Genomic DNA, 72,089 nt, shown 5'->3' on the forward strand with positions numbered 1-72,089 from the left:
AGAAGAGGTTCCGGAGGAAGAAATATTGATACCTACAGTAAATCGATTAAATAAAAGAAAATCCTCAACCAACGGACCAAAGTTAATAATGGTCAATGGTGTTTCCGCCGAGGAAGCAAAATATTGGGAAGATTACCAATTTTCCGATGAATCGGATCCAGATGAGGATTCCGATGATGTTATAGAAATTACCTCGACCCAATTTAATAAAGAAAAATAAAATAATAAGGAAAAAGGTGTAAAAATAGAGAAACCTGATTCCAACTCCGATGAACTTTATATGTATCGGCAACATCCGTATTTCCTAAATTTTAACAATAACCCGGGAACCTCTAAACCACCAGGTTTTTCTAAACCATTGTGAAAAACGATAGCTTGTATTAGGGGAGCACCATATATCCCTAGGAAATTAGTAAAAAGAACCAAGTCCGAAGAAGAAGAAACGAGTGAGTCGGATTAAAGAGTTGTAATCATGTTGTGTAATATATGTAATATAGTGTGCTTGTGCTTTTATGATAAATGTAAAAATTGTTTGTATTGTTTGTTAATTATCTTTTATGAATCTAACCCTCGTCTATTTTTACAGTATAAAAACACAAAATGGACGTTAAGGATAGACGACCAAATATTTTAGAAGACCTACCAGGGGATATGATTGATGAAATCGTATCTAGAGTCGGTCAGAATTCATCGGCACAATTAGTTATGGCGAAATTAACTTGTCAAATATTTGAAAGACTTTCCAAAAATGCCTTAGTTTATAAAAGGCTTTCCTTTGATAGATGGGGTATATCACATTGGGGAGACTGTAAGTTACGCCGTGTTTTCTTTAAAGCGTTAAATACGGGGAACCCAAATGCAATTTTACGCTACGGGTTAAGAACCTATTTTGACTCAACATATCCCATCATAGGATTTCGTGAATTAGAAAGAGCTTCTAACATGCAACATAAAGAAGCGTTTTATGCTTACGGGTTAGTGATGTTCGCTTCTCACCAAAGTGAGAAAAAGAACATCGGATTACAACTATTAAATGAAACATTCCCACAAGTGACGGACTAAGTAGTTGGGGTGAGAAACAAGGTTTTTAGATTGTTTCAAGGCTGTTGGGCATTACGTAACCCTCGTCCTTTTGACGACATTACAACCTGTTGTCTAGCCAAAGGTCATAACGGTTACTTCCTACAAGACCAAGGATGGGAAGTCGTCTTAGTAAAACCAGAATGCATGACTTGTTTCTGGACTTATGAATTGCGTGTTTTTATTGCCTTTGCTGAACGATTTGCGTATTAACTAGATTTATCTTCAAAACTGTCTTGTATCAAAGTGTGCTATATTTCATGTTATATGTAATATAGCGGAATTGTAAGTTTAAAGAATATTTGAATTTGATATATTATTATAATCAGTTTTTCATATGGAATTGTAGTAGTTGAATTGTATATAAGCTACTAAGTATGAACTTAACGGGTAGGTAGTACCCTAATTTAAACTTATAAAACGCTAATATGAAGAAAAAGCTTTTATAAATGAGTTCATATTATGCTACGAAATACTATTGACTACTCTTAATATTCTATATGATTAACTCGATTCATTTGGCTATTTTGAAGGAAATGGCACCGACTACTCGACACACCATGAATATGAGCGAAGAGGAATTTCGTACCTTTCTTGCTGCAAACATAGCCGCAGTACAGGCTGCACTACATACCAACAATAACTCTGAATCTAGCAATGCAGCTAACGGCGCAAGAAATCGTGTAGGATGCCCCTACAAAGAATTCACTACCTGCAAACCTTTAGAATTTGATGGAACCGAAGGACCAATTGGATTGAAACGGTGGACTGAGAAGGTCGAATCAGTGTTTACCATAAGTAAGTGTAATGAAGATGACAAAGTTAAGTACGCTACGCATACCTTCACAGGTACTGCGTTAACGTGGTGGAACACCTATCTGAAACAGGTAGGACAAAATGCTGCTTACGCACTACCGTGGTCGGCATTCAAGCAATTGATGAACGAGCAATACCGTCCTAGAAATGAGGTCAATAAGCTCAAGGTAGAGCTTAGAGAGTTACGAACACAAGGGTTCGACATTACCACGTATGAACGACGATTCACAGAGTTGTGCCTATTGTGTCCGGGAGCGTTCGAAGATGAAGAAGAGAAGATCGACGCGTTTGTAAAAGGGTTACCAGTAAGGATTCAAGAAGATGTGAGTTCACACGAACCCGCTTCCATACAAAAGGCAAGTCGAATGGCTCATAAAATCATAAATCAGATTGAGGGAAGAATTAAAGAACAGGAGGCCGAAGAAGGCAACACAAAACAACTCAAGAGGAAGTGAGAGGAAAATGGTGACAAGAGTCACCAGTACAACAACAATAACAATTACAACCACAATCACAACAACTATCCCAACAATCACAACAACAATCGCAACAATAACCGCAATCCTAACAATAACTACAACAAACGTCCCAACAACAACAACAACAACAATTACAACAACCGTTTCAACAACAATAACAATCCCAACAATAACTTCAATAACAACAACTGCAACAAAAACCAAAATCAGCCATTTCATATGAAATGTCCCGTTCATATTGATTATAAACGTTCCATATTAATTGATTTCGTTGCGAGGTTTTGACCTCTATATGAGACGTTTTTCAAAGACTGCATTCATTTTTAAAACAACCATAACCTTTATTTTATCAATAAAGGTTTCAAAAGCATTACGTAGATTATCAAATAATGATAATCTAAAATATACTGTTTACACACGACCATTACATAATGGTTTACAATAGAAATATATTACATCGACATATGTTTATTGAATGCAGTTTTTACATAATATCATACAAACATGGACTCCAAATCTTGTTCTTATTTTAGTATGCAACAGCGGAAGCTCTTAATATTCACCTGAGAATAAACATGCTTTAAACGTCAACAAAAATGTTGGTGAGTTATAGGTTTAACCTATATATATCAAATCGTAACAATAGACCACAAGATTTCATATTTCAATATACATCCCATACACAGAGATAAAAATCATTCATATGGTGAACACCTGGTAACCGACATTAACAAGATGCATATACAAGAATATCCCCATCATTCTGGGACACCCTTCGGATATGATATAAATTTCGAAGTACTAAAGCATCCGGTACTTTGGATGGGGTTTGTTAGGCCCAATAGATCTAGCTTTAGGATTCGCGTCAATTAGGGTGTTTGTTCCCTAATTCTTAGATTACCAGACTTAATAAAAAGGGGCATATTCGATTTCGATAATTCAACCATAGAATGTAGTTTCACGTACTTGTGTCTATTTTGTAAATCATTTATAAAAGCTGCATGTATTCTCATCCCAAAAATATTAGATTTTTAAAAGTGGGACTATAACTCACTTTCACATATTTTTACTTCGTCGGGAAGTAAGACTTGGCCACTGGTCGATTCACGAACCTATAACAAATATGTACATATATATCAAAGTATATTCAAAATATATTTACAACACTTTTAATACATTTTGATGTTTTAAGTTTATTAAGTCAGTTGTCCTCGTTAGTGACCTACAACTAGTTGTCCAACGTTAGATGTACAGAAAAAAAATTGATATATATTATCTTGAATCAATCCACGACCCAGTGTATACACATCTCAGGCTAGATCACAACTCAAAGTATATATATTTTTGGAATCAACCTCAACCCTGTATAGCTAACTCCCACATTACTGCATATAGAGTGTCTATGGTTGTTCCAAATAATATATACACATGGGTCGATATGATATGTCCAAACATTTGCATACGTGTCTATGGTATCCCAAGATTACATAATATATTAGAATACATATATAATACAATATAAGTTAGCTAGGATATGATTAATATAGATTTGTTACCAATTTTCACGTTGCTACAACAAGAAAAATTATCCAATCTTGTTTTACCCATAACTTCTTCATTTTAAATCCGTTTTGAGTGAATCAAATTGCTATGGTTTTATATTGAACTCTATTTTATGAATCTAAATAGAAAAAGTATAGGTTTATAGTCGGAAATATAAGTTACAAATCGTTTTTGTAAAGGTAGTCATTTCAGTCGAAAGAACGACGTCTAGATGACCATTTTAGAAAACATACTTCCACTTTGAGTTTAACCATGATTTTTGGATATAGTTTCATGTTCATAAGAAAAATCATTTTCCCAGAAGAACAACTTTTAAATCAAAGTTTATCATAGTTTTTAATTAACTAACCCAAAACAGCCCGCGGTGTTACTACGACGGCGTAAATCCGGTTTTACGGTGTTTTTCGTGTTTCCAGGTTTTAAATCATTAAGTTAGCATATCATATAGATATATAATATGTGTTTAGTTGATTTTAAAAGTCAAGTTAGAAGGATTAACTTTTGTTTGCGAACAAGTTTAGAATTAACTAAACTATGTTCTAGTGATTACAAGTTTAAACCTTCGAATAAGATAGCTTTATATGTATGAATCGAATGATGTTATGAACATCATTACTATCTCAAGTTTTCTGGATAAAGCTACTGGAAATGAGAAAAATAGATCTAGCTTCAAAGGATCCTTGGATGGCATGAAAGTTCTTGAAGCAGAATCATGACACGAAAACAGTTCAAGTAAGATTTTCACTCGAAATAAGATTGTTATAGTTATAGAAATTGAATCAAAGTTTGAATATGAGTATTACCTTGTATTAGAAATATATCTTACTGTAAATAAGAAAGATTTCTTGAGGTTGGATGATCACTCTACAAGATTGGAAGTAAGCTAGCAAACTTGGAAGTATTCTTGATTTTATGAAACTAGAACTTGTAGAATTTATGAAGAACACTTAGAACTTGAAGATAGAACTTGAGAGAGATCAATTAGATGAAGAAAATTGAAGAATGAAAGTGTTTGTAGGTGTTTTTGGTCGTTGGTGTATGGATTAGTTATAAAGGATATGTAATTTTGTTTTCATGTAAATAAGTCATGAATGATTACTCATATTTTTGTAATTTTATGAGATATTTCATGCTAGTTGCCAAATGATGGTTCCCACATGTGTTAGGTGACTCACATGGGCTACTAAGATCTGATCATTGGAGTGTATATACCAATAGTACTTACATCTAAAAGCTGTGTATTGTACGAGTACGAATACGGGTGCATACGAGTAGAATTGTTGATGAAACTGAACGAGGATGTAATTGTAAGCATTTTTGTTAAGTAGAAGTATTTTGATAAGTGTCTTGAAGTCTTTCAAAAGTGTCTGAATACATATTAAAACACTACATGTATATACATTTTAACTGAGTCGTTAAGTCATCGTTAGTCGTTACATGTAAGTGTTGTTTTGAAACCTTTAGGTTAACGATCTTGTTAAATGTTGTTAACCCAATGTTTATAATATCAAATGAGATTTTAAATTATTATATTATCATGATATTATGATGTACGAATATCTCTTAATATGATATATATACATTAAATGTCGTTACAATGATAATCGTTACATATATGTCTCGTTTCAAAATCATTAAGTTAGTAGTCTTGTTTTTACATATGTAGTTCATTATTAATATACTTAATGATATGTTTACTTATCATAATATCATGTTAACTATATATATAACCATATATATGGCATCATATAGTTTTTACAAGTTTTAACGTTCGTGAATCACCAGTCAACTTGGGTGGTCAATTGTCTATATGAAACCTATTTCAATTAATCAAGTCTTAACAAGTTTGATTGCTTAATATGTTGGAAACACTTAATCATGTAAATAACAATTTCATTTAATATATATATATAAACATGGAAAAGTTCGGGTCACTACAGTACCTACCAGTTAAATAAATTTCGTCCCGAAATTTTAAGCAGATGGAGGTGTTGACGTATCTTCTGGAAATAAATGCGGGTATTTCTTCTTCATCTGATCTTCTCATTCCCAGGTGAACTCGGGTCCTCTACGAGCATTCCATCGAACCTTAACAATTGGTATCTTGTTTTGCTTAAGTCTTTTAACCTCATGATCCATTATTTCGACGGGTTCTTCGATGAATTGAAGTTTTTCGTTGATTTGGATTTCATCTAACGGAATAGTGAGATCTTATTTAGCAAAACATTTCTTCAAATTCGAGACGTGGAAAGTGATATGTACAGCCGCGAGTTGTTGAGGTAACTCAAGTCGGTAAGCTACTGGTCCGACACGATCAATAATCTTGAATGGTCCGATATACCTTGGATTTAATTTCCCTCGTTTACCAAATCGAACAACACCTTTCCAAGGTGCAACTTTAAGCATGACCATCTCTCCAATTTCAAATTCTATATCTTTTCTTTTAATGTCAGCGTAGCTCTTTTGTCGACTTTGGGCGGTTTTCAACCGTTGTTGAATTTGGATGATCTTCTCGGTAGTTTCTTGTATTATCTCCGGACCCGTAATCTGTCTATCCCCCACTTCACTCTAACAAATCGGAGACCTACACTTTCTACCATAAAGTGCTTCAAACGGCGCCATCTTAATGCTTGAATTGTAGCTGTTGTTGTAGGAAAATTCTGCTAACGGTAGATGTCGATCCCAACTGTTTCCGAAATCAATAACACATGCTCGTAGCATGTCTTCAAGCGTTTGTATTATCCTTTCGCTCTGCCCATCAGTTTGTGGATGATAGGCAGTACTCATGTCTAGACGAGTTCCTAATGCTTGCTGTAATGTCTGCCATAATCTTGAAATAAATCTGCCATCCCTATCAGAGATAATAGAGATTGGTATTCCATGTCTGGAGACGACTTCCTTCAAATACAGTCGTGCTAACTTCTCCATCTTGTCATCTTCTCTTATTGGCAGGAAGTGTGCTGATTTGGTGAGACGATCAACTATTACCCAAATAGTATCAAAACCACTTGCAGTCCTTGGCAATTTAGTGATGAAATCCATGGTAATGTTTTCCCATTTCTATTCCGGGATTTCGGGTTGTTGAAGTAGACCTGATGGTTTCTGATGCTCAGCTTTGACCTTAGAACACGTCAAACATTCTTCTACGTATTTAGCAACATCGGCTTTCATACCCGGCCACCAAAAATGTTTCTTGAGATCCTTGTACATCTTTCCCGTTCCAGGATGTATTGAGTATCTGGTTTTATGAGCTTCTCTAAGTACCATTTCTCTCATATCTCCAAATTTTGGTACCCAAATCCTTTCAGCCCTATACCGGGTTCCGTCTTTCTGAATATTAGGATGCTTCTCCGATCCTTTGGGTATTTCATCCTTTAAATTTCCCTCTTTTAAAACTCCTTGTTGCGCCTCCTTTATTTGAGTACTAAGGTTATTGTGAATCATTATATTCATAGATTTTACGCGAATGGGTTCTCTGTCCTTCCTGCTCAAGGCGTCGGCTACCACATTTGCCTTCCCCGGGTGGTAACGAATCTCAAAGTCGTAATCATTCAACAATTCAATCCACCTATCCTGCCTCATATTCAGTTGTTTCTGATTAAATATGTGTTGAAGACTTTTGTGGTCGGTATATATAATACTTTTGACCCCATATAAGTAGTGCCTCCAAGTCTTTAATGCAAAAACAACCGCGCCTAATTCCAAATCATGCATCGTATAATTTTGTTCGTGAATCTTCAATTATCTAGACGCATAAGCAATCACCTTCGTTCGTTGCATTAATACACAACCGAGACCTTGCTTTGATGCATCACAATAAATCACAAAATTATCATTCCCTTCAGGCAATGACAATATAGGTGCCGTAGTTAGCTTTTTCTTCAATAACTGAAACGCTTTCTCTTGTTCATCCTTCCATTCAAATTTCTTCCCTTTATGCGTTAATGCAGTCAAGGGTTTTGCTATTCTGAAAAAGTCTTGGATGAACCTTCTGTAGTAACCAGCTAGTCCTAAAAACTGGCGTATGTGTTTCGGAGTTTTCAGGGTTTTCCACTTTTCAACAGTTTCTATCTTTGCCGGATCCACCTTAATACCTTCTTTGTTCACTATGTGACCGAGGAATTGAACTTCTTCCAACCAAAATGCACACTTTGAAAACTTAGCGTACAATTCTTCCTTCCTCAATACTTCTAACACCTTTCTCAAATGTTCACCGTGTTCTTGGTTATTCTTTGAGTAAATAAGTATGTCATTAATGAAAACAATGACAAACTTGTCAAGGTATAGTCCACACACTCAGTTCATAAGGTCTATGAATACAGCTGGTGCATTAGTTAAACCAAACGGCATGACCATAAACTCTTAATGACCGTAACGTGTTCTGAAAGCAGTCTTTGGAATATCATCTTCTTTCACCCGCATTTGATGATACCCGGAACGTAAGTCAATCTTTGAATAAACAGACGAGCCTTGTAGTTGATCAAATAAGTCGTCGATTATCGGTAGTGGGTAGCGGTTCTTGATGGTAAGTTTGTTCAACTCTCGGTAGTCGATACACAACCTGAATGTACCATCTTTCTTCTTGACAAACAAAACAGGAGCTCCCCACGGTGATGTGCTTGGTCGAATGAAACCACGCTCTAAAATTTCTTGTAATTGGCTTTGTAGTTCTTTCATCTCGCTGGGTGCGAGTCTGTAAGGAGCAAGAGCTATTGGTGCAGCTCCTGGTATAAGATCTGTTTGAAATTCAACGGATCGATGTGGGGGTAATCCCGGTAATTCTTTCGGAAATACATCGGGAAATTCTTTTACGACGGGAACATCATTGATGCTCTTTTCTTTAGTTTGTACTTTCTCGACGCGTGCTAGAACAGCATAGCAACCTTTTCTTATTAGTTTTTGTGCCTTCAAATTACTAATAAGATGTAGCTTCGTGTTGCCCTTTTCTCCGTACACCATTAAGGGTTTTCCTTTTTCTCGTATAATGCGAATTGCATTTTTGTAACGAACGATCTCTGCTTTCACTTCTTTCAACCAGTCCATACCGATTATCACATCAAAACTCCCTAACTCTACTGGTATCAAGTCAATCTTAAATGTTTCGCTAACCAGTTTAATTTCTCGATTCCGACATATATTATCTGCTGAAATTAGTTTACCATTTGCTAATTTGAGTAAAAATTTACTATCCAAAGGCGTCAATGGACAACCTAATTTAGCACAAAAATCTCTACTCATATAGCTTCTATCCGCACCCGAATCAAATAAAACGTAAGCAGATTTATTGTCAATAAGAAACGTACCCGTAACAAGCTCCGGGTCTTCCTGTGCCTCTGCCGCATTAATATTGAAAACTCTTCCGCGGCCTTGTCCATTCGTGTTCTCCTGGTTCGGGCAATTTCTAATAATGTGGCCCGGTTTTCCACATTTATAACAAACTACATTGGCATAACTTGCTCCGACACTACTTGCTCCGCCATTACTCGTTCCGACACCATTTGTTCCTTTCGTTATGTTAACCCCTGGTCTGTAGACCTCATACTTCGCCGCGCTATGACCATTTCTTTTACACTTGTTTCAAAATTTGGTGCAGAACCCCGAGTGATACTTTTCACACCTTTGGCATAGCTGCTTCTGATTGTTGTTGTTGTTGTTGCGGTTATTATTGTTGTTGGGATGATTGTTGTAGTTACTGTTGTTGTTGTTATTGTTATTGTTGTTGTTGTTGTTGTTGGACCGTTTGTTGTAGTTGCGATTGATGTTGCGATTGTTGGGATAGTTGTTGTAATTGCTGTTGTTGTTGTATTGTTGATTCTTATCACCGTTTTCCTCCCACTTTCTTTTGACTTGCTTCACATTGGCCTCTTCAGCAGTCTGTTCTTTAATTCTTCCTTCAATCTGGTTCACTAGTTTGTGAGCCATTCTACATGCCTGTTGTATGGAGGCGGGCTCGTGTGAACTTATATCTTCTTGGATTCTTTCCGGTAATCCTTTCACAAACGCGTCGATCTTCTCTTCCTCATCTTCGAACGCTCCCGGACACAATAGGCATAATTCTGTGAATCGTCTTTCGTACGTGGTAATATCAAATCCTTGGGTTCGTAACCCTCTAAGTTCTGTCTTGAGCTTATTGACCTCGGTTTTGGGACGGTACTTCTCGTTCATCAAGTGCTTGAATGCTGACCACGGTAGTGCGTAAGCATCATCTTGTCCCACTTGCTCTAGATAGGTATTCCACCATGTTAACGGAGAACCTGTGAAGGTATGCGTAGCGTACTTCACTTTGTCCTCTTCAGTACACTTACTTATGGCAAACACCGATTCGACCTTCTCGGTCCACCGTTTCAATCCGATCGGTCCTTCGGTTCCATCAAATTCCAAAGGTTTGCAGGCAGTGAATTCTTTGTAGGTGCATCCTACACGATTTCCTATACTGCTAGATCCAAGGTTATTGTTGGTATGTAGCACAGCCTGTACTACGGCTATGTTTGAAGCAAGAAAGGCACGAAATTCCTCTTCGCTCATATTCAAGGTGTGTCGAGTAGTCGGTGCCATTTCCTTCAAAATAGTCAAATTAAACGAGTTAATCATATAGAATATCAAGAGTAGTCAATAGTATTTCGTAGCGTAATATGAACTTATTTATGAAAGCTCTTTCTTCATATTAGCGTTTTATACTCTTTAATTCGGGTAGTACCTACCTGTTAAGTTCATACTTAGTAGCTAACATACCATTTCAACTATTACAATTCTATATGAAAAACTAATCACAAAAAAAAAATGATAATATCATATTCAAACCTTTATACAATAACTTGCAAACTTACAATACCGCTTTTTTTACATATAGCATGAAATATAGCACATAAAACTTTGATACAAAGTAGTTGCGAAGATAATTCTAGTTAATAAATAAGGCGTTCAGCAAAGGCAATAAAGACACGTAATTCATACGTCCAGAAACAAGTCATGCATTCTGGTTTTACTAATACCACTTCCCATCCTTAGTTTTGTGGAACATAACCTTTGTAACGGATAGTAAGACAATGTGTTGTAATGTCATCAAAAGGATGAAGGTTACGTAATGACCAACAGTCTCGTAATAACCTAAATACCTCATTTCTTACCCCAATTACCGACTCCGTCACTTGTGGGAACGTTTTGTTTAATAGTTGTAGCCCGATGTTCTTGTTCTCACTTTGGTGAGAAGCGAACATTACTAACCCGTAAGCATAACATGCTTCTTTATGTTGCATGTTAGCCGCTTTTTCTAAATCACGAAGTCCTATATTCGGATATATTGAGTCAAAATAATTTCTTAACCCGTTGCGAAAAATAGCATTTGGGTTCCCCGCAATATATGCGTCAAAGTAAACACATCGTAACTTATGAATTTCCCAATGTGATATCCCCCATCTTTCGAACGAAAGCCTTTTATAAATCAAGGCATTCTTGGAACGTTCTTCGAATGTCTTACAAACTGATCTCGCCTTAAATAGTTGTGCTGAGGAATTCTGACCGACTCTAGACAAGATTTCATCAATCATGTCTCCGGGTAGGTCTCTTAAAATATTGGGTTGTCTATCCATTTTGTGTTTTTATACTGTAAAATAGGCAAGAGTTAGATTCATAAAAAAAAAAACTTATTAATACAAGCAATTTTTACATATATCATAAAGTATAAGCACACTATATTACATATATTACACCACACGAATACAACTATCTTATTCCGACTCGCTCGTTTCTTCTTCTTCGGTTTTGGTTCGTTTTGCCAAGTTTCTAGGGATATATGATGTTCCCCTAATACGAGCCATCGTTTTCCACATTGGTTTAGAAAAACCGGTGGTTTAGAGGTTCCCGGGTTATTGTCACAACTTAAGAAATACGGGTGTTGATGATACATATAAAGTTCATCGGTTTGGAATCAAATTTCTCTATTTTTATGCCCTTTCCCTTATTGTTCTCTTTTGCCTTATTAAATTGTGTTGGGGTAATTTCTATAACATCATCGGAATCCTTGTCGGGATCCGATTCATCGGAAAATTGGTAATCCTCCCAATACTTTGCTTCCTTGGCGGAAACACCATTGACCATAATTAACTTTGGTCGGTTGGTTGAGGATTTTCTTCTACTTAACCGTTTTATTATTTCCCCCACTGGTTCTATTTCTTCTTCCGGTTCCGATTCTTTTTCCGGTTCCGATTCTTCTTCCGGTTCCGACTCTTCTTCCGGTTCCTCTTCGGGAACTTGTGAATCAGTCCACGAATCATTCCAATTTACATTTGACTCTTCATTATTATTAGGTGAGTCAATGGGACTTGTTCTAGAGGTAGACATCTATCACATAATATCAAACGCGTTAAGAGATTAATATATCATATAATATTCACATGTTAAAAATATATAGTTTCCAACAAAATTTGTTAAGCAATCATTTTTCAAGTAAACACGGTCGAAGTCCAGACTCACTGACGCATCCTAACAAACTCGATAAGACACACTAATGCAAAATTCTGGTTCTCTAAGACCAACGCTCGGATACCAACTGAAATGTCCCGTTCATATTGATTATAAACGTTCCATATTAATTGATTTCGTTGCGAGGTTTTGACCTCTATATGAGATGTTTTTCAAATACTGCATTCATTTTTAAAACAACCATAACCTTTATTTTATCAATAAAGGTTTCAAAAGCATTACGTAGATTATCAAATAATAATAATCTAAAATATACTGTTTACACACGACCATTACATAATGGTTTACAATAGAAATATACTACATCGACATATGTTTCTTGAATGCAGTTTTTACATAATATCATACAAACATGGAATCCAAATCTTGTCCTTATTTTAATATGCAACAGCGGAAGCTCTTAATATTCACCTGAGAATAAACATGCTTTAAACGTCAACAAAAATGTTGGTGAGTTATAGGTTTAACCTATATATATCAAATCGTAACAATAGACCACAAGATTTCATATTTCAATATACATCCCATACATAGAGATAAAAATCATTCATATGGTGAACACCTGGTAACCGACATTAACAAGATGCATAAATAAGAATATCCCCATCATTCCGGGACACCCTTCGGATATGATATAAATTTCGAAGTACTAAAGCATCCGGTACTTTGGATGGGGTTTGTTAGGCCCAATAGATCTAGCTTTAGGATTCGCGTCAATTAGGGTGTCTGTTCCCTAATTCTTAGATTACCAGACTTAATAAAAAGGGGCATATTCGATTTCGATAATTCAACCATAGAATGTAGTTTCACGTACTTGTGTCTATTTTGTAAATCATTTATAAAACCTGCATGTATTCTCATCTCAAAAATATTAGATTTTTAAAAGTGGGACTATAACTCACTTTCACAGATTTTTACTTCGTCGGAAAGTAAGACTTGGCCACTGGTCGATTCACGAACCTATAACAAATATATACATATATATCAAAGTATATTCAAAATATATTTACAACACTTTTAATACATTTTGATGTTTTAAGTTTATTAAGTCAGCTGTCCTCGTTAGTAACCTATAACTAGTTGTCCAACGTTAGATGTACAGAAAAAAAATTGATATATATTATCTTGAATCAATCCACGACCCAGTGTATACATGTCTCAGGCTAGATCACAACTCAAAGTATACATATTTTTGGAATCAACCTCAACCCTGTATAGCTAACTCCCACATTACTGCATATAGAGTGTCTATGGTTGTCGCAAATAATATATACACATGGGTCGATATGATATGTCCAAACATTTGCATACGTGTCTATGGTATCCCAAGATTACATAATATATTAGAATACATGTATAATACAATATAAGTTAGCTAGGATATGATTAATATAGATTTGTTACCAATTTTCACGTTGCTACAACAAGAAAAATTATTCAATCTTGTTTTACCCATAACTTCTTCATTTTAAATCCGTTTTGAGTGAATCAAATTGTTATGGTTTTATATTGAACTCTATTTTATGAATCTAAACAGAAAAAGTATAGGTTTATAGTCAGAAATATAAGTTACAAGTCATTTTTGTAAAGGTAGTCATTTCAGTCGAAAGAACGACGTCTAGATGACCATTTTAGAAAACATACTTCCACTTTGAGTTTAACCATGATTTTTGGATATAGTTTCATGTTCATAAGAAAAATAATTTTCCCAGAAGTACAACTTTTAAATCAAAGTTTATCATAGTTTTTAATTAACTAACCCAAAACAGCCCGCGGTGTTACTACGACGGGGTAAATCCGGTTTTACGGTGTTTTTCGTGTTTTCAGGATTTAAATCATTAAGTTAGCATATCATATAGATATAGAATATGTGTTTAGTTGATTTTAAAAGTCAAGTTAGAAGGATTAACTTTTGTTTGCGAACAAGTTTAGAATTAACTAAACTATGTTCTAGTGATTACAAGTTTAAACCTTCGAATAAGATAGCTTTATATGTATGAATCGAATGATGTTATGAACATCATTACTACCTCAAGTTTTCTGGATAAAGCTACTGGAAATGAGAAAAATGGATCTAGCTTCAAAGGATCCTTGGATGGCTTGAAAGTTCTTGAAGCAGAATCATGACACGAAAACAGTTCAAGTAAGATTTTCACTCGAAATAAGATTGTTATAGTTATAGAAATTGAATCAAAGTTTGAATATGAGTATTACCTTGTATTATAAAGATATCTTACTGTAAATAAGAAAGATTTCCTGAGGTTGGATGATCACTCTACAAGATTGGAAGTAAGCTAGCAAACTTGGAAGTATTCTTGATTTTATGAAACTAGAACTTGTAGAATTTATGAAGAACACTTAGAACTTGAAGAAAGAACTTGAGAGAGATCAATTAGATGAAGAAAATTGAAGAATGAAAGTGTTTGTAGGTGTTTTTGGTCGTTGGTGTATGGATTAGTTATAAAGGATATGTAATTTTGTTTTCATGTAAATAAGTCATGAATGATAACTCATATTTTTGTAATTTTATGAGATATTTCATGCTAGTTGCCAAATGATGGTTCCCACATGTGTTAGGTGACTCACATGGGCTGCTAAGAGCTGATCATTGGAGTGTATATACCAATAGTACTTACATCTAAAAGCTGTGTATTGTACGAGTACGAATACGGGTGCATACGAGTAGAATTGTTGATGAAACTGAACGAGGATGTAATTGTAAGCATTTTTGTTAAGTAGAAGTATTTTGATAAGTGTCTTGAAGTCTTTCAAAAGTGTATGAATACATATTAAAACACTACATGTATATACATTTTAACTGAGTCGTTAAGTCATCGTTAGTCGTTACATGTAAGTGTTGTTTTGAAACCTTTAGGTTAACGATCTTGTTAAATGTTGTTAACCCAATGTTTATAATATCAAATGAGATTTTAAATTATTATATTATCATGATATTATGATGTACGAATATCTCTTAATATGATATATATACATTAAATGTCGTTACAACGATAATCGTTACATATATGTCTCGTTTCAAAATCATTAAGTTAGTAGTCTTGTTTTTACATATGTAGTTCATTATTAATATACTTAATGATATGTTTACTTATCATAATATCATGTTAACTATATATATAACCATATATATGTCATCATATAGTTTTTACAAGTTTTAACGTTCGTGAATCACCGGTCAACTTGGGTGGTCAATTGTCTATATGAAACCTATTTCAATTAATCAAGTCTTAACAAGTTTGACTGCTTAATATGTTGGAAACACTTAATCATGTAAATAACAATTTCATTTAATATATATATAAACATGGTAAAGTTCGGGTCACTACATCATAGGTGTGAAGAAAATCACCCGGGGTTTTGCACGACATTTTGCAACAGGTGTAAAAGAAATGGTCATAGGGCGACAAAGTGTGAGGTATACGGACCAAGGTTTAACAGAACTAAAGGAACAAATAGTGTTGGAACAAGTAATGCCAGAACGAATAGTGTCGGAGCAAGTAATACCAAAGCTGTTTGTTATAAATGTGGAAAACCGGTCCACATTATTAGAAATTGCCCGAATCATGGGAATACTAATGGGCAGGGCCGTGAAAGAGTTTTCAATATTAATGCGGCAGAAGCACAAGAAGACCCGGAGCTTGTTACGAGTACGTTTCTTATTAATGATAAATCTGCTTATGTTTTATTTGATTTGGGTGCGGATAGAAGCTATATGAGTAGAGAATTTTGTGCTAAATTAAGTTGCCCATTGACGCCTTTGGATAGTAAATTTTTACTCGAATTAGTAAACGGTAAATTAATTTCAGCAGATAATATATGTCGGGAGAGAGAAATTAAACTGGGGGATGAAACGTTTAAAATTGATTTAATACCAGTCGAGTTAGGAAGTTTTGATGTAATAATTGGCATGGACTGGTTGAAAAAGGTTAGAGCAGAGGTCGTTTGTTACAAAAATGCGATTCGCATTATGCGTGAAAAAGGAAAACCTTTAATGGTGTACGGAGAAAAGAACAACGCGAAATTAAATCTTATTAGTAGTTTGAAAAACTAATAAGAAAAGGTTGTTACGTCATTCTAGCACACATCGAGGAAGTTAAACCTGAAGAAAAGAACATCAGTGATGTTCCCGTCGCAAAAGAATTTTTTCGATGTATTTTCGAAAGAATTACCGGGATTACCCCCACATTGATCCGTTTCAAATAGACCTTGTACCAGGAGCTGCACCAATAGCTCGTGCTCCATACAAACTCGCACCCAGCGAAATGAAAGAATTACAAAGTCAGTTACAGGAACTTTTAGAGCGTGGTTTCATTCGACCAAGTACATCACCATGGGGAGCTCCTGTCCTGTTTGTCAAGAAGAAAGATGGTACATTCAGGTTGTGTATCGACTACCGAGAGTTGAACAAACTTACCATCAAGAACCGTTATGCATTACCGAGAATCGAGACTTATTTGATCAACTACAAGGCTCGTCAGTTTATTCGAAGATCGATTTACGTTCTGGATATCACCAAATGCGGGTGAAGGAGGATGACATTTCGAAGACTGCTTTTAGGACGCGTTACGGTCATTACGAGTTTATGGTTATGCCGTTTGGATTGACTAACGCACCAGCTGTGTTCATGGACCTCATGAACCGAGTGTGTGGGCCATATCTTGACAAGTTTGTCAATGTTTTCATCGATGACATACTTATTTACTCGAAGAATGATCAAGAGCACGAAGAACATTTGAGAAAAGTGCTAGAGTTGCTGAAAAAAGAAAAACTGTACGCTAAGTTTTCAAAGTGTGCATTTTGGTTGGAAGAAGTTCAATTCCTCGGTCACATAGTGAACAAAGAAGGTATTCAGGTGGATCCAGCAAAGATTCAAACCGTTGAAAAATGGAAAACCCCGAAAACTCCGAAACACATACGCCAATTTTTAGGGCTGGCTGGTTATTACAGGAGATTCATCCAAGATTTTTCCAAAATAGCAAAACCCTTGACTGCATTAACGCATAAAGAGAAGAAATTTGAATGGAAGGATGAACAAGAGAAAGCGTTTCAATTGTTAAAGAAAAAGTTAACTACGGCACCTATATTGTCATTACCTGAAGGGAATGATGATTTTGTGATATATTGTGACGCCTCAAATCAAGGTCTCGGTTGTGTATTAATGCAAAGAACAAAGGTAATTGCTTATGCGTCTAGACAATTGAAGATTCACGAGCAGAATTATACGACGCATGATTTAGAATTAGGCGCGGTTGTTTTTGCATTAAAGACTTGGAGGCACTACTTATATGGGGTCAAAAGTATTATATATACCGACCACAAAAGTCTTCAACACATATTTAATCAGAAACAACTGAACATGAGGCAACGCAGGTGGATTGAATTGATGAATGATTACGACTTTGAGATTCGTTACCACCCGGGGAAGGTAAATGTGGTAGCCGACGCCTTGAGCAGAAAAGACAGAGAACCCATTCGAGTAAAAGCTATGAATATAATGATTCACATTAACCTTACTACTCAAATAAAGGAGGCGCAATAAGGAGTTTTATAAGAGGGAAATTTAAAGGATGAAATACCCAAAGGATATGAGAAACATCTTAATATTCGGGAAGACGAAACCCGGTATAGGGCTGAAAGAATTTGGGTACCAAAATTTGGAGATATGAGAGAAATGGTACTTAGAGAAGCTCATAAAACAAGATACTCAATACATCCTGGAGCGGGGAAGATGTACAAGGATCTCAAGAAACATTTTTGGTGGCTGGGTATGAAAGCCGATGTTGCTAATTACGTAGAAGAATGTTTGACGTGTTCTAAGGTCAAAGCTGAGCATCAGAAACCATCAGGTCTACTTCAACAACCCGAAATCCCGGAATGGAAATGGGAAAAACATTACCATGGATTTCATCACTAAATTGCCAAGGACTGCAAGTGATTTTGATACTATTTGGGTAATAGTTGATCGTCTCACCAAATCAGCACATTTCCTGCCAATAAGAGAAGATGACAAGATGGAGAAGTTAGCATGACTGTATTTGAAGGAAGTCGTCTCCAGACATGGAATACCAATCTCTATTATCTCTGATAGGGATGACAGATTTATTTCAAGATTCTGGCAGACATTACAGCAAGCATTAGGAACTCATCTAGACATGAGTACTGCCTATCATCCACAAACTGATGGTCAGAGCGAAAGGACGATACAAACGCTTGAAGACATGCTACGAGCATGTGTTATTGATTTCGGAAACAGTTGGGATCGACACCTACCGTTAGCAGAATTTTCCTACAACAACAGCTACCATTCAAGTATTGAGATGGCGCCGTTTGAAGCACTTTATGGTAGAAAGTGCAGGTCTCTGATTTGTTGGAGTGAAGTGGGGGATAGACAGATTACGGGTCCAGAGATAATACAAGAAACTACCGAGAAGATCATCCAAATTCAACAACGGTTGAAAACCGCCCAAAGTCGACAAAAGAGCTACGCTGACATTAAAAGAAAAGATATAGAATTCGAAATTGGAGAGATGGTCATGCTTAAAGTTGCACCTTGAAAAGGCGTTGTTCAATTTGGTTAACGAGGGAAATTAAATCCAAGGTATATTGGACAATTCAAGATTATTGATCGTGTCGGACCAGTAGCTTACCGACTTGAGTTACCTCAACAACTCGCGGCTATACACAACACTTTTCACATCTCGAATTTGAAGAAATTTTTTGCTAAAGAAGATCTCACTATTCCGTTATACGAAATCCAAATCAACAAAAAACTTCAATTCATCGAAGAACCCGTCGAAATAATGGATCGTGAGGTTAAAAGACTTAAGCAAAACAAGATACCAATTGTTAAGGTTCGATGGAATGCTCGTAGAGGACCCGAGTTCACCTGGGAACGATAAGATCAGATGAAGAAGAAATACCCGCACTTATTTCCAGAAGATACGTCAACACCTCCAACTGCTTAAAATTTCGAGATGAAATTTATTTAACGGGTAGGTACTGTAGTGACCCGAACTTTTTCATGTTTATATATATTAAATGAAATTGATATTTACATGATTAAGTGTTTCCAACATGTTAAGCAATAAAACTTGTTAAGACTTGATTAATTGAAATAGATTTCATATAGACAATTGACCACCCAAGTTGACCAGCGATTCACGAATATTAAAACTTGTAAAAACTATATGATGACATATATATATATATATATATATATATATATATATATAGTTAACATGATATTATGATAAGTAAGTATCTCATTAGGTATTTTAACAATGAGTTATATACATAAAAATGAGACTATTGAATTAAGAAACTCGAAAACGATATATATAACGATTATCGTTATAACAACGTCTTACTAAATACATATGAATCATATTAAGATATAGATACACTATGTTTAACATGATAAATGATAAGTAAACATATCATTAAGTGTATTAACAATGAACTACATATGTAAAAACAAGACTACTAACTTAAGGATTTCGAAACGAGACATATATGTAACGATTATCGTTGTAACGACATTTAAATGTATATATATCATATTAAGATATATTAATACATCATAATATCATGATAATGTAATAATTTAACATCTCATTAGATATAATAAACAATAGGTTAACAACATTTAACAAGATCGTTAACTTAAAGGTTTCAAAACAACACTTACATGTAACGACTAACGATGACTTAACGACTCAGTTAAAATGTATATACATGTAGTGTTTTAATATGTATTCATACACTTTTGAAAGGCTTCAAGACACTTATCAAAATACTTCTACTTAACAAAAATGCTTACAATTACATCCTCGTTCATTTTCATTAACAATTCTACTCGTATGCACCCGTATTCGTACTCGTACAATACCCAGCTTCTAAATGTATGTACTATTGGTATATACACTCAAATGATCAGCTCTTAGCAGCCCATGTGAGTCACCTAACCATGTGAGAACCATCATTTGGCAACTAGCATGAATGATTACACAAAATTACAAACTAATGTGACCTTATATGGAGTACCTACATCACTTTTTCAATCATCACCATAAACACTTTCATTTTTCAATTTTTATGCATAAAACTAAACTCTCTCAAGTGTTCTTCCATTGTTCTAAGTGTTCTTCATCATCTTCATCAAAATCTAGCTCAATCTAGTTCATAAATCCATACATAAACCAAGTTACAAAACAACTACTCAAGAACACACCAACAACACTTCCAAGTTTGCTAGCTTACTTTCAATCTTGCAAATCCATTTCAAGTGATCATCTAATCTCAAGAAATATTTCTTATTTACAGTAAGATATCTTTCTAATTCAAGGTAATACTCATACTCAAACTTTGATTCAATTTCTATAACTATAACAATCTTATTTCGAGTGGAAATCTTACTTGAACTTGTTTTCGTGTCTTGATTTTGCTTCAAGAACTTTCAAGCCATCCAAGGATCCTTTGAAGCTAGATCTATTTTTCTCATTTCCAGTAGGTTTATCCAAAAAACTTGAGGTAGTAATGATGTTCATAACATCATTCGAATCATATATATAAAACTATCTTATTCAAAGGTTTAAACTTGTAATCACTAGAACATAGTTTAATTAATTCTAAACTTGTTCGCAAACAAAAGTTAATCCTTGTAACTTGACTTTTAAAATCAACTAGACACATGTTATATATCTATATGATATGCTAACTAAATGATTTAAAACCCGAAAACACGAAAAACACCGTAAAATTGGATATACGCCGTCGTAGTAACACCGCGGGCTGTTTTGGGTTAGTTAATTAAAAACTATGATAAACTTTGATTTAAAAGTTGTTATTCTAGGAAAATGATTTTTCTTATGAACATAAAACTATATCCAAAAAATCATGGTTAAACTCAAAGTGGAAGTATGTTTTTCAAAGTGATCATCAAGACGTCGTTCTTTCGACTGAAATGACTACCTCTTATAATATTGAATTGTAACCTGTATTTCCGACTATAAACTTATACTTTTTCTGTTTAGATTCATAAACTTAAGTTCAATATGAAACCATAGAAACTTGAATCACTCAAAACGGATTTAAAACGAAGAAGTTATGGGTAAAACAAGATTGGATAATTTTGCTTGTTGTAGCTACTTGAAAATTGGTAACAAATCTATATTAATCATATCCTAGCTAACTTATATTGTATAATACATATATTCAAATATATTATGTAATCTTGGGATACCATAGACACGTATACAAATGTTTTGACATATCATATCGACCCATGTATATATATTATTTGGAACAACCATAGACACTCTATATGCAGTAATGTTTGAGTTAGCTATACAGGGTTGAGGTTGATTTCAAAAATATATATACTTTGAGTTGTGATCTAGCCTGAGACGTGTATACACTGGGTCGTGGATTGATTCAAGATAATATATATCGATTTATTTCTGTACATCTAACTGTGGACAACTAGTTGTAGGTTACTAACGAGGCAGCTGACTTAATAAACTCAAATCATTAAAACGTAATAAAAATGTTGTAAATATATTTTGAACATACTTTGATATATATGTACATATTTGTTATAGGTTCGTGAATCGACCAGTGGCCAAGTCTTACTTCCCGACAAAGTAAAAATATGTGAAAGTGAGTTATAGTCCCACTTTTAAAATCTAATATTTTTGGGATGAGAATACATGCAGTTTTATAAATGTTTTACGAAATAGACACAAGTAATTGAAACTACATTATATGGGTGAATGATCGAAGCCGAATATGCCCCTTTTTGCTTGGTAGCCTAAGAATTAGTAAACCGATCTACTAATTGACGTGAATCCTAAAGATAGATCTATTGGGCCTAACGAACCCCATCCAAAGTACCGGATGCTTTAGTACTTCGAATTCGTTTTTTATCATGTCCGATGGATTTTTCGGAATGATAGGGGATATTCTTATATGCATCTTGTTAATGTCGGTTACCAGGTGTTCACCATATGAATGATTTTTATCTCTATGTATGGGATGTATATTAAAATATGAAATCTTGTGGTCTATTATTATGATTTGTTAAATATATAGGTTAAACCTATAACTCGCCAACATTTTTGTTGACGTTTAAAGCATGTTTATTCTCAGGTGATTATTAAGAGCTTCCGCTGTTGCATGCTAAAATATGGACAAGATTCGGTGTCAGCATGATTGTATAATATTGTTTAAAACTACATTCGAGATTTACTTTGCTGTAACATATTAATATTGTAAACCAATATGTATTGGTAGTGTGTAAGTGTGATATTTTTAAATTATCATTTCTTGATAATCTAGGTGGTGTCTTTTTAACCTTGTCGATAAAATAAAGGTTATGGTTTGTTTTAAAAACGAATGCAGTCTTTGAAAAACGTCTCATGTAGAGGTCAAAACCTCGCAAAGAGATCAATTAATATGAAACGTTTATAATCGATATGAACGGGACATTTCAAGCACCGTTACACTCGAAAAAATTTATTGAACAAAACAAAACTAACTACGTTCGAAACGGATACTTTTTAGAAAACGCTTAACACATCGACATCTAAAACGGCGCTTAACACATGGGTCGTGTTCCCCTCTGTAAATACACAACACTACGTTAAATATGAATACGCAGCTCGAAAGCCTCCGCAGCAACGCGTGGGCCGGTCCGGACTAGTACATACTAAACCACATGGGAAATGTGGCCGTTTCTACAACACAAAAACGACAATAGTACCAAGCCCCTTTCACACTTGATTTTACACTTTCCCCCCTCAACTATCACCAACTTACACAAATTACACTAACCTTCAGGGGGTTAAAACGTAAATTCTTTAAATCAAAATACAAACTTCACCCAAAAACATCGACAGCCCGTATCTTCCTCCTCGGTCCGAGTTAAATTTCACCGATCACACCGTTAACCACGAAATATTTTTTATGAACAAAACGAGACTAACTACATTCGAAACAGACACTTTTTAAAAAACGCTAAGCACAACGACGTCCCGTATCTTCCCGCTCGCCGCGAGTTAAATTTCTTCGACAGCAGCGTCATACTCGAAGTAACTTTATGAACAAAACGAAAAAAGCCCGCTCGAAAAGGACACTTTTTAAAAAATGCTAAACACAACGACAGCCCGTATCTTCCTCATCGCCGCGAGTTAAATTTTTTCGCCGGCACCGTTAGACTTGAAATAATTTTATCAACAAAACGAAACTAACTACGTTCGAACCGGACAGATTTTAAAAAACACTGAAGACGACGACACCTACAACGGCGCTTAACACATGACCCGTTTTCTCTTCTGTAAATACATAAAGCTACGTTAAATATGAACACGCAGGTCGAACGCCCCCGTCGCATCGATCGGGCCTGGCCCGGACTAGTTATTATTATTATTGTTATTATTATTACTATATTATATTATATATTATAACTATTATTACATATGTTGTTGGATCTCAACAAGTGATCGGTGGATGAGCCAACAACCATTTGAAAGTTAGCTTAGCTAACCTTTTGATTGTAGGTTTCTTTCGGTCCCTCGTTTTATTGGCAAACTTCCAAGTATCAAACAATGATACGGAGTAGTATATAAACTAAGGTACGGAGTACTTTTTTGTATTTGTGTAGCAACCATTTGTCACACATGAGAGTAACAATCATTAATAGTAACATTACAAATCAAAAATACGGAACAAATTCCCTAGTTAAGTGACATCATTTAGAGTTTAGGGTATGTTGAATCAAGCTCTTTATAAATTTAGGAAATTTGTGTTCTAGAGCATGCGATGTGGAGTTGAGCAGGTAAAACATAATGTTTTATATTTAGGTGTCATTTGTTTTTTACTCTACATTATCATAATACAATCATAAATTTTCGTGTAAACTGACATCTTTAATGTATTAACATATAAAAATATATACCCAACTAATATCATATATACCCTTAACCTTTAAGAAGTAACATATTTATTCAATTAAGTAAAATAATAACAAACGGGAGGTGATACTCACACACTAGTTTTTGATCCATACACACCTAATTTACTAATATGTCCTTACTTACAATAATAGTGGTTCAACTCCCTAGATGAATCTAAGGATATAATTGTAAGTTTTATGGTAAAAAGTGTGTATGGATCAAAAACTGGTGTGTGAGTATAACCTCCCATAACAAATATACCTAATATAAGTACTAATAGTAGGTTTTAGATTTAGCCTTAAGGTTTAGCTTTAGCTTTAGGATTTAGGGTTTAGGTTTAATTTTTGTTTTAGGGTTTGGATTTTAAGGTTAAGGTTTAGCTTCGGATTTTAGAATCTAGGTTTAGCTTTAGTTTTTAGATTTTAGGGTTTAGCTTTAGGGTTTGGAGTTTAGAGTTTATATTTAGCTTTAGAGTTTAGATTTAGCTTTAGTGTTTAGAGTTAATTTAGAGTTACGTCTAAGTTTAACATTAGGGTGTAGGTTTAGCTTTAGAGCTTAGGGTTTGATATTTAGAGTTTAGGGGTTAGAGTTTTGATAAAAAGTTTTAGATTTAGGTTTAGTTCATGAATATATATGTAATTTTAAGTATTAAAAGGGTATATATGATAATGCCATTAATTAAAATAACGTTATTATAACATTAAAGCAAATAATGTTTATCTTCTCATCCAGTTGTCGTTTCACGTAACAAAGAGACACTTTTAAGAAAAATAATACTGAGTAATAATTTTCTTTTTTTTTACTTTTATTTTTTTCTCTTTTAATTTACCTTTTTTTTCCTTTTTAAATAAAATTATTTCTTTGATACTCCTCTCCGTCCCACAATAAATATCTCCTTTGACTTTTTGGAATTTTTTTTACAACTTTAACTTTAAATATCTTTGTTTGTGTCATATAACAATTGATGAAAATTATATGTATGAAAGCACACTTAAAATCTAGTATATTAATAATATATCATTACAAACTTGATTTTTACAGTTCACGGTAATATAATATTCTCAAAGGGCAATTTCTTCTTTTTCCTATCCCCACTTATAGCTCCATCCATCTGTCTAGGTTTTTGACTAGCAAATATTTTAGTTCATTATATCTTTTGATATAATTTTTATCAAATATTATATAATTAAAAAAAAATATTTAAAGTCAAAGTTGTAAAAGAAATACCATAAAAAGCCAAATTGGACACGGAGGGAGTAAAGGTATCGATGCAAGTATTAAAATTTTAAGTTTTTAAGGAATAGAATGAAATCATTTTCCGTAGCAACCTCGAGCTATCTCAAAGCTTGTTTTTTTTTTTTTCTTTTTTTTTTGTTGCCAGATATACCGAAAACTCAAATACAACGAAGGCGTTAAAAAGGAAAATGTCAAGAACCAAAAGGAAACCGACAAAGCTCGTTTTAGAATATCCAGAATTTAATATGGCCTATTTACCATTTGCCCCCATATGCATGTTTAAATGACACAATGTACTCTAACTAAATTGACAAATATTCGATTAAAAATATTACCATTAATTTTATATGAATATAGGGTTGTGGTCACTTATCTAATTATTATCAATTAAGAGTTTTCTCTGATTAAGAAAACTAAAATTACTTGAAAGAAGAATTCATTCATCGGATTATTGATTAAGAACACCAAAATTATTTGAGAGAAGAATTTTTATCGGATTATCAACATTATCACGGGAACAGATTAACCCCAATTAATTATAGTTTCATCATCAAACCTCAATTGCAAGTAGATTATATAATCAAGTACGGAGTAAGATTTTTTATATAATATTCTTGTAATTACATGAGATTGATTCTTTATGTAATATGAATTAATTAATATCGCGTACCTAAAAGCAACAAATGAACTATAAATTATCTTTAATCTAGACTTAACCTAACAACCAAAACACTAGAAATTATCTTTAATCTAGACTTAACCTAACAACTAAACCACACCAAACATAAACATATGCTACGTATAACCACACGAAACATAAACTATTTCATAGCTTATTAGTTATTCCCTCCGTCCCAAATCTATAGTCTAGTATTCCATTTTATAACGTCCCAAATTAATTGTCCACTTCCATAATTGTATAAGAATAATTTGATAAAAGTTTTTAGTGTCCCTACTTTATTCATGTAATTTATTCATGTTTTATAAAAAAAATAGATAAATTAATTTGAAACGGAGGGTGGGAGTATATTGTTTATTAGTATTGTTTTTTCTGGTGATGGATCTCAACAAGTGATTGGTGCATGAGCCTAACCACCATTTGAAAGTTAGCTTAGGTAGCCTTTTGATTATAGCCTTACAGGTGTCATTTGGTCCCTCATTTTATTGGCAAACTTCCAGATCGATATCAATCAATAATAAACTACGGTATTTTTTCTTAATTGTCATTTTGTGTGTAGTAACCATTTTTCACATTTTTTATACCCAAAAAAAAAAAAAATGAATATAATCAAAGTGAAAGAGAGTTAATTTCGCATGATGATAAATATTACAATATATCAAGCCAATATATAAATTAGACTAACCCTACTTACTAATCGAACCGAGCACTATGTAATATTAATGGGACATGGGCTAACAATGGACCATCAATACAATCCGCTAACATCCTCCACAGTTAGAGCGGGAATGTGACATACGCTCAAACTGGAGTGATACTCATCAATTAAATCAGTAGGGAGTCAATTTTGATGAAGATATCAGCATACCATGAAAGAGGGTTAATTTTCCATGATGATAAACATTTTTTTTCCGAACAACAATTTGGGATAAACATTACAATCAAGCCAATATATAAGCTAGACTAAGGGTGCGTTTGATAAAACTGAATGATTTAGCGCTGAATAGTTCAGAATCTGAATGGTTTAGAGTCTCTGAATAAAGTTTATTCTGAATGAAAATAAGTTGTTTGATAATCGTTTTAAATGAACGACATGAATTGAATAAAATTACCTTATTAACGTGTTTCGTCAATAAAAAAAATACAATATGATTGTTGATTAAACGTTCTGGATATGATTTGAAAAGAATATTACAGAAAAATTAGGCTCTTGATGGTTAAGAGAGTGTTTCAACTCTGAATGGTTCAGCACTGAATTCTGAACAATTCAGCAGCATATGTCATTCAGAGGTCAGAAACAAATACACTGAATGCTGAATGATTCATCATTCAGTACTGAACCGTTCCATTAAGAGGCAAACAAACACACCCTAACCCTACTCACAAATCAGGCCAAGCCCTATGTAATAGTAATTGGACATGAGCTAACAATGGGCTATCAATATAATCCGCTAACATACATGAGTTCATAAAAAAATGAAAACCTAGAACTTACAAACGAACAAACTTTCGAGGTAAACTAAAACTACAACCACAATAAAAGCTCACAATAGAAAAATGATCACAAACTACCAAAATCAATAAAAACAACTACAAATGATAAACTTCAACAAAAAACGAAAGAAAGTGACCTATCTACCCATCCAGCGAGATTCTACAAACCGTTTTGATTCGGCGGTCTACGATGTTCTCTCGGCAATTCATGAGTTTGTCATAAATGGTTTGGACGTTTGGTCCTCACGATACTTTAGGTTTATTGGATGTAGCTTTGGTCGCCATTACACTAGCCTTGTTATTTTTTCCCACTTTGTTGGTCATTAGGTTTAGTTTGGTGATTTTTGTTTGTTACGTAGTATTTCACTGTATTTTGCCGTTGTTGATTATGTATGGGGTTTGTTTTTTGTTGTGATTGTTTGTATTATGTTGATTTTCGATTCATTTTTATTTAGTATTAACCATGTATTTTTGAAAAAAAAAATATAATTTGTTGTGCATATGAATAATTAGGTTGATCATTACTTTAGTCATATCATTACCATTGTCATTACTCTAGATAAAAGAGACTTGGAATTGACAATGTTGACAATAAAGATGGATACGATTGAAATGTATAATATGAGCATACCGAGTCGATCACATTTACGCCGTCGAACATAGGCGATGTCGAGATTCGAAATTCGTTCGTTCCCGGTTCGGCGTCGAGACTTAAAGTCGAATGAGTGTTGGAGTATTCACGTTATAAAAAGGTCAAAATTATAACAATAAGCTAAGCAAGAAAATGGGTCGAATATTTTAAAAACACGGGCTAAATTTTTTAAAAATTATTATTAATAATTACTTTTTATTTAATTTTTTCATTTAAAAAAATTAATAAAAAATAATACTCCGTAATTAAAATGGTCTTAAATGAATTAAATAATAATAATTAAATAATTAAAAAGTATTAAATAATTAGTTAAAATTTATAATTATATAAATAATACGTAATACTACTATTAAAAGTGTCCACTTTTTTTTTTTTTTTTTTTTTTTTTTTTTGGCTAAAAACGAAAATTTTATAAAACATAACTTTTTCTCGAAAAGAGAAAAAGAAGAGTACAAAGAACAAAAACAAACAAAACCCGACGAGGCTCGAGAACCAAAACCGATCTAACCAAACAGAAGTTAACTAAACTCGAGCCAAGCCACAAACCAAAAAACACCCAAACAAGACCATCAAAGAAATGTAAATATACAAAGGCAACAGACCCTTAAGCAAAATGAACTAACACACCTAACCGATGATGTCATCCTCGATCCTAACTGTGGGACACGGCAAAGAGACCTCATCACTTTTTTTGTTATTGACGGTACCCACATCTGTGCAAGCCTTGTAAGAAAAGGACGAGCCGTTGCCCGTTCCCTCACTGACAGGAGAACCTGAAGCAAGGGACAAAAAACACTCTTCCTAAACTCATCAAAAAAGCCACCTTTCTCTAACGTACGACCCTAACCCGAGCCTACGTAAAACCACTTGCAAGACCCGACTTCCGGAACGCCTTTGAAAGAATTTTGAATCGCAACCCTATCCTCTTCATCTTCAATGTAGTCCTGTAATCCAAACGAATCTCCCGAAGGAACCTTCTTCTTAGCCTTTTCTTTCACCTTACCTTTAGGACCAAACTTCTTCACCCCGGACCCGCGAAATTTACTCGAGTGTTTGCCCCAGTCTCGGCAAAAACCTTTACACGCTACATCCGCACAAATACAATACTTTCTACCCGCACTATTTCCGGTTGCTACATTTGCCAAATTATCTAATAAACAAGCGACCTTGGAAACCGTTTTCCACGAACAAGACACATCACAACTCGGACCATTAAGCACACTCGATTCCAACCCGTTCACCGGCCCCGAAACCACATTTACGAACTCGTTCAACTTTCTTTTTTTATTAACGAAACCATGGCCTTCAAGTGCCATTTCTATCTCCGAATATTGAACATTAAACGGAACATGATCTGAATCAATCTCCACACCCGATCGAGCTTCATTACCTGCATTTACCATATTACCAGAAGCAAGAACATGCTCACCTTGTTGTAAGCCCAAAACAGAAGCAGTTGTCTGCCCAACACCGCCAGATGGACCCGAAACATGGCCTAACACAGGGAATTCAAACCCAGAGGATAAACGAGCAGACTCACCAACACCATCATGCAAAGTTGTCATCGTAGCAGCCGCACCAACATCGGTCTCACCAAAATTACCACAATCGCTAACAACACCATCACGAAAACTAAAACAATGATTCTCACCACCGGATACAGGAGGAACATGATTGTCCGCTGCAACGGAAACCGGTAGATCAATCGAACGATTTGAGGACTCTATAAAATTCGAAGAGAAAGAAAGGGCTTGTAACTTCTCAGCGACCACCGAATCTGCTACCTCGTTAACCCATATGTGACCTGTACTAAGGGAGGTCGAAATTAAATTGGCAGGAATTAATTCGTGCACATGTTTCACGCAAGTAGTTTCCACAGAAGCGAAAGCAGACACATACTTTTAGGAAATTTCTTTAACTTCATTTTTCATCGATCAGAAAAATCTTTTCTTTCGAAAATAGGCGTTGAAAAAACAAAATGAACAATTGAAATGAAATATCTCAAAACTAAAATGTGGACACTTATATTTTTCAATCAAAGCTAGAACTATGACATTACGAATCTAATGGTTTTGAAGTTGTAATTTGTAATAATAATATACATATACATATTTCAGTAAACCTTCTAAATTCTCGATTTTCATTCTCAATAAATCAATAATCAAATTTTAGTTTTGCTTACATGTCAATCTTTCCATTCATTGACTAGTATCGTAATCAATTTTGATTTTCTATTCCCTTTATCTCCCAATCGATGAGGTATTAGTTGATTGATAAGACTGGTTCTGATATTAGGGCAAACGTAGAAAATTGAATATGGCGGTTCAAACAACCATTTTTTGAAGGATCATCTTCACCTTCTAATCATAATGACAGTGTAAGTATTCACTTTATTTTCTATTTAACTACAGAAAAATTGACTTTTCTTATAAATTAGGTTTTTTTTCCGTTTTCGTGTACAATGGCATTTACAGAGTGTTATACTGATTAACGGGTAGATAATGATTTTACAAGCAACAATTTGAGGTCAGTTTAGTTGTCTTGTTTGTAGTTGCTAATTTGTTAAAAAAAGTTGTTTAGATTGATGGTATTAGTCAAGGTTAAAAAGACGCGAGACGGGTCGAGACGGTCGGATCCTTATAATGTCAAGACGGTCAAGATGGGGGTCGAGATGACGTTGACCAGCGTTGACTTTTATATATATAAATATATATCTACACACATATTTTAAATCCAAAAAAACCTTGTTGACCAGTTTGTACCTACAATCGCTGTTATCATTTATCTAAAATATAATACAAAAAAATACTCCGTAACGCTTAACCACGTTAATTTTGATCGATTTAACCGATTTTAACCGTTGACCCGACTTTTAACCTTTGACCAACTTATAATCTCTATTATCATTTAACCGTTGATGTAGTAGTATCTGGATTTGAGAGCAATATTATTGTTACAGGTAGTTTCTTTTTTATGGTTACAGGTATCTGCAAAGCATGGGACCACCATTGTTTTCACTAGGACAATAAGGTAGGCATATTATGTCTGTCTATTTTACATTAGGTGATAGTATTACTTCAGAAGCGTTACACAGTTGCGTATCTCGAAATCATGACATAACATTGCATGTGTTTTCGACAGGGGACGTGTATAGGTTGACTAGTTTAACATTGTTGTTATCGACATAGATCATACAAACGTCAGTTTTCTACATCTGTTTGCAGCTAATTCATGTTCATTAACTTCAAATGCGGTCCAATATAGTAGAGGCAACAATTGAGATTGTGATTCCCAAGGTTGTAAAAGTTGCGAGTCGGGGACAAGTCAGGTAAAGTTGGGGCCGATTCAGGCGTTCACCAACATTGAATTTTAGTAATAAATAAATTATACATATGCTATATTACACAAATAAATATATCAAATATAAAACATAAATATATGACACAAAATCAAATTTTTATGTATATAAATTTATTTATCTAACTTTGACTTTGACCGACTTACACCCGATCGGCCGACTCAACCCTACTTTGACCTGACCTTTTAGTGTTGACCGACTTTTAAGGCGTATTTGGTCGAGTCGAGACGGGCTAGTCCCTAACCGACGAGTTGGCTGACTCTTACAACAGTGGCGATTACTTTAAGACTATTCCTAACACTGACGGTGATGTCAGAGTCAGATTGTGCACTTTTTGGTAAAAAAATGGGTTTTTGACTGTGACTGTATTTGACCTCCGTTAACCCAAAATGTCAAGTTTTTGTGTCAAATATTTGAAGAGTGATGTGGTAAGATCTGATTGAAAATTGGGTATGAAAAAAATAAATAAATAACAAATATATATTCTCTCTCTCAAGCTGATTGCTCCATTCAATCCCTCACGCCCCCTCTCTCTTCCATCAAGTAATTGACTCACGCCCTGTTCCGTCACTTTCTGACGCTGCGATGGAGGCGTCAGAATCCGTCAGTCGTTGCCACCTCACTTGATGATATCAATTTAACGCTGGGTTAAAACCAGTCTAACTTCATCATTCCTTCAACTTTGGCCGTCGTTGTTTCTACTCCAGCTTTGGAGGTCAAGCAATGCAGAGGCAAGATAATGAATATTTGTTTTTGCTATCACCTATCATCAAAATTTTGAATCAAAATTATATTCTAAACCTAATGAAATAATGAGGAAGTTGTGGATGCTACTAAAGGTGCTATTGTCAGCATCATTGGACTAGATTCAGATTAGGTGCAATAACTCTGTGATGTAGTCAATGAAAAAGATGAGGAAGTTGAGAAAGTTCTGATTGCAAATTACTGTAATGCTCGCGTATATTAGTCTTTCATCCGTGACATATAGTCAAGCTCTTCATTGTTTGAAAAAAAAGGAGAATGTTGCTTTGAAGTCAAATTATGAAGTCAAAGGAACTTATTTCTTGTTCAAAAATAACGAATACTAATACTGAACCGAGGTCGTTTTAAAAAAAAAAAAAATGCTTTAAACGGGAAATACAAAGGACAGAGGAAAACGGAGAAGCTCGCACCTAGAAAACAACATCTAAACAAAAACCATCTATAAACGAGAAATAACGTCCCGAAGAAACCATACAAACGAATAAATTCAAACTAAAACCAAAAAATACACGAAGAAACAAGGAAAAAGAGCAACTGAAGAAAGTAAGACGGAACACAAACATCAACCTCAAGGACCTACCCCTCTTTAATTTACTATTGACCGTCTCTTTTAAAGAATTTTTCCCGGATCAATTTTCAATCTTGTAAGATAAAACATTAGCGGAACCAGGCGCTCTCCTCAGCCAAATGTGTCATCATAACATTGAATGCCGTAAAAAGCCTCCACAATATTTTCTCTCCTCGCTGCCGATGAGCTGCCATCTCTTCCATCTTGAGGACCCAAAATGATTTTTGAATTGCGTCCTCATAATCCACGTCGTCAATGTTATCTTTGAGCTCATAAGTGTCCGAAGTGGATGCCTCGTTTGCCTTCTTTCTTGACCTCGGGTTAACCTCGCTAAGTAAACATCTTGAAACATGTTTATTCAAAACATACTATGCTTTACAAAAACCGTCACACCGATGGGACATTGCAATCACAATAACCATCATCCACTACAACCATACAAAACCACTTTAGACTTTTCATCGAATCGACCTCACTTTTTGCCAACAATTCTTTTTCTTTTTCTTTTTTTCCTTCTTCAAATGTAATGTTACCATCATTCGAGTCCGACAAATCAAATGAAACGTCATTGGCCTTATCATCTTTCTCTTTATACCCCCATTTTATTTCTAGTGCCTTCAAAGCCTGTTGTGCCTATGTCGGTATCAAGCTTAGCCGATCAGATAGAACCTTACCTCCAAGCTCCTGAGATACAACATCATTTGCCAATTTTAACAACAAAACTTGCATCAACCTTAAAAAAGTTCCAAACCTTAAAACTGAAGCACTCTGATACGTAGCATCCAGTTTCTCCGAATTATGCACAACAGGAGTAAGCATTTCTAGTTGAGGCACGAATCTTTCAGTCGTCGCTCCATTCAATAATTTCTAGTTGAAGCACTCTGTTAAAGGGAAGTTGACCACGCATAACTTAATATAATTATTATTACTACTTTAAGCTGGTTGAACTTGTAAACATACAATCCTTGAAGTTGGAAAGCATTAATTATGACTTCAAAAACACAAAAAGTTGTCACAACTGAAGTTCATTTTGGTAGCACCCCAAATCAGGACTCCAAACTCCAAGAATACCAGCTATATCTAATGTTGATGCACAACCACATGCTAAAATGTGTTATGCACGAATCGTTGGCTCGTCAAGTTAGAAACCAATCGTTGTTTCATACCCGCTGTACATATGTACACTAGTACAGATATGTAGGTATGCCGAGGTAGTTTATAACGCACAACATATGGGTGACAAGTTGGGCGGGTTCGGACGAAACAATGCAGTTTTAGTATGGCTTGATAGTCAGCACGGGCCAGGTTGAGTTGACCGGAAGTGCATTTTTTGTACATTTCCTTCTAAAGTATCTGTAGATACTTATGCTATAAATGATTCCAAATCGAAGTTATGTTCAACTTGAGGAGGATGTATACTTAGAAGTGCACGACGGTTTGACCCAATTCTGTTTAGCTTAGTATATTAATGGGTTCGTAAGAATATTCTGAACTGAAATTGATGCTAGTCAACAATTTTTATTGATGAACATTAGTGTTAAAGTACTTGTTAGGTTCGTTTAACCCTGTTCTCTCCAAAATGGAATCTTGTATTAATTGTTGTAGTACTTTTCATGCGAGAGTTGATGGAAATTTCATGTTCATGCTGGACTCGATTTATTCATACATTACCATATGAAAATCACAACTTATAGTTTATAAAATGAAGCATATTCAACCAAATTTGGAATACGAAAGGCTACATTACAAACAAGATTTAGGAAATTAATACACGCTTATATATATGAATTATCAAGTTGTGTTTATTGGAAAGAAAAATTATCAATTCAATTCACTACTTTATAGAGTTGGTTTTCCTATTCAGGTTAGTAGGTTACCTAGGAAGGGCTCGTATTTTTAATTAATGTAACGATGTTTAATTGGGTTATCTCTGTTTGAGGGTTGTAGATTTGTGAACAAAAGCAGAAGAACATGCTGCAGGGGAATCCTTAGTTTGGCGAAGGTCAGTCACCACGCGAGCAACATGGTCAAAATGCGAGAATTGTGATAGAGCAGTTTGAAGGCTGGAAGAAACAAGTCCTTGCGTTTGGCGAGGAGAGGTCGCGAAACGCGACATTTTGCGTGGACAGTTTTTATTTCCTTATTTTATACTTTCTATAAATTAAACCCCTGGCATCTTGTAAGTTGTAACCCTACACCTTTGAATTATATAGTAATAAAACTCTTTCTGTTTGGAAATTGTTAGATTAAACGATTGGATATAATCACGTTAAATTTCTGTATTATTTACGTTTCTTTGTTCATTATCTTTGTGTGTTATTGATAATTATCTGTTTATCGTGCGGTGAGTGATAACTGGAGTTATCAAGTTTTTGTTAGAGCGTGCTAAATTCTTAACAATCTCGTGATTGTTTCATACCTTTTATGGGCTATGCTAGTGAATTTTAACATGAGACTACTAGTTATAATATCCGAGTTTGAACATGAGACTACTAGTTATAATACATGTATGAGAACTATTGACCATCTTGTAAAGTTGTAATATAGTTAATTTGATGACTTTTAATCGTGTATCCTAGGAGATACACGCATAAAAACAACATTTCTATACAGAAAAATGGATCAAAAAGCATAAAAGATAGTGAAATTCAGTGATTTTTAGTGTTTGCCGCCCAGCGCTCAGCAGGCCGCCCAGCGTCAAGCGTAAGCCCTATAGGCAGCTTCCATGCTTAAGCCCTTTAACTCAGCGCGTGAACGGCACGCAGCCACGTCAGCACACGCCACCGACCTTCCGGATATTTCGTGTAACAGAACCACTCATTAATTGACACGCGTATCCTGAGAATTTAGGGCATTCTGCGCCTATAAATAGACCCCCTGGGTCACCACATTTCACATCGGAACTTCAGTCAGAGAGAAGTACACTTTCTCTCTCACATAGTTCTTTCTCACTCTAAACGCACATTAGCCGCTTAGCAGCAATATGCTAGACGGATCAATTACAGATTGATCCCCAGATTGATTGAGGCCACCCCACGGATCTCTCATCCGTGTTCCGGGTCTGCAGAGATTATTTCTCGAGGGTAAACAACAATCAACATCATACGCCACACGCTGAGCAGCTATTGTCTTGTACTGGTACCTTATAACCGCTATACGGAAAATTGTACCAACAAATGGCGCCATCCGTGTATCTCAAAAACCAGCAAAAACACCAAGAGCGTGAAGGCAACCGAAACAACCTCAACATAAGCAGCACTAGAACCAGTTGATGAAAACATCATTGAAAACATACCAGTGGATCAGTTAACTCTTGATGAAACTTCAATTGAGGAAGAAGATCAATTGCACACTGGTACCACAGATGACCAAGTGCATGAAACCATACCACGATTGAGGAAACCGTTAATGGGAAGTTCGAGTGGCGGAGTATGGAAAGCCAGGCGAGGAATACACAATGTTTCTTTTAAGAAGACATCTGATATGAATGTTAAGCACAACAGCAAAGGAAAGTCAATTTTAAAATCACAATTATTCAAGCTATTCAATCAGTTAAATACTTTGGTTGATGATACTGAGAATCAACACAATGATGAAAGTTTTGTGGAAGATGATTGGAATTTTGGAGAAGAATACGAGCAGTTCTTTATGACTGAGGAAATGGCAGAAAAGTTACTGGATGGAATTTTGACCAAGACGGCACCATCATTATATAAGCAGAAATTAGCACAGCCAGCTATCCGTGCAACGGCTGTAGATAATTTATTGCTTTGATTACTGGAGATGAAGCTATTAAACCGCCAGCAATGGCAGAATCAACACAGTGTTTTATCCCTCGAATTGCAAATTATCCATTACCAAGAAATTTGGGAATTCCATCTATCAGTGTTTATGATGGCACAACAGATCCAGAAGACTTTCTGTGACGACCCGAAAATTTCCGACCAAAATTAAACTTAATCTTTGAATGATCTAATGTTTCCGACATGATAAGCAAAGTCTGTTAAGTCAAATCTCAAACATTTTGAACTGTGTTCATGTATTCATTTTAACCTAGACCAGATTCCGACGATTCACGAACATGTGTATAAATAGATATGAATATATATATATTATAACTTAAAAACGTTAACAAAGTATTAATTGTATAACACTTTACATTAAACATATTTGTCTCAATATATGTTTAATATATTTATCCACGGAATCAGAAGATTATACCAATGATTGTTTTGGTAGATTTTCAGCATTTATAAATCCCGTAAATATTATAATATAATTATGGGTCTCTGTTGTGAGGTTCGCGTTGATTTAAGAAATCTTTCCTTTTTAACGATATTCGGAATAAATGGTAAAGTGATATACAAGTGAAAACAAAGTGTCAAGTATCGAAGTTAGACAAGTTAGTGGAGATCCCTGCTTAATTTTCGAAGCATGCTTTACAATAATTTCCTCGTGACTCTTGATAAGTTAATTATTTAACTATTATAATATTTAATGTAAGAAAACGTTTTTGATATAATAGAATTTTGATTATTAAAATGTTTTGTTTAAAGAACGCAATTTAGATATAAAACGTTCTCATATTATTATTATACTTTAATAGATAACGAGATGATGATTTTAAGAAGCAAATGACTATAACACTCAAAAGTATAAGTTACATTTTAATTAGTATAATCATTGGTGAAATAAGTCTAATTATTGATAAAGGTACACGTCGCGAAACGTAAAGTACAAGTTTTCTAAGCGTACGAAAGGACGTTCGAAAAACCGGAACCGGGACGTAAGTCGAATGTCAACGTACAATTCATCGGTGCTAAAATTACAAATCAACTACGCACGAGAATATAATATAATATTTAATTAATTCTAAAGATTTAATATATATATATATATATATATATATATATATATATATATATATATATATATATATATATATATATATAATTATTTATAATAAGCTAATATGTCGATAGAAGAAATTTGAGCATGTGAGCTGTCAAAGTGAGTTCATGCGATCGCATGAGCATCACACACATACCTCATGCGATCGCATGAGGATAGGATTCAGGAAACATTCTATAAATTGCTCGATTTCTCTGCACTCTGGTCTCATTTCTCTTCACATACTCTGTAAGTACTTAAATATATTATTATTATTATTATTATTATTATTATTATTATTATTATTATTATTATTATTACTATTACTATTAGTAGTATTAATATTAGTATCATTAGTATTAGTTATACATAAAATACTACGACGAGGTTCTGCCCAAGTGTTTATAAAACGGGTTTTCGAGTGGGTTTAAGCTAAGGAAATTATGGGTTATAGTTATGGAGACTATGGGTAATGTTCGTGGGTATGATTCGTGAATCATGGGTCAACCGAGTGTCTATCCGTTCCATCGCATCTACGTACTTTCCTGCAATATTGAATCACAATATTGATCGTGAGCATTCATATCTTACCTTTTATATATTAATAGTGTATCCATGTCTAGTGCTCGAGTATATATGTTTATGCATGCTTGTATGCTAAATTTCTTCGTTAGATAGTTTTATGATGAATCACGAATTTAATACATATATAAGGTATATGATATGCATGTTATTGGAAAGCTGGCGAAAAATTAATAACTTTTCATTTAGGAATCGCGTGATTTCGATGAACGAATTAAAAGTTATGGTCAACTGAATTATGATTGACGTTAATTGAGATTGCTTTTGAATCTACAATTAATATTTAAACAAATTATTTATAATATTAATAAATTGGATTTTTGGATACTACTAGTCGAGTAAATGAATTCTTATATAAGACACATCTCGTTTTGTTAAACAATTGTCAAAGTTGACTTTTTGAGATGACTTTTGTTAACTTTTGCATGTCGATCTCGAGCATTAGGATTGTGATACACTATGACCCGACCTAGCTTGTTAGATATTTATTGACCAACATATATTTTCTAGGTTGAGATCTACGGTTACTTTGCATTCCTAGTTTAGGTCACATTTCGGTGAATAAATTTATGTGCTGATAAGGTGAGTTTCATATGCTCCCTTTTTAATTGCTTTTGCAATCTATATTTTTTGGCTGAAAATACATGCACTTTATATTAAACGCAATGGATACAAGTACATACTAAATTCTACACCGAGTTTGAACCGAAAATCCCTTAGCTTTGGTAACTAGTAACTGCCGGTTATAAGAACTGGTGGGCGCGAGTAGTTATATATGGATCCATAGGGCTTGACATCCCCGTCTGTTCTAGGTATAGAAACCCTAGCCTGAACTATAAAACAGACAAATGCTATTTGAGTTTAGTACACGTTGGTTTACGTGTATTGTACATGTTGGTTGCGTGTATGTTAAAACAGGGGTACTTATCATATATACGTTAAAGTTTAGTTACCAGGGTGCTCAATCTTGTAGAATATTTTGATAAACGTTTCTGGATGAAACAACTGAAATCTTGTGATCCACCTTTACATACAGATTATGCGCAACATTAAAACTATGAACTCACCAACCTTTATGTTGACACTTTTAAGCATGTTTATTCTCAGGTTCCTAGAAGTCTTCCGCTGTTTGCTTATATGTGATACAAGCTATGTGCATGGAGTCATACATGCTTTATTCGAGAAAACATTGCATTCACAAAATCATCAACATGTATCTTATTTTGACTACATTATTGATGTGTGAAATCGCGTCTATAATTTATATAATGGGAAATACCGGTTAAAAGGATTACTACACACTAACGGGTAGTGTACCCGATCGTGCAATAGTATAAAGTTGGTAAATCCGTATTCGTTCCAAGGACAGTTTAGACGTGAAAATTAAGATTATAACTAAAGGAAATAAACTAAGTAAATCTAGAAAATGTAAATTACGAGATAATAGTTTTGGTGGCTATTTAACGATTAGCCAAATCAAAGATAGCTTTAATTAATAACAAGAAAGAACAATACTTTTGGTATTTTAGAATTTAAGCTTTAAAGCAAACAAACAAGAAAAAATAAGATAGTTTAAATCAATTAGGAAAAACGAATGTTCGTCTAGACTTTTTACACCTAGTCTTTGATGCATTTAGTTTAAGCCCCAATTATTATCTAACCTATGTGAATTATTTAATCGGTTCACCTGGAATTCCCCAGCGCAAACACTTCAATTAAAATTCTCCGACACGGAATTCCCCGTAGCCTAATACCTCCTAACTGTGACCAAATATTTCAACTGAGATGAAGACTTGAATCACAATCACACCAACTCTCGTTGTGTGTAATTCACCCCTATTTTGTCTAGCCTTTTGAACTCAATTTACTCTCGTCTCCGAGTAAGCAAACAACTAATTAAGACAAACCAATTGTAAATTTATGCATTAAATTAATGAACTCTCGTCCTATCAAACAAATACACAACCAATTGAATCGAAAAGTCTAGCTTTAATAAGAATCGTTCTTTAATCCAAACATCAAATCATCATAAATAAAACGAATAACTGTTAAGTAGCATCCAAAACATAGGTTTATAAGTCTAGACAAACAATAAAATAACTAGCCAATAATCATGGCAACAAAAGAAATCAAAGTAATAAATAATAGAGAAAACATTGTTGGATAAGTAAGAATCAACCTAGCACAATGAATCTTGATTATTGCTTGAATTGATCCTTGATAGCGGAATGATTGGAGCATTAGAATAGACTTGGAATTCCCCAAAAGTACCCAAAAATCACCCCAAGTGCTCAGATAATCGGCTGACAAAAAGTGATTAAAAGTTAGGGTTGTATTTCCCTATTTATACCCTCAAAAACTGACACAGGTACAACCCGCGCCGCTGGCCATACAGCCGCGCCGTGGCTTAAAACTAGCCAGAACTCCACCCAATATCCATATGCTTGACCTTCAGTTTCAGTTATAGCCCGCGCCGCGGACTCCCCAGCCGCGACGCGGCTTAATACAGGAACAGAAGTTTCTTCGTTTTGCTTTATAAAAATGCCTAAAACCACATCGCTTCATCATATTAAGCCACCTCTGATAAAGTAACATAAAATATACCTCCAAATGATCAAAAAGGCGTATAAAAGATCTTCTCGGCTCTCGAATCATAATCTTCCCAAATTATCACTAATAAAGACCAAAACCGTATCCGAATGGACTAAAAATGACGGATATTGCCATGATAAATATATGAAAAATGCGCAATATCAAATCACTCCACACTAGAGTCTTGCTTGTCCTCAAGCAAAGTCGACTCAAAAATAACCTTCTACTAATTAATAATGTCTTCATAAGTGTGAGTAGAACCAACGAATATGAATCAAATGAGCAACTAGCATGGGCACGGTTTAAAGAGAACAACCAACAATGTGACTTCCACTTGTAATCCCTAAAATCTCCAACATCCCCAAATAAAGTATCGGCACAATAATAGTACTAACTCGAACAACGTGCACCAAATATGTAATCCAAATAAATGAAGAGGATCTCGAACCTGAATATGTCTTCAAATATAAAATGTGGATACAAGTGGAAACCATGAGCCGAGAAAGTAAAAACTTCGAACCAAAGAACACTACGGGCTACCCCGCGATTGGTCAAGCCAGTGCCTCCCACAGTACCTAACATCGTGGGATGTTGGTAAGAAAATAATCTGCTTAGGAGGATAGACATTACGTCTGGATATCATCGATAATCATGAGGTAATCATCTAATCCGTTAAGTCAATCATAAAGATTGAGGTTCATCAGGCTTAAAAGCTGATATCTTACCTTTCCGGAGGTTATCCACTGGGAATCTGATCAATCACTGACATTTTATGTATCATGGTGCGCTTCCCATTTGGCTAGAAAATCTCCCTCATTAAGACAAGCTTTGACTACCAGTTTCCCTGTTTGACGTTGAGGCCTGGTAGATTTCCAGTCGATTTTAGCAATGACTTTTCAAGATTTTTCGTCACCCTACAACTGGTCTGGACTACGTCTTCTGAAACAAATCAGCAAGTGTGTCGTTCGGGAGACTTAACTCCCTTAAGGATGGAATAGATACATCCTGTGTGGTTAAATTAGGTGGTCGGGTGCAACATTGTCCTTGTTAGGAGAAACAATGAGGATCGCCCTATTTAAGTTTTCGATCTAGCGCATGGTCCGGTTTCGACCACACGCTACTATCACCGTTCATACGGTTGACACCCGCCTTGGTACAGATGACCTACATATGAATTTTTATGTTCATGTAGGATTTCACATTCAAAATAATGAACATGTTTTGAAAGTTCAAGACTTTCACCTCTAACAGTACCTCATCGTGAAATGATGGGTAATGAAATGGTACAGCTTAAGAGGTATACGTACCAAGTAAAACGGTCAGAAGACTTTACTTCCTTAATGAGTGGATCTGAGTCACTCGGAAATGCCAATCTATTTCAATTGACACTCGGTTTAAATCCCAAAAACCTTTGGGTGCCATAGCTTTTGGCTATGGGTTGTGTTGTCTAAGCAAACACAAGCACGTAGCTATTGTTCCTAAAAATGATAACACTGGTGAAGCTCTAGGCTCCTCTTCCCACGGTATCACACCATTAAATAATGTAATAATAAAATGATATAGTTTCGAAAGTCTGCTATACCAAGTAACCAAAAGTTTGTGATCTGGCACGTGATTCGGTCACAATCACACTATGCAATCACCGCTCTCTCACGGTTTACACCCGTTTTGGTACAGGTGACCTATTATTGAGTTCCCCGAACTCGTAGGATTTCATGTCTAAAACAATGAACATGTGGAACAATTTTGGCTTCTTTGAAAACACGAATTATACCATAAAATACCATGCCAATTTTCAGAATAAAGGTTTTGGCCGAATTTTTAATTGTTTTTCTACTTTTTTTTTTTAAAACTAACTTTTCTGTTTTTATTTATTTTACCCCTAATTTTCAATTTTTTTCAATTTTTTTCAATTTTTTTTTACGACCAAAACCCGTGAAACGTCAAGTCTTTTAATATCAAAACTAATATGATGATGATTTCATTAACAACCAACCCGAGAGATTTTACATCCCCACCCCACACTTGAGATCGAGTAATGTCCCCATTACTTGAGATCAAAAATAGATTAAAATCGAAAGGGTAAGAAAAATAAAAACAACTTATCGAGTTAACCACTGATCGTGGAATGACAGTGACAGATGGCGCTGAACTGACTGCCAGCATAAGAACATCGTCCATTCCCGATCCTTACACTAATATCATCACTCATGCGGTTTTGCTGAACTTAATGCCAGGCTTGAAAATCGTTTCACCAACAAACCTAACAAACATAAAAGAAACTACATAAAACGGGACAAGGTGGCACCACCCGGTACCGAAATGCCTTATCCACGAATAAATCCACAGTACATAATTAAAGTAAATAATTATGCAAGTACAGAACCAAATAAAAATGTTTGCAAACAAAATACAACATGATCATCGGGCTCGCATGCCCTCCTCACTGAAAACCATCATACGGCCAATTGCCGTATGGATACTGGTGCTGAAACCTCTGATGCACATCTTCCAACCTTTTTGGCTCACTATAAATTGGGGCCTACACTCGTGGCCGAACTGGACTACGATAATACACGGGTGTCTAAGCAGTAGTACCATAATAATGATCCGGATTGTGGTAGAAAAGACGAGCATTGTGCCTTTGCCAATCGTTCCCATATGCCATCCATTGCTGGTCATGTAAGGACTCGGCTGACCTCTCATCGATCCGCTGCTGACTTTCCCACATACGGTCATTATGCGACCGTTGTTCTCCCCGAAACTCATTAAATCTATCGGACACACCGATTTGAACATTATCGACCCTCAAAACCAAATCATTCCAAACTGTCTCCGAGACACCCCAAGGCTGACCACTACTGATAATGCTAAAAACGAACATATATTTCATAGCATTATCCTTCAAGAAAGACAAGCTTTTAGTTGCAATTGTTCTAATTCCAAGTAATTATCGTTTAAATAATAAAAAGTGAAGACAAAAGACAGATTCGACGATTTGAAGACGCAAACAACCAAAAAGCTAAAAAGTTCAAAGTACAATCAAAGTGGTTCAAATTATTGATGAGAAACGTCTCAAAATTACAAAAGTACGAGCCGCGAAACACAAAATACAAGATATTAAATTGTACGAAAGGACGTTCAAAAATCCGGATCCGGGACCAGAGTCAACTTTCAACGCTCGACGCAACGGACTAAAAATTACAAGTCAACTATGCACATGAATATAATATAATATATAATTAATTCTTAAAATTATTTATATATTATATTATTTAATAAAACCGTCGGCAAACAAGAAAACAAAGGTTCATGAGCTGTAAAAGAGGGCCATGCAATCGCATGGCCTGGAAGAACAAATTCCATGCGATCGCATGGAGCAAAAAATCTGGTCAGGTCCTATAAATTTTGCAGTTTTGGTCGAACAAAACACATCTTTTCTCTATCTCTCTATGTCAACGTAATATATATATATATTATAATTTTAATTTTAATTTTAATTTTAATAATAATAAGGGTATGTTAGCGAATGTTGTAAGGGTGTAAGTCGAAATTCTGTCTGTGTAACGCTACGCTATTATTAATCATTGTAAGTTATGTTCAACCTTTTTAAATTAATGTCTCGTAGCTAAGTTATTATTATGCTTATTTAAATTGAAGTAATCATGATGTTGGGCTAAATATTAAAGACGGGGTAATTGGGCTTTGTACCATAATTAGGGTTTGGACAAAAAAACGACACTTGTGAAAATTAGACTATGGGCTATTAATGGGCTTTATATTTGTTTAATTAAATGATAGTTTGTTAATTTAATATAAAGATTTACAATTGGACGTACCTATAAATAACCATATACACTCGATCGGACACGATGGGCGGGATATTTATACGTACTGATAATCGTTCATTTAACCGGACACGGGAATGGATTAATAGTCAATGGACTTATTAAAACAGGGGTGAATTATATACAAGGAAAATTGGTGTAATTATAGTTTAAGTCCCCAATTAGTTGGAATATTTGACTTCGGATATAAGGATAATTTGACGAGGACACTCGTACTTTATATTTATGACTGATGGACTGTTATGGACAAAAACCAGACGAACATATTGAATAATCCAGGACAAAGGACAATTAACCCATGGTAATAAACTAAAATCAACACGTCAAACATCATGATTACGGAAGTTTAAATAAGCATAATTCCTTTATTTCATATTTAATTGCACTTTTAATTATTGCACTTTAATTTATTGTCATTTTAATTATCGTGCTTTTTAATTATCGCAATTTTATTTATCGTCATTTTATTTATCGCACTTTATATATCGCAATTTCATTATCGTTATTTACTTTACGCTTAAAATTGAGTTATTTTTATTTTACATTAGGTTTTAACTGCGACTAAAGTTTTAAAATCGACAAACCGGTCATTAAACGGTAAAAACCCCCTTTTTATAATAATAATATTACTTATATATATATATATATATATATATATATATATATATATATATATATATATATTTATATATATATTTATACAAATATAGTTTTAAAAATATAGCGTTAAACTTGGCTAGCTCCCTGTGGAACGAACCGGACTTACTAAAAACTACACTACTGTACGATTAGGTACACTGCCTATAAGTCTTGTAGCAACGTTTAGGTATATCTACTCTATAAATAAATAAATAACTTGTGTAAGATTGTATCGTATTTAATAGTATTTTGTAGTAAAAATTAATAGTATTTTATACCCCTTCGCTTTAACATCAAGTATTTTTGGCGCCGCTGCCGGGGACTGCTTAAAACGCCGGAAGCGAAACGCTATATATATAAAATGAAAAAAAAAATTTAATTCACTTTTGTAAAAATACGTTTTAGATATTAAAAATACAGAAATATAAAAAGAAAAAAATATATATTTTTAAGAGTTGTTCAAAATATATAAAATTATAAAGTATTTTTATTTCTATCTTAATTTTTAAGTTTTATTTAAGATATTTAAATATTCTATATAAATATAAAAACAGAAAAAAAAATAAAAAATAAGTAATCGGGCTACACTGTAGCAGCCCAATTTGTGAGCTGAATATTTGAGCCATGCGATCGCATGGATCCTAAGGCAAAAACTCATGCGACCGCATGAAGTGCTCTGACACGCCACATCTGATCCTAGTACTGCATTAATTACGGAGTAATTATAATTATTATTATTAAAAACCCTAATTAGGGTTAATTATAATATTAATTATTTTAGTTTTTAGTTTTAATTTATATTTTAAGTTTTATTTAGTTTTATTAAATATATAAACTTATTACTTTTATAAAATAAATAATATAAAAATAATATTTTTTTAAAAATTGTATTTTTATAAATTTAAGTTTTATTTTTTAAATTTTGTATCTTTTTAATCGTTTATTTGTAGTATTTTTTTTCCCGCTCGTAACTAGTTTTAATATATAGTATTTGCCGTAGTTATTCTTATTTCTAGATTTCTAGTCTTTGCCGTAAAATCCCTTAAGTACTTTTTCTTTAGACTAAGATTTAAGTGCTTTAGAATTTTGCAACGCCGTTTTAAGATTTTAGTACTTTTTAAGTTATTGCCGTTTTGGATATAGTATTCCCTTTAAGCTTTAATACTTTTAGACGCAACTTTTAATTTTTAGTTTTTAGACTTTTAAGTCTCGACGCGCTACGTTCTTTTTATTATTTTTCGACCTTTTATTTTTTGACGTTTTTCGACGCAATCTTTTTCTTTCTTATTTTTTGACGCTCTAGTTTTTAGGACATAGAATTTTCTATTTCTTCTCTAATATTTCTTTAAATTTTAACGAAAAATTATTTTAAGCGGTTAAATTGATAGACATCCAAAATTTTCTGGTTCGTAGTAATAGTTAGATTTGTTAGTGGCGAGTTGTGGGCTTCCGATTTAAAGGGTCCTGGCTATCTGCTGCATCTATTGGCTATTCGAAACGTGGGCAAAATCAGAAAAGTCTATTAATTTGATAACTTATATAATTTTTATCTTTTATAACTAATAGGATATTCAGTGAATGCACCGAGCAAAACATTCACCACCTTTTATACGTTCACCACCTGTAACTCGATCAAGACATCTAGCCAATATTGTCGTCGTTGATTTTTTCTTTAGAATCGTCATCCAGTCGACTAAGTACTCCAATTCAAATTTCTGATAATCCATTTTTTGAACCAGACCTCACAATTGAGAATTCAGAGGATATTCAGGGACAATTCAGAGATCCTGAACCATTAATCTTTCCTCCTGAACCACCAATCATTCAAACAGAGATTGTCGAGGAACAACCCATTAAATCAGAATCTTCTAGCGATTCAGATTCAACAAATTCAATTATGGAAAATCTGGAACCTCTATGTATGGAAGACCGAATGAGAGCTAAACGCGCTGGCCAAGGTCACGCAATTACTCAACCAGACATTAATGCGCCAGATTATGAAATCAAAGGACAAATCCTACACATGGTAACTAATCAATGCCAATTTAGTTGTGCACCGAAGGAAGATCCAAATGAACATCTTCGTACCTTTAATAGGATATGTACTTTATTTAAAATCCTAGAAGTGGAGGATAAACAGATATATCTCATGTTATTTCCCTGGACTTTAAAGGGAGAAGCCAAAGATTGGTTAGAATCGTTACCTGAAGGGGCGATTGATACATGAGATGTTTTAGTTGAAAAATTTCTTAAATAATTCTTTCCGGCATCTAAAGCCGTAAGACTTCAAGGAGAAATTGTTACGTTCACGCAAAAGCCAAATGAAACTCTATATGAAGCGTGGACAAGATTTGGAAAGTTATTGAGAGGATGTCCGCAACATGGTTTAGACACTTATCAAATAGTACAAATATTCTACCAAGGATGCGACATCACTACAAGAAAAGACATCGATATAGCAGCTGGTGGTTTCATTATGAAGAAAACCGCAACCGAAGCTTACAAAATTATTGATAACACTGCTTCCCACTCACATGAGTGGCATCAAGAAAAAGATATCGTTAGATCATCTAAAGCGGCTAGAGCCGATTCTAGCCATGACTTTGATTCTATTTCCGCAAAGATAGATGCTGTCGTGAGACGAATGGAAAAGATGACTAAAGATATTCACTCAATACGAATTAGTTGTGAGTACTATGGAGGGCCACATTTGACAAAAGATTGTCTCAGTATTGAACAAACAATGGAACAAAGAGAGAATGTTTCATACATGAACTAAAGGCCTGGAAATAATTATCAGAATAATTATCAACCGCCAAGACCAATCTACAATCAAAACCAGAACTATAACCGAAATGTTCCATACAACAACCAACAAGGTCCTAGCAATCAGCAAGTATCTAACAATACTTACAATCAGCAAAGGCCTATTTTTCAAAACAAACCACCACAATCTGATGATAAAAAGCCAAATTTAGAAGATATGATGTCGAAGCTAGTTGAATCTCAAACGCAGTTTTTCACATCTCAGAAACAAACCATTGAACAAAATGCTCAAGCATTTAGAAATCAACAAGCTTCTATTCAAAATTTGGAACAAGAAGTAAGCAACCTAGCAAGGTTAATAGGTGAAAGAAAACCGGGAAGTCTACCTAGTGATATAAATGCTAACCCCCGGAATGAAACAGCTAAACCCATTACCACAAGAAGTGGTATTACACTTGAACCACCTGAAATGCCTGTAATCTCTGATGAAGCTATTCCTACTCCACAAGAACCACAATCTGAACAAGATAAGGAAACAGAACCGGTAGTTGAAAAGGTTAATGAAGATAACACAGTTAAGGCTAAACCTTATGTTAAACCATACCAACCACCACTTCCTTACCCGAGTAAAATGAGAAAAGAGAGACTTGAAGCCGAGCAATCCAAATTCTTGGATATGTTTAAACAAATAAATGTCAACCTTCCTTTCATTGATGTGATTTCAGGAATGCCTAGATATGCTCAATTTTTGAAAGATCTAATCACAAATAGAAAGAAAATGGAAGAAATCTCGGCTGTTACTATGAATGCTAATTGTTCTGCAGTACTATTGAATAAGATACTAGAAAAACTTTTAGATCCAGGAAGTTTCACAATTCCATGTTTTCTGGGTAGTCTTAGTTCAATAGAAGCATTGGCAGACTTAGGTGCTAGTATAAATTTAATGCCATATTCACTATACGCTAAACTAGACCTTGGAGAATTGAAACCAACACGAATAAGCATACAACTAGCCGATCGATCAGTAAAATATCCTAGAGGGATAATGGAGAACATGCTAGTTAAAGTTGGTACTTTAGTATTTCCAGTAGATTTTGTTATTCTGGACATGGAAGAAGATTCTCGAGTTCCTCTCATATTAGGAAGACCATTCTTAAACACGGCCAAAGCAATAATAGACGTGTTTGGTAAGAAACTGACCCTAAGTATAAAGGACGAGAGTGTTACCTTTTCTGTTGATAGAGCCATGCAACAACTGCAATCTGCAGATGATACATGTTATTATATTCAAACTATAGATTCACATGCAGAATTGTTAGAAGAATTTCCAGAATTACAAGGAACAGGAGAATGTTCTTTAGGAGAAGGAACTGAACCAATTGATGAAACTGAAATGTTAGCTACACTTATGGCTAATGGATATGAACCAACAACAGAAGAAATTCAAAGGCTAAAAGAAGAAGACAGATATCGATATAAATCATTGATAGAAGAACCACCGGCATTAGAGTTAAAGCCACTTCCAAACCATTTGGAATGTGCTTATTTACATGGTGAATTCGAATTACCTGTAATAATATCGTCTTCTCTTACGGAAAATGAAAAATCTCAACTCATTGTTGTGCTAAAAGCTCATAAACCAGCTATTGCATGGAAAATTCATGATATTAAAGGAATAAGTCCTTCGTATTGCACACATAAAATCCTTATGAAAGAAGGTCATAAAACGTATGTGCAACGCCAACGAAGACTAAATCCTAATATGCAAGATGTTGTTAAGAAAGAAATTATTAAACTGCTAGATGCAGGTTTAATTTATCCAATTTCTGATAGTCCATGGGTAAGCCCAGTTCAATGCGTACCTAAGAAGGGTGGCATGACTGTCATCACAAATGAGAAAAATGAGCTTATTCCGACTAGGACTGTAACAGGATGGCGTGTTTGTATTGATTATAGAAAATTAAATGACGCCACCAGAAAAGATCACTTTCCCTTACCTTTCATTGATCAAATGTTGGAAAGATTAGCCGGAAACAGTTACTATTGTTTTCTTGACGGTTTTTCCGGATATTTTCAAATTCCAATAGCACCCGAGGATCAAGAGAAAACCACGTTCATGTGCCCTTATGGTACTTTTGCTTACAAACGCATGCCATTTGGACTTTGAAACGCCCCTGCAACCTTTCAAAGATGCATGATGGCGATTTTTCACGACATGATAGAAGAATGCATGGAAGTTTTCATGGATGACTTTTCAGTCTTCGGTGATACATTTGAATCATGTCTAGTTAATCTTGAACGAATGCTTATTAGATGCGAACAATCAAATCTAGTTCTTAATTGGGAGAAATGCCATTTCATGGTTAAAGAAGGCATCGTTCTTGGTCATAAAATTTCAAAGGAAGGAATTGAAGTGGATAGAGCTAAAGTAGATGTAATTGCTAAACTTCCACATCCCACCAATGTTAGAGGAGTTAGGAGTTTTCTAGGGCATGCTGGTTTTTACCGACGTTTCATAAAAGATTTTTTTAAAATTGCCACTCCTATGAATAAACTCCTAGAAAAGGATGCTCCATTCATCTTTTTAGATGAATGCATCAAATCCTTTAATATTCTTAAAGAAAAACTCACTAATGCGCCGATCATGATAACTCCAAATTGGAATCTACCATTTGAACTCATGTGCGATGCAAGTGATTTTACAATGGGATCCGTTTTAGGTCAAAGGATTGAAAAATGATTTCAACCTATATATTATGCTAGTAAGACGTTACAAGGAGCACAAACAAATTACACAACTACTGAAAAAGAACTCCTTGCTATCGTCTTTGCTTTTGATAAATTTCGTTCATATCTCGTTCTAGCAAAAACGGTGATCTATACTGACCATTCTGCTCTTAGATACCTATTTGCAAAACAAGATGCTAAACCACGATTAATCCGTTGGATCTTACTCTTACAAGAGTTCGATATTGAAATCCGAGATAAAAAGGGAGCAGAAAATCTCGCAGCTGATCATCTTTCTCGTCTTGAAAATCCTGAATTAGAAGTTCTCAATGAATCGGCCATACAAGATAACTTTCCTGATAAATATCTATTGAAGATAGATTATAGTGAAATTCCATGGTTTGCAGACTATGCAAACTACTTAGTATGTGGATTCCTTGAAAAAGGGTTGTCGTACCAAAAACGAAAGAAATTCTTTAGTGATATAAAACACTATTTCTGGGAAGATCCACATTTGTTTAAAAGTTGTCCCAATGGAATAATACGCCGATGTGTATTCGGAGATGAAGCCAGTCAAATCTTAAACCATTGTCACACAGGACTAACAGGAGGGCATTATGGGCCTCAACTCACAGCAAGAAAAGTTTACGATGCTGGAATCTATTGGCCTACAATTTACAAAGAAGCACACCTTCTTTGCAAATCCTGTGATGCATGTCAAAGGGCTGGAAAAATAAGTCAACGTGATGAAATGCCACAAAATATCATTCAAGTATGTGAAGTATTCGACGTTTGGGGTATTGACTTTATGGGTCCGTTTGCAAAATCTCATAATAATCTCTACATTCTCGTTCCCCATTGATTATGTATCTAAATGGGCGAAAGCACAAGCTCTCCCAACTAACGATGCACGAGTTTTAGTCAACTTCTTAAAATGTCTTTTTGCATGGTTCGGAACACTGAAAGCTTTAATAAGTGATCGAGGAACTTATTTCTGTAATAATCAACTTGAGAAAGTTTTCAAAAGATATGGAGTAACTCATAAAATCTCAACCGCTTATCATCTACAAACAAGTGGACAAATTAAAAATACTAACTGAGCATTAAAACGTATTCTAGAGAAAACCGTAGGATCAAATCCGAAGGAATGGTCCATGAAATTGGAGGATGCACTCTGGGCTTTTAGAACAGCCTACAAAACTCCAATTGGAACCACACCTTGCAGACTCGTTTACGGAAAAGCATGTCATCTTCCAGTAGAAATTAAACACAAAGCATTTTGGACTTTGAAGACATGTAATCTTGATTTACATGAAGCTGGACGTCTACGGTTAAGTCAATTAAACGAATTAGAAGAATTAAGACATGAAGCATACGAAAATTCATTAATCTATAAGGAAAGAACAAAGAAATGGCATGATAAAAGAATCAGAAGTTCAAAAGAATTTAAAGAAGGAGACAGAGTTCTTCTTTTCAATTCACGATTCAAGCTATTTCCTGGAAATTTGAAATCAAGATGGTCTGGACCATTTATAGTCAAAAGAGTTTTTCCATATGGAACAGTAGAATTAATAAATTCAAATGGGATTGAATTTAAGGTTAATGGTCACAGAGTTAAACATTACATAGATAATCTAATGAAAGTTGAAGATGAAGTTAATCACAATTTCGACACCACAGCTAACTAAGTGTGGGAAGGTTCGAATCTTTTTAGGGTAATATATGTTTCTGTTAGAGTTAGATATTCTGTTTTCGTGTAGTTTCCGAGAATGGAATCCGAATGGTCTTTCCCTAGCAGACCCTAAAGAACTAGTCTTCTCCCCCCATTCTGAATTTTTATTTTTTAGATTTTACGAGATGAAGAATTCCTTTGATCTGAACCATGGTCTAATGCTACATGCTATGATTACTAAACATAATAATGACACACTTCCGAGTGAATTGGTATCATTCATAAGAAGCAAAATGGACGGAGTAAGAAAAGAACTCAGAAAAGATCATCATAAGATACATTTTGGTAAAGGAAAATCAAAATCCGCAACAAAAAGAAGAGAATAACACCTTGAAAGATGTTATAAATGCGTAAAATGGTCACATGAAGGTAAATGTTCAAACAATCAAACATATTCAAATACCGAATTTGTTACTCTATGCAGAGATGGACCGTTCATATGTTTAGAAGAAAAGATATTGAAGAATCGAGGTTATGCTTACGTAGCTATGGAAAATCAAATCACACGACTCTCCTATGAGTCCGCTAAAGCAGGTCTCTGAGAATTCTATCTCACAGGTAAGTATGTACAGTTTTTATTTTTATTTTTATTGCTTTTAACCTTTTGATAATAAACGCTGAATCGTTCGCTATAAAGTATTAAATTGGTATTCAATAAAATTAGGTATGCGTAACCGAAATTATTAATATCATACAAAAATTTATTACATCACTGCGAAATTTACCGTTTATTCTTAAGGTATAAATATCTTTAATCAATCAACCCAAAAATATTTCAGAAATTCGTCAGGAGTAAAACTAGGTAATATAGCCGAAATTACTTTACCAAAAAGAGGGGCGTATATTTTTGAATATATTTGATTGATTAAAGTGGGATAAAAGACAAAAAAAGATTTTGAATTTTAATTTTTACCATGTTTTTAAAATTAATATATAAATATTAAATTAATATTGTAAAATTTTTAAAATCAATATATTTAAGTTTGTAAATATTTGAAAAATTAATATTTTTAATATAAGTTTGTATGTATAAAAACAAAAATATAATATAAGTTTGGTGTGAATTTTTAATTATAATAATATGAATTTTTAATTTTATGCATTTTAAATTTAAATTTGGTGTGAATTTAAAAACAAAAATTTACTTTATTTCACTAAGTTAAAAATTTGATTTTTAAAATTCGTCGTGAGTCAAACTAGGTCGTTGAACCGAAATTGCTCTACCCAAGGTAGGGACGAGAACTTTTATTTTCATTATTTTTAATCTTATTGAATTTAAGTATGCCAAAAACATTTAAAAAACTAAAAAATCTTTGCTTTTAAAACGACGCTTAAAAAGTAACAAATTTTAAAACTTTGTTGAGAGACGGACTAGGACAATAATCCGAAACGCCCTCACTCATAAAAAGAAACAAATTTTTAAAATTTATTAATTTATGTTTTAAAAGAATAAGGTTTTTATAAAAAAAAAAAATGCCAAACCCCATGCGATCGCATGGGGTTTCTTTGAAAAACTCATGCGGTCGCATGAGGACCGAATTATGGTCAGGTATCAAAAGTCGACTGGTTCTCCTGTTTCCTCACTCCACACACAAAACATACACGAACATAACCCAAAATCCTCTCAATTTTCATCAATTTTTCACCAAAATCAACCAAATTTCTTGCTATAATCCGCTCTAATCATGAATTTGATAAGAAGTTTATCAAGAAGGGTAACAATTACACCCCTAAACCTCTTTAAATTTGATTTTTAGTGTTCTTGAGCTATAATTTACCTAATTTTATTTTGTTAATTTCTAGTGTAATTAGAGTTAAATTGTTAGTATATTATGCATGTATAACCTAGATTGATGCTATTTAACATGATTTGAAGACAAAAACTTCAAAATTTTTAGGAATCTAGGGTTTGTGTTCTTGAGCAATTTGGGGCTTTTTGATATAAACAGGTTATGGCCGATTTTTTTCATGAATTATTGCTAAATTAAGTAGTGTAACATGTTTAGGTAGCTAAATGATCCAAACTTTGATCCTAAACATGATTTTGAGAATTAAAGTGGACTTTTTAGGTATAAAATTCATGAACTTGATTAAATTGATGTAAATGCCATTTGAAACTTGTTTAATTGCTAGTAATGGTTATTTAAACATGTTATTTGAGTTGAATGCTTATGAACTTTGTAAACATTTTCATAAATGCTTATTTGAAAAAATGTAGAATTGTTAAAATTGTGAAAATATGTATAAGTTTAATTTTGATTGAACATGTTATTGTAATTGTGTTAATTTGTTATTTTGCTAACACTAATACATATTTGGATGCACAAATTTTGTGTTTAATGTGTTTTGCAGAGATTTACCGATACTTATGGTGCATCATCATCATCTAGACAAACTGCTCCAGAACCTGAAACAGAAATGCAATATGAACCTGAACAGGAGCAACAACAGGAACAACAACAACAACAACCTGATCAACACGTACCATATTATGATCCGCAGCAAGAATATATTAATGCCTACGTAATTTTTCAGATTCATCCGATAGTAGAACACCCAACGATTCATGAAGCACAGTTGCATCCCAATCTAAGATTTGATCGAAGTTGGAGAGATTACCCAACATATCAAAGTAACAAATTTAAACTGGTAACGAAAAATGTAGAAGTGCCGAGGGTAATCGATTGGGAGCCTTTGGAAAGGGTCCAACTAGCTAACTCAGTTAGACTGCATCTGATCCAAGGGAATGGCAGCTCTTCTTTTTTCGATTGGGAACGTTTATTCACCATTCGTAGGCCTGTATATAAGGAATGGTGTGTTAAGCTTATGAGTACTATAGCGTTAAATGCGGATGTAGATAGGTTAGATGATCGAAGTTTTCTTAGATTTATACTTGGCCGTAGGATGTACAGGATGTCCATGCTGGACATTGTCAGGGCTTTACAGATTTACACTCCTAGTGAATTACTACTACCTGATTGTATGAATTTGATTTATCATGGTGAAAGGGTAGATAAGAATTTTGACACGAATGCCGTCTGGCGGCGTATGTCAAATTATAATGTTTTTTCGCTAGGAGGAAGACACTCCTACTTAGATATTAACAAAGCAGAGCTACGTATTATACATAGATTTTTAGCTAATTCGATTACACAAAGAGGTAAAAACAAGGAGAAGATGACCTTACATGACTTATTTTACCTTAAGTGTATTCAAAACAATAGAAGCTTTGTTAATATTCCCTACTGTGTTGGTTTTTATCTGTCCAAAGTAGTAGCCGGAATACAGGAAGGGGGAATAATAGGAGGAGGTATTTTTGTTACTCTCATTGGAGAGTATTTGGGTGTAGATAGGGATCAAGGGGGTTCACTTATGGTATGTAGGGAACATGATGATACTTTAGGATTGAAGGTCTATCAGGGTGCTAAGGTATTGAAGAGCAGACGCAATCATGCAGTACCATATGTTGGTCGTCATCCACAGGTAGAGAGGTTCAGATGAGGAAATGGAGGAAGCAGATGACATTATGGATGTCATTAGGGAGGCTATGACTGACGTCTACCAGCGTATAGATGAGGTAGAAATGACAAACCAGGATAGACATAGTCGATACGAGCAGTGGCAAGCCCGGAATGAGTACGAGCATTCCAGGAAACGACAGCATGATAGATGGCACTATCATCAGCATCAAATCATGAGTCAGCTATCACCTCAGGATCACTACGTATCGACCCGACCTGCCTACTATCCTCCACACCAGCCCGATATGCAACCACCATTTACTCTCTACGACCCTAACCAGGCCTATAAGTACACCTATAACCAACCATGGAACCCGCCCGACGACATGAACTGGAACCCCTATCCAGATTGATATAGTTCCGTTGGTTATTGCTATGATTTTTATCTTTTTATTATTTTTATTTATTTATGTTTAAACATATTATATTGTGATACTTTTATGTAAGTTTTAATATTTTTATTATGTTGTACTAATATTTCATATATGATTTGAAAGTGGAATTTTAAGTCCCACTTCAAATTACCATGCATGTTTATATTTGTATTGTATATTTTTTATTTCTTGTACACAACAGGGTAAAACAGTGCATTTTCAAAGACTGGCATTAAGTTCAGCAAAAGCTACTAATTTTGACGACAAAACGAAAAACAAATGTGATGTAACAACAAGACGGAATGAACAAATGATGTGCACCATTTATCATTCAGTAAACAAACGCCAATATGTTTGGAAACTTTGGTAAAATGTAATCATTTTTCTACGCTAATCAACCTCAATAATTTAAATTGTTACTGATTTCTTGCAAATGAGGGCATTGCAAGATTTTAAGTGTGGGAAGGGGTTAAATTCTTTCGGATTTTTAAAATTTTAACTTATACACTTGGTTACCATTAAAAATACTAGTAACGCAGTAGTTGTATTAGAATCTAGTGCTCTCTGATAATAAAGAACATCCCTAGTCTTATATACTGACTACCCAATTCTAGTAAAATTTTTCAAAATTTTCAAATAAATGAATTCAAAATCATGTTTATACATATTTATGAACAATAAAACTAGGTGTTAACACCGAAATTATTGTTACCTCGGAAAGGACATAAATTGAGAAACAACCCAAAATGTTAGAATTCATTTAAAATGGAATAGAGGACAATAAAAAGGCAAAGAAAGGAAAATAAAAGCCAAGTGTGGGAAAATTTACCAAGTTATTTAAAACATATATCACATATTTTTGTACAAATAATTGAAGATACTTTTGTTTTGGACAAAATTAACCTTTTTACCCGGTAAATTGTAAGATATTTGAAAGAAAGATGGATCTACATGATGAATCAATTCCATCATTAAAAGGAAGTAAAGTCTTCCAAAAAAGACACGCGCTTCTTGATTTAGGTCAGGAAGTTGTCATCCAGACCAGCTGTAGGTTGACGAAAAATCTAGAAAAGTCATCTCTAAAATCAGCAGGAAATCCACGGACCTCAGCATTAAACATGGTCGCCAAGTGGTCAGACTTATCCTAACCATGAGAGGATCTGTCTCGTAAAATAGGGAGGGTGCCATGCAAATTAGCTTGATAAGACTAATGAATCAGATCCCCAGAAAGGATAATCTCCTTAAAAGATCAAAAATCAGCTTTTAAGACTGATTTTACTCAATCTTTGAGATTGACTTTTAAAGATTGAGAATTCAAACTCATGGAATTCGATGATATCTAAACTCGAGCTTGAACGAGAAAATATTTTGATCAAATTACAAACCGATTTGTTTTATGAAAACACATTTTTAAATGCGTTCATTACCGTTGAACGTAAAATCCTAGGAATTCACCTGGAATTTATTAGGTCACCTGAACCAAATCGGGTGTCAACCGTAAGAACGGTGGTTGCATAACATGGTCAAAGACAGGACCTTGTGCCAGACCGAAAAACTATAGGGTGATCTTTACTATTGCTCCTACAAAGGATAGTAATTGCATCCGACACGATATAGACCATAATTAAAAGCATGTCAGGGGACATTAACAGTTGCTTGTTCAACACTTTCCTTTATAACCAGACGGTAGTTTATCGAAAGGTAATATACGGAGAAAGTATACTGGACGTGTTGCTTTCCCAATACAAGGTTAGCAAGTGGGTGACACAAAACCTCAAGTTTTGAGCTAAAATTTTCAAATCTGAAACCCACAAAAACAATTTGCAAACACCGGTGAAGGGTTATTTCGGAAAACTTATCTAGGGTAAAAGCTAGATTTAATTTTCAAAAGAACAAATGTTTTCATAAAGATCCAATTTCCTTAAGGATCTAAATTTTCATAGTCATGTGGGACTGTAAAGCACAACGTTACTATCATTGTTCATACTGCCATATAGAAATCACTGATGTACAAAGTGTGAAGAATAAAGAAGTGATTCTAGTATTTTTATTTCAAGACTATATTGTTTGAGGACAAGCAACGCTCAAGTGTGGGAATATTTGATAATGCTAAAAACGAACATATATTTCATAGCATTATCCTTCAAGAAAGACAAGCTTTTAGTTGCAATTGTTCTAATTCCAAGTAATTATCGTTTAAATAATAAAAGGTGAAGACAAAAGACAGATTCGACGATTTGAAGACGCAAACGATCAAAAAGCTAAAAAGTTCAAAGTACAATCAAAGTGGTTCAAATTATTGATGAGAAACGTCTCAAAATTACAAAAGTACGAGCCGCGAAACACAAAATACAAGATATTAAATTGTACGAAAGGACGTTCGAAAATCCGGAACCGGGACCAGAGTCAACTTTCAACGCTCGACGCAACAGACTAAAAATTACAAGTCAACTATGCACATGAATATAATATAATATATAATTAATTCTTAAAATTATTTATATATTATATTATTTAATAAAACCGTCGGCAAACAAGAAAACAAAGGTTCATGAGCTGTAAAAGAGGGCCATGCGATCGCATGGCCTGGAAGAACAAATTCCATGCGATCGCATGGAGCAAAAATTCTGGTCAGGTCCTATAAACTTCGCAGTTTTGGTCGAACAAAACACATCTTTTCTCTATCTCTCTATCTCAACGTAATATATATATATATATATATATATATATATATATATATATATATATATATATATATATATATATTATAATTTTATATTTAATTTTAATTTTAATTTTAATTTTAATTTTAATAATAATATGGGTATGTTAGCGAATGTTGTAAGGGTGTAAGTCAAAATTCTGTCCGTGTAACGCTACGCTATTATTAATCATTGTAAGTTATGTTCAACCTTTTTAAATTAATGTCTCGTAGCTAAGTTATTAATATGCTTATTTAAATTGAAGTAATCATGATGTTGGGCTAAATATTAAAAACGGGGTAATTGAGCTTTGTACTATAATTGGGGTTTGGACAAAAGAACGACACTTGTGGAAATTAGACTATGGGCTATTAATGAGCTTTATAATTGTTTAATTAAATGATAGTTTGTTAATTTAATATAAAGATTTACAATTGGACGTACCTATAAATAACTATATACACTCGATCGGACACGATGGGCGGGATATTTATAAGTACTTATAATCGTTCATTTAACCGGACACGGGAATGGATTAATAGTCAATGGACTTATTAAAATAGGGGTGAATTATATACAAGGAAAATTGGTGTAATTATAGTTTAAGTCCCCAATTAGTTGGAATATTTGACTTCGGATATAAGGATAATTTGACGAGGACACTCGCACTTTATATTTATGACTGATGGACTATTATGGACAATAACTAGACGGACATATTGAATAATCCAGGACAAAGGACAATTAACCCAAGGTAATTGATATGTCCCGTTCTTATTGATTAAAAACGTTCCATATTAATTGATTTCGTTGCGAGGTTTTGACCTCTATATGAGACGTTTTTCAAAGACTGCATTCATTTTAAAACAAACCATAACCTTTATTTCATCAATAAAGGTTTAAAAAGCTTTACGTAGATTATCAAATAATGATAATCTAAAATATCATGTTTACACACGACTATTACATAATGGTTTACAATACAAATATGTTACAATGAAATAAGTTTCTTGAATGCAGTTTTTACACAATATCATACAAGCATGGACTCCAAATCTTGTCCTTATTTAAGTATGCGACAGCGGAAGCTCTTAATAATCACCTGAGAATAAACATGCTTAAAACGTCAACAAAAAAATGTTGGTGAGTTATAGGTTTAACCTATATATATCAAATCGTAACAATAGACCACAAGATTTCATATTCCAATATACATCCCATACATAGAGATAAAAATCATTCATATGGTGAACACCTGGTAACCGACATTAACAAGATGCATATATAAGAATATCCCCATCATTCCGGGACACCCTTCGGATATGATATAAATTTCGAAGTACTAAAGCATTCGGTACTTTGGATGGGGTTTGTTAGGCCCAATAGATCTATCTTTAGGATTCGCGTCAATTAGGGTGTCTGTTCCCTAATTCTTAGATTACCAGACTTAATAAAAAGGGGCATATTCGATTTCGATAATTCAACCATAGAATGTAGTTTCACGTACTTGTGTCTATTTTTTAAATCATTTATAAAACCTGCATGTATTTTCATCCCAAAAATATTAGATTTTAAAAGTGAGATTATAACTCACTTTCACAGATTTTTACTTCGTCGGGAAGTAAGACTTGACCACTGGTCGATTCACGAACCTATAACAAATATGTACATATATATCAAAGTATATTCAAAATATATTTACAACACTTTTAATACATTTTGATGTTTTAAGTTTATTAAATCAGCTGTCCTCGTTAGTAACCTACAACTAGTTGTCCAACGTTAGATGTACAGAAAAAAAATTTATATAAATTATCTTGAATCAATCCACAACCCAGTGTATACACGTCTCAGGCTAGATCACAACTCAAAGTATATATATTTTTGGAATCAACCTCAACCCTGTATAGTTAACTCCCTCATTACTGCATATAAAGTGTCTATGGTTGTTCCAAATAATATATACACATGGGTCGATATGATATGTCAAAACATTTGCATACGTGTCTATGGTATTCCAAGATTACATAATATATTAGAATACATGTATAATATAATATAAGTTAGCTAGAATATGATTAATATAGATTTGTTACCAATTTTCACGTTGCTACAACAAGAAAAATTATCCAATCTTGTTTTACCCATAACTTCTTCATTTTAAATCCGTTTTGAGTGAATTAAATTGCTATGGTTTCATATTGAACTCTAATTTATGAATCTAAATAGAAAAAGTATAGGTTTATAGTCAGAAATATAAGTTACAAGTCATTTTTGTAAAGGTAGTCATTTCAGTCGAAAGAACGACGTCTAGATGACCATTTTAGAAAACATACTTCCACTTTGAGTTTAACCATGATTTTTGGATATAGTTTCATGTTCATAAGAAAAATTATTTTTCCAGAAGAACAACTTTTAAATCAAAGTTTATCATAGTTTTTAATTAACTAACCCAAAACAGCCCGCTGTGTTACTACGACGGCGTATGTCCGGTTTTACAGTGTTCTTCGTGTTTCCAGGTTTTAAATCATTAAGTTAGCATATCATATAGATATAGAACATGTGTTTAGTTGATTTTAAAAGTCAAGTTAGAAGGATTAACTTTTGTTTGCGAACAAGTTTAGAATTAACTAAACTATGTTCTAGTGATTACAAGTTTAAACCTTCGAATAAGATAGCTTTATATGTATGAATCGAATGATGTTATGAACATCATTGCTACCTCAAGTTTTCTGGATAAAGCTACTGGAAATGATAAAAATGGATCTAGCTTCAAAGGATCCTTGGATGGCTTGAAAGTTCTTGAAGCAGAATCATGACACGAAAAACAAGTTCAAGTAAGATTTCCACTCGAAATAAGATTGTTATAGTTATAAAAATTGAATCAAAGTTTGAATATGAGTATTACCTTGTATTAGAAAGATATCTTACTGTAAATAAGAAAGATTTCTTGAGGTTGGATGATCACTCTACAAGATTGGAAGTAAGCTAGCAAACTTGGAAGTATTCTTGATTTTATGAAACTAGAACTTGTAGAATTTCTGAAGAACACTTAGAACTTGAATATAGAACTTGAGAGAGATCAATTAGATGAAGAAAATTGAAGAATGAAAGTGTTTTTAGGTGTTTTTGGTCGTTGGTGTATGGATTAGATATAAAGGATATGTAATTTTGTTTTCATGTAAATAAGTCATGAATGATTACTCATATTTTTGTAATTTTATGAGATATTTCATGCTAGTTGCCAAATGATGGTTCCCACATGTGTTGGGTGACTCACATGGGCTGCTAAGATCTGATCATTGGAGTGTATATACCGATAGTACATACATCTAAAAGCTGTGTATTGTACGAGTACGAATACGGGTGCATACGAGTAGAATTGTTGATGAAACTGAACGAGGATGTAATTGTAAGCATTTTTGTTAAGTAGAAGTATTTTGATAAGTGTCTTGAAGTCTTTCAAAAGTGTATGAATACATATTAAAACACTACATGTATATACATTTTAACTGAGTCGTTAAGTCATCGTTAGTCGTTACATGTAAGTGTTGTTTTGAAACCTTTAGGTTAACGATCTTGTTAAATTTTGTTAACCCAATGTTTATAATATCAAATGAGATTTTAAATTATTATATTATCATGATAATATGATGTATGAATATCTCTTAATATGATATATATACATTAAATGTCGTTACAACGATAATCGTTACATATATGTCTCGTTTCAAAATCATTAAGTTAGTAGTCTTACTTTTACATATGTAGTTCATTGTTAATATACTTAATGATATGTTTACTTATCATAATATCATGTTAACTATATATATATATATATCCATATATATGTCATCATATAGTTTTTACAACTTTTAACGTTCGTGAATCACCGGTCAACTTGGGTGGTCAATTGTCTATATGAAACCTATTTCAATTAATCAAGTCTTAACAAGTTTGATTGCTTAACATGTTAGAAACACTTAATCATGTAAATAACAATTTCATTTAATATATATAAACATGGAAAAGTTCGGGTCACTACAGTACCTACCCGTTAAATAAATTGCATCCCGAAATTTTAAGTAGTTGGAGGTGTTGACGTATCTTCTGGAAATAAGTGCGGGTATTTCTTCTTCATCTGATCTTCTCATTCCCAGGTGAACTTGGGTCCTCTATGAGCATTCCATCGAACCTTAACAATTGGTATCTTGTTTTGTTTAAGTCTTTTAACCTCACGATCCATTATTTCGACGGGTTCTTTGATGAATTGAAGTTTTTCGTTGATTTGGATTTCGTCTAACGGAATAGTGAGATCTTCTTTAGCAAAACATTTCTTAAAATTCGAGACGTGGAAAGTGTTATGTACAGCCACGAGTTGTTGAGGTAACTCAAGTCGGTAAGCTACTGGTTCGACACGATCAATAATCTTGAATGGTCCAATATACCTTGGATTTAATTTCCCTCGTTTACCAAATCGAACAACACCTTTCCAAAGTGCAACCTTAAGCATGACCATCTCTCCAATTTCAAATTCTATGTCTTTTCTTTTAATGTCGGCGTAGCTCTTTTGTCGACTTTGGGCAGTTTTCAGCCGTTGTTGAATTTGGATGATCTTCTCGGTAGTTTCTTGTATTATCTCCGGACCTGTAATCTGTCTATCCCCCACTTCACTTCAACAAATTGGAGACCTGCGCTTTCTATCATAAAGTGCTTCAAATGGCGCCATCTCAATGCTTGAATGGTAGCTGTTGTTGTAGGAAAATTCTGCTAACGGTAGATGTCGATCCCAACTGTTTCCGAAATCAATAACACATGCTCGTAGCATGTCTTCAAACGTTTGTATCGTCCTTTCGCTCTGCCCATCAGTTTGTGGATGATAGGCAGTACTCATGTCTAGACGAGTTCCTAATGCTTGATGTAATGTCTGCCAGAATCTTGAAATAAATCTGCCATCCCTATCAGAGATAATAGAGATTGGTATTCCATGTCTGGAGACGACTTCCTTCAAATACAGTCGTGCTAACTTCTCCATCTTGTCATCTTCTCTTATTGGCAGGAAGTGTGCTGATTTGGTGAGATGATCAACTATTACCCAAATAGTATCAAAACCACTTGCAGTCCTTGGTAATTTAGTGATGAAATCCATGGTAATGTTTTCCCATTTCCATTCCGGGATTTCGGGTTGTTGAAGTAGACCTGATGGTTTCTGATGCTCAACTTTGACCTTAGAACACGTCAAACATTCTCCTATGTATTTAGCAACATCGGCTTTCATACCCGGCCACCAAAAATGTTTCTTGAGATCCTTGTACATCTTCCCCGTTCCAGGATGTATTGAGTATCTGGTTTTATGAGCTTCTCTAAGTACCATTTCTCTCATATTTCCAAATTTTGGTACCCAAATCCTTTCAGCCCTATACCGGGTTCCGTCTTCCCGAATATTAAGATGCTTCTCCGATCCTTTGGGTATTTCATCCTTTAAATTTCCCTCTTTTAAAACTCCTTGTTGTGCCTCCTTTATTTGAGTAGTAAGATTATTGTGAATCATTATATTCATAGATTTTACTCGAATGGGTTCTCTGTCCTTCCTGCTCAAGGCGTCCGCTATCACATTTGCCTTCCCCGGGTGGTAACGAATCTCAAAGTCATAATCATTCAACAATTCAATCCACCTACGCTGCCTCATATTCAGTTGTTTTTGATTAAATATGTGTTGAAGACTTTTGTGGTCAGTATATATAATACTTTTGACCCCATATAAGTAGTGCCTCCAAGTCTTTAATGCAAAAACAACCGCACCTAATTCCAAATCATGCGTCGTATAATTCTGTTCGTGAATCTTCAATTGTCTAGACGCATAAGCAATTACTTTCGTTCGTTGCATTAATACACAACCGAGACCTTGCTTTGAGGCGTCACAATATATCACAAAATCATCATTCCCTTCAGGTAATGACAATATCAGTGCCGTAGTTAACTTTTTCTTTAACAATTGAAACGCTTTCTCTTGTTCATCTTTCCATTCAAATTTCTTCTCTTTATGCGTTAATGCAGTCAAGGGTTTTGCTATTCTGGAAAAGTCTTGGATGAACCTCCTGTAGTAACCCGCTAGTCCTAAAAACTGGCGTATGTGTTTCGGAGTTTTCGGGGTTTCCCACTTTTCAACGGTTTCGATCTTTGCTGGATCCACCTGAATACCTTCTTTGTTCACTATGTGACCGAGGAATTGAACTTCTTCCAACCAAAATGCACACTTTGAAAACTTAGCGTACAGTTTTTCTTTTCTCAGCAACTCTAGCACTTTTCTCAAATGTTCTTCGTGCTCTTGATCATTCTTCGAGTAAATAAGTATGTCATCAACGAAAACAATGACAAACTTGTCAAGATATGGCCCACACACTCGGTTCATGAGGTCCATGAACAAAGCTGGTGCGTTAGTCAATCCAAACGGCATAACCATAAACTTGTAATGACCGTAACGCGTCCTAAAAGCAGTCTTTGGAATATCATCCTCCTTCACCCGCATTTGATGATATCCAGGATGTAAATCGATCTTCGAATAAATAGACGAGCCTTGTAGTTGATTAAATAAGTCGTCAATTCTCGGTAGTAGGTAGCGGTTCTTGATGGTAAGTTTGTTCAACTCTCGGTAGTCGATACACAATTTGAATGTACCATCTTTCTTCTTGAAAAACAAAACAGGAGCTCCCCACGGTGATGTGCTTGGTCGAATGAAACTACGCTTTAAAAGTTCTTGTAATTGGCTCTGAAGTTCCATCATTTCGCTAGGTGCGAGTCTGTATGGAGCACGAGCTATTGGTGCAGCTCCCGGTACAAGGTCTATTTGAAATTCAACGGATCGGTGTGGAGGTAGTCCCGGTAATTCTTTCGGAAATACATCGAGAAATTTTTTTTTGCGACGGGAATATCATTGATGTTCTTTTCTTCGGAATTGACTTTCTCAACGTGTGCTAGTACAACATAGCAACCTTTTCTTATTAGTTTTTGTGCCTTCAGGTTACTAATAAGATTTAACTTCACGTTGCTCTTTTCTCCGTACACCATTAAGGGTTTTCCTTTTTCTCGTATAATGCGAATTGCATTTTTGTAACAAATGATCTCTGCTTTCACTTCTCTCAAACAGTCCATACCGATTATCACATCAAAACTCCCTAACTCTACTGGTATCAAGTCAATCTTAAATGTTTCGCTAACCAGTTTAATTTCTCGATTCCGACATATATTATATGCTGAAATTAATTTACCATTTGCTAATTCGAGTAAAAATTTACTATCCAAAGGTGCCAATGGGCAACTTAATTTAGCACAAAATTCTCTACTCATATAGCTTCTATCCGCACCCGAATCAAATAAAACATAAGCAAATTTATCGTTAATAAGAAACGTACCCGTAACAAGCTCCGGGTATTCCTGTGCCTCTGCCGCATTAATATTGAAAACTCTTCCGCGGCCTTGTCCATTCGTGTTCTCCTGGTTCGGGCAATTTCTAATAATGTGGCCCGGTTTTCCACATTTATAACAAACTACATTGGCATAACTTGCTCCGACACTACTTGCTCCGCCATTACTCGTTCCGACACCATTTGTTCCTTTCGTTCTGTTAACCCCTGGTCCGTAGACCTCACACTTGGCCGCACTATGACCATTTATTTTACACTTGTTGCAAAATTTGGTGCAGAACCCCGAGTGATACTTTTCAAACCTTTGGCATAGCTGCTTCTGATTGTTGTTGTTGTTGCGGTTGTTATTGTTGTTGGGATGATTGTTGTAGTTGCTGTTGTTGTTGTTGTTGTTGTTGTTGCTGTTGTTGCCCCGTTTGTTGTAGTTGCGATTGATGTTGCGATTGTTGGGATAGTTGTTGTGATTATTGTTGTAATTGCTGTTGTTGTATTGGTGATTCTTATCACCGTTTTCCTCCCACTTTCTTTTGACTTGCTTCACATTGGCCTCTTCAGCAGTCTGTTCTTTAATTGTTTCTTCAATCTGGTTCACTAGTTTGTGAGCCATTCTACATGCCTGTTGTATGGAGGCGGGCTCGTGTGAACTTATATCTTCTTGGATTCTTTCTGGTAATCCTTTCACAAACGCGTCGATCTTCTCTTCCTCATCTTCGAACGCTCCCGGACACAATAGGCATAATTCTGTGAATCGTCTTTTGTACGTGGTAATATCAAATCCTTGGGTTCGTAACCCTCTAAGTTCTGTCTTGAGCTTATTGACCTCGGTTCTGGGACGGTACTTCTCGTTCATCAAGTGCTTGAATGCTGACCACGGTAGTGCGTAAGCATCATCTTGTCCCACTTGCTCTAGATAGGTATTCCACCATGTTAACGCAGAACCTGTGAAGGTATGTGTAGCGTACTTCACTTTGTCCTCTTCAGTACACTTACTTATGGCAAACACCAATTCGACCTTCTCGGTCCACCGTTTCAATCCGATCGGTCCTTCGGTTCCATCAAATTCCAAAGGTTTGCAGGCAGTGAATTCTTTGTAGGTGCATCTTACACGATTTCCTGTACTGCTAGATCCAAGGTTATTGTTGGTATGTAGCACAGCCTGTATTGCGGCTATGTTTGAAGCAAGAAAGGCACAAAATTCCTCTTCACTCATATTTAAGGTGTGTCGAGTAGTCGGTGCCATTTCCTTCAAAATAGTCAAATGAAACGAGTTAATCATATAGAATATCAAGAGTAGTCAATAGTATTTCGTAGCGTAATATGAACTTATTTATAAAAGCTCTTTCTTCATATTAGCGTTTTATACTCTTTAATTCGGGTAGTACCTACCCGTTAAGTTCATACTTAGTAGCTAACATACCATTTCAACTACTACAATTCTATATGAAAAACTAATCACAAAAACAAAAACAAAAAAAAATATATCATATTCAAGCCTTTATACAATAACTTGCAAACTTACAATACCGCTATTTTACATATATCATGAAATATAGCACATAAAACTTTGATACAAAGTAGTTTCAAAGATAATTCTAGTTAATAAATAAGGCGTTCAGCAAAGGCAATAAAGACACGTAATTCATACGTCCAGAAACAAGTCATGCATTCTGGTTTTACTAATACCACTTCCCATCCTTGGTTTTGTGGAACATAACCGTTGTGACCGATAGTAAGACAATGTGTTGTAACGTCGTCAAAAGGATGAAGGTTACGTAATGACCAACAGTCTCGTAATAACCTAAAAACCTCATTTCTTACCCCAATTACCGACTCCGTCACTTGTGGGAATGTTTTGTTTAATAGTTGTAGCCCGATGTTCTTGTTCTCACTTTGGTGAGAAGCGAACATTACTAACCCGTAAGCATAACATGCTTCTTTATGTTGCATGTTAGCTGCTTTTTCTAAATCACGAAGTCCTATATTCGGATATATTGAGTCAAAATAATTTCTTAACCCATTGCGTAAAATAGCATTTGGGTTCCCCGCAATATATGCGTCAAAGTAAACACATCGTAACTTATGGATTTCCCAATGTGATATCCCTCATCTTTCGAACGAAAGCCTTTTATAAATCAAGGCATTCTTGGAACGTTCTTCGAATGTCTTACAAACTGATCTCGCCTTAAATAGTTGTGCCGAGGAATTCTGACTGACTCTAGACAAGATTTCATCAATCATGTCTCCGGGTAGGTCTCTTAAAATATTGGGTTGTCTATCCATTTTGTGTTTTTATACTGTAAAATAGACAAGAGTTAGATTCATAAAAAAAAATACTTATTAATACAAGCAATTTTTACATATATCATAAAGCATAAGCACACTATATTACATATATTACACCACACGAATACAACTATCTTATTCCGACTCGCTCTTTTCTTCTTCTTCGGTTTTGGTTCGTTTTGCCAAGTTTCTAGGGATATATGATGTTCCCCTAATACGAGCCATCGTTTTCCACATTGGTTTAGAAAAACCTGGTGGTTTAGAGGTTCCCGGGTTATTGTCACAACTTAAGAAATACGGGTGTTGACGATACATATAAAGTTCATCGGGTTTGGAATCAAATTTCTCTATTTTTATGCCCTTTCCCTTATTGTTCTCTTTTGCCTTATTTAATTGTGTTGGGGTAATTTCTATAACATCATCGGAATCCTTGTCGGGATCCAATTCATCGGAGAATTGGTAATCCTCCCAATACTTTGCTTCCTTGGCGGAAACACCATTGACCATAATTAACTTTGGTCGGTTGGTTGAGGATTTTCTTCTACTTAACTGTTTTATTATTTCCCCCACTGGTTCTATTTCTTCTTCCGGTTCCGATTCTTCTTCCGGTTCCGTTTCTTCTTCCGGTTCCGACTCTTCTTCCGGTTCCTCTTCGGGAACTTGTGAATCAGTCCACGAATCATTCCAATTTATATTTGACTCTTCATTATTATTAGGTGAGTCAATGGGACTTGTTCTAGAGGTAGACATCTATCACATAATATCAAACACGTTAAGAGATTAATATATCACATAATATTCACATGTTAAAAATATATAGTTTCCAACAAAAATGTTAAGCAATCATTTTTAAAGAAAACACGGTCGAAGTCCAGACTTACTAATGCATCCTAACAAACTCGATAAGACACACTAATGCAAATTTTCTGGTTCTCTAAGACCAACGCTCGGATACCAACTGAAATGTCCCGTTCTTATTGATTAAAAACGTTCCATATTAATTGATTTCGTTGCGAGGTTTTGACCTCTATATGAGACATTTTTCAAAGACTGCATTCATTTTAAAACAAACCATAACCTTTATTTCATCAATAAAGGTTTAAAAAGCTTTACGTAGATTATCAAATAATGATAATCTAAAATATCCTGTTTACACACGACTATTACATAATGGTTTACAATACAAATATGTTACAACGAAATAACTTTCTTGAATGTAGTTTTTACACAATATCATACAAGCATTGACTCCAAATCTTGTCCTTATTTAAGTATGCGACAGCGAAAGCTCTTAATAATCACCTGAGAATAAACATGATTAAAACGTCAACAAAAAAATGTTGGTGAGTTATAGGTTTAACCTATATATATCAAATCGTAACAATAGACCACAAGATTTCATATTTCAATATATATCCCATACATAGAGATAAAAATCATTCATATGGTGAACACCTAGTAACCGACATTAACAAGATGCATATATAAGAATATCCCCATTATTCCGGGACACCCTTCGGATATGATATAAATTTCGAAGTACTAAAGCATCCGGTAATTTGGATGTGGTTTGTTAGGCCCAATAGATCAATCTTTAGGAATCGCGTCAATTAGGGTGTCTGTTCCCTAATTCTTAGATTACCAGACTTAATAAAAAGGGGCATATTCGATTTCGATAATTCAACCATAGAATGTAGTTTCACGTACTTGTGTCTATTTTGTAAATCATTTATAAAACCTGCATGTATTATCATCCTAAAAAATTAGATTTTAAAAGTGGGACTATAACTCACTTTCACAGATTTTTACTTCGTCGGGAAGTAAGACTTGACCACTGGTCGATTCACGAACCTATAACAAATATGTACATATATATCAAAGTATATTCAAAATATATTTACAACACTTTTAATACATTTTGATGTTTTAAGTTTATTAAGTCAGCTGTCCTCGTTAGTAACCTACAACTAGTTGTCCAACGTTAGATGTACAGAAAAAAATTTATATATATTATCTTGAATCAATCCATGACCCAGTGTATACACGTCTCAGGCTAGATCACAACTCAAAGTATAAATATTTTTGGAATCAACCTCAACCCTGTATAGCTAACTCCCTCATTACTGCATATAGAGTGTCTATGGTTGTTCCAAATAATATATACACATGGGTCGATATGATATGTCAAAACATTTGCATACGTGTCTATGGTATCCTAAGATTACATAAGATATTAGAATACATGTATAATACAATATAAGTTAGCTAGGATATGATTAATATAGATTTGTTACCAATTTTCACGTTGCTACAACAAGAAAAATTATCCAATCTTGTTTTACCCATAACTTCTTCATTTTAAATCCGTTTTGAGTGAATCAAATTGCTATGGTTTCATATTGAACTCTAATTTATGAATCTAAACATAAAAAGTATAGGTTTATAGTCGGAAATATAAGTTACAAGTCATTTTTGTAAAGGTAGTCATTTCAGTCGAAAGAACGACGTCTAGATGACCATTTTAGAAAACATACTTCCACTTTGAGTTTAACCATGATTTTTGGATATAGTTTCATGTTCATAAGAAAAATCATTTTTCAGAAGAACAACTTTTAAATCAAAGTTTATCATAGTTTTTAATTAACTAACCCAAAACAGCCCGCGGTGTTACTACGACGGCGTATGTCCGGTTTTACAGTGTTCTTCGTGTTTTCAGGTTTTAAATCATTAAGTTAGCATATCATATAGATATAGAACATGTGTAGCATATCATATAGATATAGAACATGTGTTTAGTTGATTTTAAAAGTCAATTTAGAAGGATTAACTTTTGTTTGCGAACAAGTTTAGAATTAACTAAACTATGTTC

General features: G+C 34.4%; 1 long non-coding RNA gene across 1 annotated transcript; it reads left to right on the forward strand.

Moving 5' to 3' along the window:
- The first annotated feature begins 30,555 nt into the window (after positions 1–30,555).
- On the forward strand, positions 30,556–35,333 carry LOC139898949 (uncharacterized). Its single transcript, XR_011777216.1, has 4 exons — positions 30,556–30,829; positions 31,436–31,482; positions 31,594–31,780; positions 35,088–35,333. It is a non-coding gene; the product is annotated as an uncharacterized lncRNA (long non-coding RNA).
- The last annotated feature ends 36,756 nt before the right edge of the window (positions 35,334–72,089 follow it).

Source organism: Rutidosis leptorrhynchoides, chromosome 3 (genome assembly GCF_046630445.1).
Source record: "Rutidosis leptorrhynchoides isolate AG116_Rl617_1_P2 chromosome 3, CSIRO_AGI_Rlap_v1, whole genome shotgun sequence".
Taxonomy (NCBI): domain Eukaryota; kingdom Viridiplantae; phylum Streptophyta; class Magnoliopsida; order Asterales; family Asteraceae; genus Rutidosis; species Rutidosis leptorrhynchoides.